This window comes from Centroberyx affinis, unplaced genomic scaffold (assembly GCF_046629955.1).
Source record: "Centroberyx affinis isolate AG114_WGS23_722 - 3 ecotype Tasmania unplaced genomic scaffold, CSIRO-AGI_Caff_v1 ptg002045l_1, whole genome shotgun sequence".
In the NCBI taxonomy this organism is placed as follows: Eukaryota; Metazoa; Chordata; class Actinopteri; order Beryciformes; family Berycidae; genus Centroberyx; species Centroberyx affinis.
Window position 1 is genome coordinate 192,066 of NW_027280380.1, and position 70,635 is coordinate 262,700.

At 40.5% G+C, this 70,635-nt stretch overlaps 5 protein-coding genes and 1 non-coding gene across 7 annotated transcripts; 3 read left to right on the top strand and 3 right to left on the bottom strand.

The window, feature by feature from the left end:
- Positions 1 to 1,434: 1,434 nt before the first annotated feature.
- Positions 1,435 to 28,552, bottom strand: b3glctb (beta 3-glucosyltransferase b). The gene is made up of 15 exons (XM_071531154.1): positions 28,432 to 28,552; positions 27,052 to 27,089; positions 26,917 to 26,956; positions 25,965 to 26,074; positions 20,822 to 20,898; positions 20,573 to 20,684; positions 20,192 to 20,328; positions 20,000 to 20,063; positions 17,970 to 18,086; positions 14,640 to 14,709; positions 12,885 to 12,998; positions 4,123 to 4,222; positions 3,339 to 3,458; positions 2,097 to 2,241; positions 1,435 to 1,569 (listed from the first exon to the last, which is right to left on the bottom strand). Exons 1-15 carry the CDS (start codon positions 28,496 to 28,498, stop codon positions 1,435 to 1,437), a joined length of 1,446 nt encoding a protein of 481 aa, XP_071387255.1. The 5' UTR covers positions 28,499 to 28,552.
- Positions 28,553 to 31,302: 2,750 nt separating this feature from the next.
- On the top strand, positions 31,303 to 33,586 carry LOC139654113 (mesenteric estrogen-dependent adipogenesis protein). The gene is made up of 5 exons (XM_071531152.1): positions 31,303 to 31,581; positions 31,698 to 31,834; positions 32,290 to 32,405; positions 33,166 to 33,336; positions 33,455 to 33,586. Exons 1-5 carry the CDS (start codon positions 31,382 to 31,384, stop codon positions 33,467 to 33,469), a joined length of 639 nt encoding a protein of 212 aa, XP_071387253.1. The 5' UTR covers positions 31,303 to 31,381; the 3' UTR covers positions 33,470 to 33,586.
- Positions 33,587 to 33,977: 391 nt separating this feature from the next.
- On the bottom strand, positions 33,978 to 36,910 carry alox5ap (arachidonate 5-lipoxygenase-activating protein). The gene is made up of 5 exons (XM_071531153.1): positions 36,716 to 36,910; positions 36,472 to 36,553; positions 34,844 to 34,914; positions 34,332 to 34,413; positions 33,978 to 34,259 (listed from the first exon to the last, which is right to left on the bottom strand). The coding sequence occupies exons 1-5, from the start codon at positions 36,780 to 36,782 to the stop codon at positions 34,097 to 34,099; spliced, it is 465 nt and encodes a 154-aa protein (XP_071387254.1). The 5' UTR covers positions 36,783 to 36,910; the 3' UTR covers positions 33,978 to 34,096.
- Positions 36,911 to 37,863: 953 nt separating this feature from the next.
- trnae-uuc (transfer RNA glutamic acid (anticodon UUC)) lies at positions 37,864 to 37,935 on the top strand. The gene has a single exon. It is a non-coding gene; the product is annotated as a tRNA-Glu (tRNA).
- Positions 37,936 to 39,719: 1,784 nt separating this feature from the next.
- On the bottom strand, positions 39,720 to 51,171 carry uspl1 (ubiquitin specific peptidase like 1). Of its 2 annotated transcripts, XM_071531156.1 has the most exons (9): positions 51,048 to 51,171; positions 50,108 to 50,264; positions 49,076 to 49,198; positions 47,948 to 48,950; positions 47,418 to 47,528; positions 45,676 to 45,805; positions 43,786 to 43,911; positions 42,291 to 42,451; positions 39,720 to 42,173 (listed from the first exon to the last, which is right to left on the bottom strand). In XM_071531156.1, the coding sequence occupies exons 2-9, from the start codon at positions 50,231 to 50,233 to the stop codon at positions 40,333 to 40,335; spliced, it is 3,621 nt and encodes a 1,206-aa protein (XP_071387257.1). In that variant the 5' UTR covers positions 50,234 to 50,264; positions 51,048 to 51,171; the 3' UTR covers positions 39,720 to 40,332. The 2 variants fall into 2 exon arrangements, with proteins under 2 accessions (XP_071387257.1, XP_071387258.1); XM_071531157.1 differs by lacking the exon at positions 50,108 to 50,264 and having other exon boundaries at positions 51,048 to 51,163.
- A 3,323-nt stretch (positions 51,172 to 54,494) lies between these two features.
- hmgb1a (high mobility group box 1a) lies at positions 54,495 to 59,066 on the top strand. Its single transcript, XM_071531158.1, has 5 exons — positions 54,495 to 54,575; positions 57,124 to 57,284; positions 57,654 to 57,799; positions 57,991 to 58,165; positions 58,380 to 59,066. The coding sequence occupies exons 2-5, from the start codon at positions 57,138 to 57,140 to the stop codon at positions 58,533 to 58,535; spliced, it is 624 nt and encodes a 207-aa protein (XP_071387259.1). The 5' UTR covers positions 54,495 to 54,575; positions 57,124 to 57,137; the 3' UTR covers positions 58,536 to 59,066.
- The last annotated feature ends 11,569 nt before the right edge of the window (positions 59,067 to 70,635 follow it).

The window sequence follows — 70,635 nt, forward strand, 5'->3', positions numbered from 1 at the left end:
AATCACTATAAGGCCTATAAGGCTTCTTACAATCTTAAATCATCAGAAGTTGCAAAAGAAACAATTTCTACAGTCCATTTTGGAGCTGTGGTGAGACTTGCAGTGCGTAGGCTGACAGGAGAGAGGGATGAAAGAAACGAGAACAGAATTGATGAAAGATAACGATAATGAGTGTGTACAGGTGTGAGGAGCCTGAGCCCCCGGAACCCAATCACAAAAACAGTCTGTCAGCGTTACAATTAATTACCACTGCTCACCCACTAACGTGGCGGTAATACATTTAAGTGCAGGATACTCTGTGTCCGTGAATGTGTGTCTGAGAGAGAGAGAGATGGAGAGAGTGTATGTGTGTGAGAGAGGAAGAGAGAAAGAGAGAGTGACTAATGATTAGAGTGTGTGCGTGTGTGTGTGTGTGTGTGTGTGTGTGTGTGTGTGTGTGTGTGTGTGTGTGTGTGTTTGAGCATCCTACTACAGCATGTGATTCTCTGCTCCCTCACATAGTCTCTTCAGTGGTCTGGAAAAAAAAAAAAAGTTTTGTTCACGGCACTGAATATGAACTCCGATGTCAAGAAAACATTCAGCCCATTTGCCAATAAATCTTTTATTTCCAAAATATAAAGACATTTTTAATTTAAAGAAATATTAAAAGAAAACATCAAGAACTCAGCAACGCACAAGCACACATACAAGACTCACACACACACACACACACACACACACACACTCACAGTGGCACATTATTTCAAATATGTTCACTGGTCAAAAATAAAATTCAACACTGAAAATTCCTCTGTCTCCATTAGTGCCACCAGCTCAGACCCATTTACACAATCACATTCCTAGTGGTAAATGGAGCATATGGAGCATTTTTTTAAAAAAGCATTAAAGAAAAATATGACTTAAAATGTATTTACCGTCACATACAAGCTACACATCAGGCATATGCAAAATCTGAAGTGAACATAGGATATAAAATAATATTACTGGGATCAAATAACAAAACAAATAACAAATACATTTTATGTTTCTGTCTGTGTTGTGCAATGCCATGAGTTGACCTGCATCTTTGATACAAGACGTCTATGTTCAAATCCCAAATAAAAAAAACTAGTACAAGATGTAATATAACAGAAGAAAGATTGATTCTTGCACCAATATCACCAAAACAAACCAATACATTCTCTGTATTTGGCAGCTGAAGTGATTGGTCGGTGCAATTCTGCACCAATACCATGTAGTAATCATTCTCACTTTTTTAATTTCATTCACTTAATTTATTACCCAAGTTACAACTAAATTAAAACAAACTTTTCTACATAAAACAAACTTCTTTGGACCATGATTTTGTTCAAATTCAGTTTTGGGGGTAAAGTCACACCTCTAACACACAAACACACATGTACGCACACATACTGTACATAACACACACCCTTCCTAGAGTTCGTCTCGTGGGTGTGTGTCCTGCAGCCAGTGTGTGTAGACGGCCACAGGATCAGTGTTCCAGTGCTTGTGGAAGGAGATGGGCTGCTGCAGCGAGAGCAGAGCCCCGGAGTAGTCAGCTGGACGGGCCTGAAACAATTATTATTATTTTTTTTTTAATTCACCACCACAGTACCACCATACCTACTTCCTAAGCCAACCCCTTCCATAACTGCTCCACAGGTGCACCACCACTGCACCAGCACCTCTGGTCACAAAATTAACAAAAAACAGTTGGTCATGCCCAAGTGCGCTAGGGGCCCTACGATTATAGAATGCATTGACATAAAAGATTGACGGTATCCAAGGGTAGACTTTCCTTTGAGGTTAGGGTTAGCGGACAGTGAATTTCCTCACAAGTACAGTATTGTGCAAAACTCTTAGGCATATGTCAAAGAAATCTATAAAATGAAGATGCTTTCAAAACTAATGAAATGAAAAGTTTCTGAATATCAAAAATTTACAATAAACAGCAGTCTACTGACACACTAATGCAGAAAGCAAATAAACATCTAAGACTTATAAGAATTTTTTATAAAACATCTAGGGTGCCTAAGACTTTTGTACAGTACTGTATATTGATACAAACGTGTGTACTTGTGTGTATTCTACTCTACCTGGTGGAACAGTGGGCTGTGTGTGATGGGGACGTCCAGCGAAGTGAGACACATGCCCAGCACCATGTCATCAGGAGCATCATCACTGTAGCAGCTACAGCCACTGGAGACTAGCCTGGACACTGCTACCCTACTGAGCACCATCCTACACACACACACACACACACACACACACACACACACACACACACACACACACAAACACACACACACAGAATTCAATGCCTTAAAAATGCAATAGATAAAGACTTTTAAACTCTTAAATGGAATAACTCCTCATGGCATAAAGTCTTTATGGATACTACTGTATGAATTTGTCTTTAGAATCAAAATTGTTAGTATTCATAGTATATCATCATATTAGTGTAAGTTAAATTAAAAGGGTCTTCACAAATAAAACCTAAATTAACAACATTATTATGTGGAACGTTATGGATCTCCCTAGTCACTGCATGACCCGTCTGCCCAAATCAGTACATTTCAGGAAATATAATTTTTACCTGCCCATACTGGTGGTTGTTCACCATAAACCGGTATCGCACAGGAAACATTTTTTTACCGCGCCGTAATGTAACGTTAACTTTAGCTACATCCTCCATTTCAGAATGAGCATTCACTAACTTTCTCTTGTCCATTTTTATTTTCAGATTCAAAAAAGGAGGAGGGATGGCCACACAACCAAATGAATTACAAATGTTTGTTGTACGCACAGCAGCAAGCAACAAACGCGTTTCAGCACTAAGCATTTCCCCTTCATCAGCGTTTCAACACTGATGACGGGGGAAACGCTGTGGGAAATGCTGATGAAGGCTTAGTGTTGAAACGTGTTCATTTTTAGCTTGCTGCGCAAAATAAACTTTTGTGATTAATTTGGTTGTGCGGACATCCCTCCCTTTTTGAATCTGTATGCACAAGAGTCTGCACCCTGAACGGGACGAGAAGAGTTTGGAGTTGAGCGAGCTATTTGTTTATTCTTCATTTTTATTTTCAACAACGTTATCCCTTTTGTTACTTCAGGTTAGCAAACGCTACTTGGATAATTGCACAGCCATGAGAATGATGTAACTCTCCTTTGCGCCCTTTGAGCTCTTGCTCCCTCTATTACGATCACGGCCTTATGGAGATCATAGATACATCGCTGCCTGTGTTGCCTCTTCATCAGTCTGTCTTGTGCCAAAACTGCACCCCTCCTCACCCACCCCATGTCACCACCACCACTTTCCCTCCATCCCACCGCCTCACCCTCCTCCTCCTGTGGTGTAGCTGTATCCGTTGTGGACCAAGCCGTAGCCGTATCTCTCCCCCAGGCTCACTGCTTCCTCGGGGTCATAACAACGCAGCAGTCTCAGCAACCTGGGCAAACTACAGACGGACAGATCAACAGACAGAGGGATAAACACACACACGCACGCACACACACACACACGCACATGAGAAATTGGCCATAGCATATGCAGTAGGAAAGACTTTCTGTGTATCATAACATATACTTTATTAACATTACTACTGTCGATAAAGTCATTACCATTTATATTATATATTTTTGTTGTTTAAGACCAAAGGCCAGTTTTGGTGAGTGAGTTTTGGTGATTAGTTATCTTAACTTTCAGGCAGACACAAAATATGATTTTATATAGATTACAGCATGTCTGCAAAGCTATCTAATGGTTTTCAAACTGTTTCCAGAACCAGGTCCTAGCTAAGTGAAAGTAATACACTATCACATAAATTCAAATTGTTTTAGGTAATTGAAACAGTTTTCAAAGTGTTTTAAACAGTGTGAGAGCTATTTACAGTCTTTTCTGTATTGTAAGGTGACACAGTCTATTTTAAATAAATCACACCAATAAAAGAGAAGCAATGTCGAAAGAATTTCCAGAATTTCCCTCTTTAGTTTGTGTGAAGCTTATCACTGCAACTTCAATCAAAAGTGGAATTTGACAATATGTTTTTGTTGCATTCAATTACTAAAATACACTAGAATTTTCCAGAGTTAGCAGAAGCTAACTCTGGCACACCCATTTACCTGATGAGTGTATCATCATCAACAATGAGCAGCCAGTCAGCCTTTGGCACAGCATCACTCAGGAACCGCCTCAAGATGGCAAGTGTCTTCCCACAATGCCCTGCAGAAGAGAAAGACAGACAAAGAAAGCTTGAAGAAGATAGAAAATGAGAATGTGTTTGTGTCAGAGAGAGGGAGATCTGTCTATCCCACAATTCTCTGCTGTGTGCCATTCTCTGATATTTCTTTCACAACACCATGCCTCAGAGTATACAACTGACAGCTAGTGGAGTGTGAGTTACAAACTTGGCATGTGGTCACGTATGGGTGAATAATGCAATATTGCCTAGGTACTCAATTCTGGTCTTCGAGTTCTGGTGTCCTGCAGGTTTTTGTTCCTCCCTGATCCCCATTTCCCCCACACCTGGTACCAGGTAGAGAAAAAAGGGCTCTTTTTCAATATGTGTTCTTGTAAGTCCTCCATGAAACATTTACATAATCTAACTTCCAAAGCACAATTCAAAAATAAAGAACACAAGGATGCAGGATGGATAAAGATCCCTGAAGTTGGCAGCTGAGGATGCATCAGATGGTGACTTGACGGATGAGAATGAATGTGAAGCCCCAAGATTCACTGTGAGAATGATGCATCACATCCGCAGCGCTGTAGTCTCCAGTACATAAACCGTGGAAACCTCTGAGAAAATGACTGTTCATCTTAACTGATTGTGTGATCACTCCAGGTGTGATTCAATAACCACCAGGGAGGAACAAAAACCTGCAGGACACTGAACCTCAAGGACAAGAATTGAGTACCTAGGCAATATTATTTTTCATTAGCTGTATCGATGTTGTTCACTCATCTCAAGCAGAAGGAAACCTTAATTTAATGGAGTCTTTCAAAAAATTTGTAGTTAGGTAAAAATTTGTAGGCCACCAATATTAAATTGTAGAGATGAAGTAGAGACAAAATAAAAACAAGAGGCACTTGAGCTGCCTCATGTCCCGCCATAATCGCCATGATATAAACATATATCAAACAAACTAATGTTGTAGAACCAATTAACTTCTCAAGAAACTGGGGAACTGGGGTATATATCTGCTCGTTCTGAAAACACTTCCACGACCAATTTAAATCACACAAAAAAGCATTCCAACAACCGCACTGAAAAAGGAAACAGGTACTTAGTATAACGCACAGGAAAAACTGCAATGGGTCAAGTCTACAAGAGCTTAGTGCCACAGGCCAGGTAGGAGCACTGAGCAGGTTTTCTGGGGCCGATTCCGATTGCCGATTTTTTTCTGATCCCACAAATGAATGTTTTTGGGTTTTTTTATTGGGCAGTTTAAACCGATCATGATATTGGGCAGTTTAAACCGATCATGATGAGCTATGTGGAATGTTTATCAGCCGATTATGATCGGTGGCTGATCGATCGGTGCACCCCTACAGTTTACACATATGCAGTTCAACAGGGAGCCCTAGAAAACACCTGGGCCAAACCACAAAACCTATTTCTAGAAACTTGCCCCCCTACTGGCAAGATAAAAAAAACACAAGACCCCATGCTAGTGATAAGCTGATGAGCTGTCATCCATAAGAAGTGTGGCAAACGTTGAATGGGAATGGAGTTGGGAGAGAATGGGCAATTTATTAAAATTTATTTTAGCACATTTACACCAGCTTTAAACCCAATTGTCTTTTCCATTGATTATGTCTTTAAAAGAAAGTGTTAAGTATAAAGTGTCCTGTAGCAAGAACTTGCCATCATGGACATACATAAACATTAATACTCTCTATTTTGAAGGCAAAAGGCAATTTTCCCCAAAGGGAAAGCAACAAGCACAGCACAGCATGGGAGCAGAAGGATTAAGACGTGGACGCACATTCTTTCAGTTTTCTCACTCTGAACATATTAAGCTCTTCGATTCTTGTTACTAGTCAAACAGAGGAAACCCTCCTGACAACTAAGCATTGGGTCACCACGAATGTTTGACGCTCAAGAACCAAGCCTGATCAAACACACGCGCGCGCACACACACACACACCTAAAACAATCCATCCTTTGATATTCATTTTCTTACTCCTTGCAAAACAAACAGAGTGTCGTGCAGAGAGGTTAGAAAAGTCCATGAGACGTCCATGTCAAGGAAAAAGGAAGAAAGGAACAGTCTCTCAACAGTCTTCAGTAAACTGCACAAAACAGGGAAGACAAGACAGACAAAAGGAACAGAACAATGGAACTGGGGTGAATGATAGAGAGGATAAGAAATTGTGATGGGGTAGATATTAATAAGAGAGGAGAAAATGAAGAAGGAGGGAGAGGGGCAGCCATTCTTTATCACAGTCTCTGTGCTATTATGGATCTGAGCATTAGGTTAATGGGGCTTCTTTGCCAAGGAGAGAGAGAGGGAAAAGAGGAAGGGGTTTGAATATAAAGCTGCAGATAAGGATTGGGAATCAGAGTAAGATGAGGAGAGCGGCACTGCACTAAAAGGAGAAAAAGGGAGCAAGTGAACAAAAGCACAGCTTGTGAAAGCGAGACAGCGGAGAGTTAAAGAGAGGCGGAAAAATACGAAAGAATGAGGAAAAAGACATGGGATAGAGGACAGGACAGACAGTGTACTTCCATCAGCCTGAGAAGAAGAGGAGAGAAGGAGATAAGAATGGACAGGGGGGAGTGATGGAGGTGTCTTTGACAGTGTAATTGTCCCCCTGTGGCATAAATGGACTTCAAAGTACACTGAGAATGAGTAACACAGACTCACACTGTGACTAGGGTTGCAAAGGGGTGGAAAATTTCCGGTAAATTTCCGGAAAGTTTCCGGTAAATTTCCATGGGAAGTTAAGCTGGGGAATTTTGGAAATATTTCAAATTGGAAACTTTCCATGGGAATTATGGGAATTTATGGGAATTTATGGGAATTAATGGGAATTATTGGGAATTAACTGGGAATTGAGGGTAATTTAATGGAAAGGTATCATATCCAAGCATAAATATTTGTTTTGTTATAAGCAGACATCCATCCAAAATAATACAATTAAAACAGATTTATTTGTAAGTAGAACTTTATCAAGTGTTAAATATTTTATTGAACAATCAATTCTTTCATTGAAGAACAAAAACATGAATGTTGAGTTGCATGTAGGGGGCGTGGTCTCAATAGCCCTGCAGTAAGCAGTGTGCTATGTGCATGTGATTGAGGAATAGCATAGATATTCAACTGTACTTGCATGATATCTGGTTGTTTTAGTTAGGATTATGCTAAAATATATTTTCCCCAACTATATTTAAGTTCCCTATTAAGAGCATACCTTCAACTTAGTAAATTCCTGGTTTATTCCCGTTTATTCCCATAAATTCCCGTTAATTCCCATGGAAAGTTTCCAACTTTGAAAATTCCCGGAATTTTGCAACCCTAACTGTGACCAATGGTATCTCAGACAAGAATATAAGAATACTGCATAGATACATTTCTTATGTTGGTAGGTGTCCTCTCCTTTAGTCCTGCCTGCAATGGCGCTGATTGGCTCGATTGTTTCTCCGAGCGAGAACAAGCCTTTGACGAGGGAAACACCAGACTCTCTGACTCGCTTGACAAAATCTGAAAATGCGATTCAGGAGTCTGGAACCAGGCTACCTCCTATCTGGAGAGCGCAGTGACTTAATCGTGACTGCCATGTTGCAGCTCCACTCCCTTGGCTTTGTCTGTCCATACATTCACTTTTCCATCCTCGGAGCACCTGTCTTCGTTTTTAATTCCACCAAATCTGGGCTGACTATAAGTTGTGTGAATACTAAAATTCATAAGTACTAAGGACTTCTTCCCTCTCTCTCTCCCTTGAACCTTGAATAGCGATATTTCCTATCAGCCAGGAAACAGATGGCTGAATTCAACTTTAACCTGGACAGCATGAGGAGCTGCCATCGGGCTTCCTATTTCTACTGCATCATCGACCAGCCCTGCTTTCAGCAGTCTGAGGCTGTGGGGCAGAGAGCAGATACTCCATGTGCTTGGCTGAGGCTCCGGTCCTGGCTCTAACACCAACAACTCAATAACTCATCGTTAGTTTTTAATTTAGAATAATCAATATCCTGTCAACTTCCCATCATTGCAGCATTATTTCACTGGGGAGAGATTGAATTGATGACCCTGATCAGTCTAGGCTTACTCAAGTGTCTGCCAGTATAAAGTTAAATGCTGACTGATGACATGACATCAAGCTATCGCTGTGTGAAGATGGGGGTGGGACTGAAAAGAGGACGGTCTAAGACTAGAGAGTGAGAGCAGAGATGGAGGCATTAAAAAATCTAAAGAGGGAAGGTTAAGGGAGGGTGTAATGAGAAATATGGTGGCTTGAGAGAAAAGAAGAGGGCCATCAAGTTAGTTAACAAGCACAGGATGACAGACCGGACAATGAAGTGCCGTATCAAGTGTAAATAATGGCCCTATGCTTTAATATTCTGCCCTTGTCCATTGATATATTGTTCAAGGGTGCACTAGCTACAGGCCAAGCAGCTCATTTTGAGGAAGGGATGCATGGAGGGACAATGTGCGCAATCAGAGGAGATCGCCTGCTCTGCTCCGAGGGCAACTGGGCTCTAATGGCTATTCTGGCTATTCAAGAAAGTGGTTACTTGTGATTTTGCTTTCTGTTTCAGTGACTTATCCCTTGGCCTGGGTGAAGCTACTTGGTGTTCAACTATTTAGAGTGAATGGGATTTCAGTGACGAAGTGCTGTAATTTACTTTTTTTTGGTGTACCAACTTTCCCTCAACCTGCCTCGTCTACTTCTGCTTGAGTTAGTGGTTTCCTACATTTCTCAGAATCACTTTCGACAACCTCCAGAGAACATGAACTTGTTGCTTTCAGTCAAAGGTAGGTGTACGGGCAGATATATATATATATATATAAAACTCACAGTCTTGTGGCTGCATTGAATTATGGTCTATTGAAGCTACTGTCGGTGGAGAAATTGATATCTCTGCCTCTTCTGAGATGGATTTCTGTATGATTGTGGGACGTCGGTGCAAAAATTGCAGGTTCCTTGCACTTTGATTCTGAGGGATTCGCACCCAGACCTGCCTTTTACGGCTGATAAGACAACTGAAAATGTTTCTGCTATCAAACCAATGCACTGGAAATGTCTCAACGTGATATCAAGTCATCTACGTTCAGCCAGGTATCAACAGGAATAAGAAAAATACACCACCAAACAACAAAATGGGCCTAAGAAAGGGAACATTTTGGACCGCTGTTAAAGCATTACCCAGGAAAAATACCACACCACCTCCTTCCTACACTAGATATTTTGATCATTCAGTAATCCATCTTATCTTAGAGTTTAAAAACCGCTCAACCTGACATTATTACGGTGAGGAAATGACTGAGAGAAGCACTACAGGAATTACACCACTGCTTGGACTCTTCTGATTGGCAGCCAGGCGCAGTAATAAAGGCCACTGCATTCTCACAAAAACAAGAATCAAATCCGAAGACAAGAAAGCCTTGTTTAGCTCTCATTCATAGTTGTGATTCTTTTCATTATGTAAACGGAGCCTTGTGCGCTTGTGTGCATTGTGGGGAACAGTGGGTGGAGTGAACTGAAAGCATTTGACAAGAGATAAATAGGATGGGACAACAAAGACAAAATAACGTAATTGCTTATTTTCGTGCGTGGCACTTGCTGTAGAAGTTTGTAGAAAAAAGTAGAAAAAAAAACCAAACACAGATCTGTAATAAATCATATTGATGAATCTACAGTACAAAACTATGTGTATAGGTGTATATTAAATTGAGAAATCGCTTTGTGTGCTTTTATCAGATCTTTAATAAATCTATCTATCTATCTATCTATCTATCTATCTATCTATCTACCTACCTATCTATCCACCTATCTATCTATCTATCGATTTATCTATCTATCTATCGCTTAACCATTTCTTACAAATAGAGATGGCAGTTGAAAGTTGGCAGTATGGTTCTTCTCTTGGGAAAGCTCCCTGCTGCAGTAATACAGCATAACAGCATAGTAATATGTAGCACATGATAAATAAGATGCAGGGATCATTGCAAATAAAATTGTATTGTCCTGTCTGAACTAGCTCATTTCACAGCATACAAGACTCCTTACCACTCCATGCATGAAATTAAGCAGTTGGGGGGCAGAGCCTTCTCCTTTAAGGCTCCCTCCCTCTGCCCCTGTCTGGAAAACAGTATTTAAGTCCAGACTCAGTACACAGCCTATGACCTACCGCAACTCTCAACTGCAGTCTGTCATTTGCTTTCTTAGATTGGGTGAAATTTTAATGATCCCCGTGGGGAAACTGGGTAATTGAGTTCTTCACCTGTGTGGACTGCCTGGTTTTACTCCGAGAGTCTCTCATATCCACTCACAGACGTGAGTGTGGGCAGACACAGACATTCACATTCACATACACACTCACACACACACACACACACGCACGCACGCACGCTCGCACACACACTCACACACACACACACACACACACAAGCTCTGGCTCTGTTTCTTAGAGTTTTCAAAGTTCTTGTTGTAGCTCTTATTCCTACCATTCTTGTTTTAGCTCTTTTTGTTTCTTACACACACACACACACACACACACACACAAGCTCTGTTTCTTAGAGTTTTTTAGGTACTTGTTTTATCTCTTTCTGTAAAGCACTTGACAGGTGACAAACCTCCTTGTTTAAGACAGGTGACAAACATGTTTGTTAAAAGCACTACAAATAAACTTGATGCGACTACTAAGATGTGCACATTTGCCTTCAGAGTTTTGATGCTACTTGATTTGATGAACTAACAACAGCTAAGATAGTTTCCCACTCTTCGACAATGTAAGATGCAGGGAAATGTACCTTTGCAGGAATACTTTGATTGTGACTTTGATTGCATCCTAAAGCTCCTAATCACTGCCAAAAGGAGGCTGGATTTAGTAATGGGTGTGTAAACTAGATGTACAGATAGAATATCACCCACTTTGGCAGGTAACCAACCATTATTTGGCAGCTCAGATTAAGACCATTATTAATATTTATCTATCCATTTTGGCATAATCTACCATGAAATACAGAGGCATTCCCCATTAAAGTTGCAGGTGCATTTTCAATCCACAAACCACTGGAGAGCGACGACAGCTTAATGCTTTGTGAGTCACACTGAAGCTCAGTTGGAGAGTTCATGGTATTTTTTTATAGAAGTGGTGTGTTATCAAAGGGCTTAGAGACCCTCTGTTGGTCTTTTGGAGATAATCTTTTTTTCTTCTTTGTCTCTTTCTTCATCTCTTTCTTCTTTGTTTCTTTTTCTGCAATTCAGATTCAAAGTGGGTTGACAAGGCTTAAGTGGATGCTATTCGCTCTCGACAAGAATCCAGCATGACTGTAAGCGCTGTGCGTCCAAACACACGTAATAGAAAATGCTGAGGGGGGAGGAAGACGGGAGAGCGCAATTAAAAATGTTGCTTTGTTGTATTCTACCTCTGTTACGCTTTGTTGTTGAAATAATGGAAGCCAGCTGGCCTTTCTAACAACAACGGTATTGTCAAAATTCTTACTTTAATGAATGGGCTACATTTATTTTGTGTCATTTTTGTCGCTATGGATTCCACAACCTGCAAAATAAATAGACAAGTTTTGGCGTCTCTTATATGGTTTGCTCTACTGCGTTACTGCAGAGTTGCTCCTGTCACTTACTTCTCACACAAATCAGCTAAATCTGCAATTGCTTTGTCACACCTTGAATTAATTCCTTTTGGCGGGGGTTGTCACAAAGCCTATCCAAGAGAACCACAGATTATCTGTGGCAGATTTCTCGATGGGAACTAACTACAAAACGTCGGTGAGGGTTCATTCATATCTGCTGAGAGGCTATTCGTGGCACAGCCGATTACATTGCTGAAAGAAGGTTTAAAATGCGGTGGGGACAGAATCTGACATTTCAAAAAGTAATGGGAATATGTCCCAAGTGTATATGACACCTATGCCTACAGATGCATCCGTAAAGGGGCTGCTACACTGGACACAATGCCTCTAGGTATTTAATGGATCATTTATTCAGTGGAGGTTATCTTGATCCCATTCTGGGGTTCATACTTTTTCATTTTCTGTTCTCAGGTAAACTTTTTAATATAGTCCAGCAAGACAAGAAAGTGGCTCTGCAGCACTTTTAAAATACTTTTAAACTAGATGGCACTCAGTAGAGCACATACCTCCATACCAACACTATCCACATGTTGGATTTTCACCCAGAGTTAATCATTTCCTCCATGCCCCATTGCATAAACGCATGTCTATTCTCAGGCATCATATGTCAGCAACTTGGCTATCACATTAATTCAAATTTTCCAATTACGATGTCTGGCAGCTCACATAAATGCAGCGGGGAGATTTGGCATTCATGACATTTTGATACTTTCTTAGTTCCAGCAACTTCCCACATCAACTTACAACAGAGGATGAGTTGGATACAACATGAACAATATACATAATTTCAATAAAAAGACTAGGTGTCCCTAGTGATGTTTGCGCCGTTCTGGCTGTGCCTCCAGGCAGGCACACTTCCAAATTTTAAATTGGCAATATGTTAAATCACAATGCAATATATGGTGATGTGCTTACAACCCAGCCCAAAAAGGTAAGTAAGCAATCTGCGAGCCTCCATCTTCCATTTGGACAATGTTCATACATGATTAGCATCTATTACTATCAAAGCACATGTTACTACTGATATAAAAATCAATAAACATTGCTGCTGATCAACTAACCTCTCTCAGTGTTGGGCACTCCCAGATGGATTGTGGGTATGGAGGTATCAGTGACATCACTGTAGTACTCCAGAAACGCAGCATCTTTCTCCCAGGTTGCCTTCACCACCGGCACTGGCAGAGAGAAATGGTGAGAAGGATAAACATATAAAGACACGGAGGGGGGAAGAAAACTGAATTTCAAATAGCATTCTTACTGAACTTCATAGCTGGAGCTCTGTAGTTCAGTTCACAGTTATTAAACCTCCTTCTGGTAGCTGTCAGACCTGATAATCACAACCGTCTCCATATCCGCCATAAACCTGTAAACTCCAAAGGATTGTATCAACAAACCGTGGAAGATGTCTAGTAGCTCTGACCGGGGGGCAGGGTGGCCTAGTAGTTACATGCTCACTCATTACAAGTCAATCTGGACAAGAATCAGCCAAATAATAACAATTTTCAAATAATGCCTAAATTTTTAACATCTAAGACCTTTAATCCCCTAAAAATGGAACCGTCTCTCCATGCATTCAGTCTCCAACAAGTACCACTAATTTATGTATTAAATTCTAAGGGGCACACTGCAGTGGCAGCTCGCCGTGTCGCTGATTCTGACGACTGATTTAACTTAGAGCAGTATTTAGCAGTAGTATATAAGTTTTTAAGGTTTAGCATCATACGCACTGCAAAGTTGTAAACAGGATCATAGAGCTCTCTTTCACCTGTGAAGCTATATAGGTGCTCTCTCTTACTTTGATGTTGTTTACTGCTAAAAAAACAAAAAAAAAATCAGTCTATAACTGCTGGCTCATTTTGACCCTGTTAAAAACAAACACAATGTTGTGGATAATTATGCAAATGGGTGCAATTTAAGCAGACAGGCTACATGAGGTGGTGAATTTTAACAGGTAGCTTTCACCTGTCTGGCTAAGTAGTGCTAAATGGCCAGCAGAGTAAATGCAAATGACTAGTTAAGGGTGGCACAGTACATTATTTTGGGGATCAAATTTAATGGAAAACCCACCTACGCACAAAGACGCACGAGTTCATGTGCACACAAATGCAGAAACACGGTAATTTCAGGATTTAACAGCTAAAAAGTTTTCCTCCTTCTGACTGTAAAGAGAAGAACTTGCAGTATTTGATGTCTTTATTTACCTTAGCCTAAAAGCTAATTAGACACAGTAAATACTGTATCAAGTGAATTAATCGCATAAAAAATGTGCTTTAAGCTGTTTCAGTCACAGCTCTATTTGCCTCTGGTAAAAGTGAAATATGTGGGTGTGTGCACCTCATTGGTAAGCCAGCCAAATGGTCAAGGACAGCAAGTGACTACTCATTGCTTGAGTAAGTGGCAGTAAAAAAAAAGCAGCAAAATATGCTTTAAGTCAATTTTTTCCAGCTATATCTGCTGTAGCTTTCATTTTCAATCAAAGCGCAGCATGAGTAATCAACAATTTACACTACATTTACTAGGATCAATTCACGGCTGTTTGCGTTGCTTTGTGCTGGTGCTTTTTGTGAATTTTTTTGCTTTTCATCTACTCACCATATGGTTCATTACATTACTCAACAGCTCAAAAATGTAAAATGTGGTATTTCACTTCACTGGGCCTTGTTAATGCACAAAATGTAAGACTTTACAAAATCGAAATCTAAAACTTTATAATGAATTAAAGTGTTTGAATAGTCGATTAACTATGTCCCTCAACACTAGCATATATAACACACACACACACACACACACACACACACACACACACGCACACACACCTCGCTGGGAGTGGAACTTTTGGCAAGTTTTCACAGCAACAAATACGTCTTCCTTGTTCACTGGATCTCCCTAAAGCAGAGAGGGAGAGAAACAACAGCCATCTGCAATCAAAAGTATAATACATATTATGCATGGTACACAATGGTACAATGACAAGTAAGCCAGCACCAATACACAGGCATATATCACACAAACACACACAGTCTGAGGCACAGCGTATATGCAATATAATGGGCTTGAAATTGAGTCAGGATGGCAAAATTAGGTACATGAGGTCCTTTCATCAAAGTAAAATCAAGTGAAACAAAATCACACAGCTGCATTACTATACTGACTATAACTTCAATTGGAGTGGCCAGACATCCCATAACTTATCATGACACTTTTGTAGGGAATTCCCATTTAAAGTGTCTTGACTTGACGTTTTTTCAACAGCCTTACTAGACTCAGGCATTTGTAGCTCTCTCTGTGCGCTCCACTTGCGGAATATACAGCAAAAACCCCTAATTTTTCTTCCACATTATTAACACTAAACTATTATCTAAAATAAGATAGGGGTCATGCCTGCTGGCTCATGTGACACGTACGATATTACCCGTCTTCTTTGAGCCAGGTGGTGTTAAAATTGCTACTCCAGCTTCAAGGCACATTTCCCTCATAACTGGGACAGAGCTGAGTGGGTCTTCGTTAGTCTCTTCAGTGGTCACCTTCTCCCTTCTTTGGTCCCTTGTTGACAAGCCACCAACACTCCTAGAGGGCTCATTGGAAGAGGCAGCATCCTGTGACTACACCCACGACCCATCACTCAAACAAGACCCGTCCGCTCGGCTCTGCCAGGTCCTCTTCAGCCAGATCCAACGAGATGCGGCTTCTGCCTGCTTGCTGACATGAGGTGACAGCTTCTTCCTTGCCTGTCCTTTGTTGCTTAGCAGCCACAGGTCTCTCCACAGTGACTGTCAAGCAAAGACTCTGCAACCAGCAAGTGACAAGCGCTCCTTTTCCTTCTCTTGGCTCTGGAGGACGAGGGCCTGGGGCCAGATGTATGGAGGTTTGCGTAGAATCCCCACTAAAATGTTAAGTACACCTGTTTCTCATGATAAATCACAGGGTAAGGAAAATGGACAAAATGTATAAAAATGCCCATAATTATCTTGTTTAGCATATAAATTGTCTCGTTCATCTTCATTTAGGCAAAATGTCAAAGAAAATGACAGAGAAAAAAACATGCAAAAACAGCACAATTTTACAAATTGCTAAATAATTAAGGAAATTCATAAATGGAAAGCACTATTATTGCTCACTGCTACAATCAACTGATGATGATGAATGAAATGAAAAAGAAGCAGTCTGGTTGTAAGAGAGAGGCCAACTGGAGCCACTGGAGGAGAAGAGGGGACCCCAGCGCTCTCTCCACCCCCCAGTGCGTCACACGCATCCTGGGACAAAAAATCAGCATGGTCTCTTAAGACACGCTGGTTCTACACTTCTCAATGTCTTCTAGTAGTAGCCTTCCAAAGTAGCCTTTGCGCATGGTTACACACGGTCAATTTATTTCTGATTGAAACACATGTAATTGATTCTGGTAGACTGTAAATAACTCTCTGTCTAAATTATTGAAAAGTTTGAGCTGACCAATAAATACATACTGAATCACACCAGCAGGAAAAAAAAATTGCTTATTCAACTTGGGACAGGACAGACCAGCTGAACGTTAATGTCACTATAAACTTGGACATAATTGGACTATTATACTGGGACAAAGAACAGTAATACGCAGCAAAAACACATCACATTTTTAATGCTTTTCTGCATAATTTTCCCTCGCCATTCCGTGTCGCCAAGTCATAAAATCAGCCCATTCTCCCTTCAAATCTGCATACGCCTACTGCAGAGTATGCAGTGAGGTATGCGCTCTCTCACGTCTCTCACAAAAGCAGACTTTTTATGCGTACACGCCTTTCATACATCTGGCCCCTGGTATTTCTTGAGCAAACGTTCCTGTACCTCCTCTATGCTCCCAGAGCAATGTCAGTGGAATGAAGATCACACGCTAAGACAATGTCTAGTCTGAGGTTTGTGCCGGCTACCGGTGGGCTGCATCCTGATGTTCTGCTTGCCTCTCCCAGGATCCCTTTGCTCATCACCTTTGCCACACTCCCTCCTGAACTACGGAATTGGAGGCAGATAAAGTGAATGTTAAATGGACAAAGCAGGGACCTTGGCATGAGTTGTTTTGTTTTCCTACTTGCTTCCACTCCCAGCTGACACTGTATTCAGTCATGTCACCATTTGAATTTTCCATGCCTTTGAGCAGTTTGGCACGAAGAGACTATGTGCTGGCTTTGCAAGCCCCGCGCATGTGGAGGTTTAATAGTGTGGGCAGAACATCATATACTGAGCAAAACAGAGACTTGATCCACTTCCCTTCCATATTCCAAATGTCTTGACAGGCCTCATCGTGTCCATTTGCTATACTTTTTCATGGCTGTGGTTTTCACAAGCTGGCTTTCTTCTTCAGCATTTATAAGTAGCTCAATTTGCACCGTGGCACACTGCTCTTTTGTATCTGCTTTGTTCCAACTCAACCTGCCTTAACTGAACAATGCATGATGTCCAAATGTTGCAATGACTCCTCCTCCTCCCTCAGCGCTGTGTTGGCTACTTGGGTTCAATTCTGCCTTGAGACTCAGTCTGCCCTCTCATCCTTGCACAAAGTCACGGCTTGGCAGGTTGATTTGTATTCCTCTACAGCAGATGTTAATGGCAGCTGCAACTTGCTCAATGTATTCACTGCTTGACTCCCCACCAAGTCCCAGTGATCTCAAATAAGTGTGATGAGTGCTGGGGATGTAAGATGAAATACAGGAATTGGGCTTGATTATGTGATTGAAGTTTTGATAATCATCTATTCCATCGCCTTCAGCTTCCTAATTTTTTCTTCATCTTTCTCAAATGTCAGAAACAAAGGTAAACTATCAGTCAAAACCTAATCATGCCTGTTTTTGTAAAAGGAGATGTGTGTATTAATTCCAAATCAATAATTGCTTTTACCAACAAAATACTTCATGTTCCTGTTGGCTGTCAAGTTTTATATTCTGTCTGTAGATGTTACTAAAATTGAATATTCAACTGCTGTTTACAAGTACTGGCAGGTGCTGTTGATACCACATACAGGTATTGCAGGTGTTGATGGATAATAGCCGTAAAACAAACACACACACACACACACACACACACACACACACACACACTTTAAACTTTAGTCGTTTACATGTAATTTTCCCACAAGTGTAGCCATGTAAAAGTAAATAAATGAAAGCTGTACATACACAGTTGGGCAGGTAAGTTGTAAATGTGGTAGCACAGTCGTCTCTCTGCTGTGTACAAAACTCTGGAACTGCTGTCAGCTTTGGACCATTTCCTTCCTCCCAAATATATAAAGCAATCTGAAAGAGGGAGACAGACAGATATAAGTATAGTATAAGACAAATGTAGGCCTAATGGGTGGTAGTCAGATTCAGGGATTTGGAATATCTTCTCTTACTCCCACAATATATGGGGGTTAAGATGTTAGCATGTTAAGACGCTATAACATTTTTAATTATAACGTGCATCACAAATTATCCCCTGTGTACTACTGCTGACCCCAAACTGCCAAATATCAGTCAGTCAACATCTAAATATAAATATCCAAATATAAATATCAAAATAACTGCCATGTTTGAACCACAGCAGGTACTACAAGTCATTTTGGTTATAGGTTAGGTTTGGAGATGGATCCAAAGTCCCCTTGCTACAAACAATTCTAAGGGGGAAAAAAAGACTTTTCAACAAAAAATGTACTGTCCCACAGCACAAAATGACAATATATATTCAGGGGTTTGATAGGACTGTTGACTCCACAATTACTCTTGCAGGTGCAGAGAGAGAAAGCACATGGACAAAAACTGAATCATTTTTGGAGAAGCGGACATTTTGGCAGATGTAGACAAACAAGAAATATACATGAAAGAGTGGAGTTCTCTTTAAAAACACAAAAACGTAGGTATTGAAGAAAGGGTCACAAACTTATTTCAGAATCTAGCAAAAGAAAAAGAGAAGAGAGAGAAAGTATGTAAGGAAATGTAAGGAAAATAATACTACAAGAACTAAGTCAAACCCTCGCTTCTCTCTCTCCTCTCTCTCTCTCTCACACACACACACAGACACGCGCGCGCGCACACACACACACAGACTATGGTGACTTAGTGAGCAAAGGGATTATTCTGTATAACCCTTAAGTCAGTTGAGGATTTCAAGAGGTTCACTGCTTTTCAATTATATCAGTCACATGCATTTTAATGAGTGACATTAATGACTGAGCTGAGTTTGGAAACTTTAAAACTTTGACCATACACTGCCTGCTTTACTTTACTTTGCCCTTTGATCTATTTGAATCTTTTATTTTTGACTAATTTTAAAACATTACATCATGCAAATGTGGAGAGAAATTCACTTGATTCAGTAATGGTCCTTGTTGTTTCTTTGGCTCTTTGACAGATGATGGCAGGCTTCAAAAGCAAGACTGCATATAAGCAATTAAAAACATCAGATAGTCATACATCCTCATTATGTATTCCTCCAAAATGAATCATGCATTGTCATTAATAAGAATCATCATAGAGGAGAATATATTGGTTATTGCAGAGGGTTTCTTCCCAGGAATCTGTCTTTTAATTGTTTGTGTTGTTTTTTATTTTCTTTTACTTTGCTGACATCTTTTAGCCTGATATGCAGACTCAACAGCTTTGTCTACAATTGCTTTTGTAATTGAATTGAACACTGGGAGAATGAGTGAGATTAATGATTGATTAATGATGAAAGACTGCCCTAACCGAAGCAAGTGAATTGAGTAATCAGAGCAAAAATGTGGTAATTGAACACTAAAATTCTCACATTTCTAACATATCTGGCTTAGACACACACGAACACACACACACACACACACACACACAGTCATACACAGAGCTGGTGCATCAATAATTGAGCTGTCAAAACCTGCTACAGTATGTCTGGGCATAGTAAATCATAGAGCCTTTTGCCAAAAGGCCAGTCAGTCACAGGGGGAATACTGTCTGTCATCATTATGTCACTCCACATTTCAGCTCAGCAGGCAAGATGACTCCAATGATACTTTTCAGCACAGTTGTTTGGAGGTACAAGGCAGATTTGGAACACAAAGCTGGCGGTAGAGCAGAAAATAGCTTTTACCAGGTTCAGAGTTGAATTCTAGTGATGAGTCTAATGGCTATACTTCGCTCAGGCGGGGAGGAGAGGGGTGAAAAACACACAAAAACTACTGAAAGAAGTTCCAAAGTACCTCGTGTTTCAAGTCAATAGTAAAATCTGATTTCATTGGCTCATGTTGGGTCCGCTCAGCGAGTCTGAAAGACATAAAAGAGAAAAACAGTGAGAAGAAAGAGAGAGAAGCGTGGTATTTACACATACATGCTACCACATATTGCAGATGGCCCTGTTATGCACAACACACACATGCTCACACATCACGCACCTCTGGAGCAGAGGCTTGCTGAGTGCCCAGCCTGCTGCGGGGTCGGGGTAACCAAAGGAACTGGGGTCTTCAGAGAAGGCATAATGGTGGATGATGGAGGCCTCGTCGTCATGGAGACGCCTGCCCAAAAACCATTCCTGAGAATTGGAAAGTGATGTGACTGGAAAGTTGTTATTATTTTCTTAGTGTCTCTTGTTTAATTTGTGTATCGATGTAGCAGTAAAAACAACAGGGTCGATCACAAACAGATTCAAAGAGTGCAAATGGCTCACAGAAGAATAAAGTCAGTATTGATACAGAATATACAAGATGTTTACCTGTCAAACATGTGTGTAAGTGTGTGTGTAAGTGTGTGTGTGTTTGTGTGTGTGCACGTCTCACATCTTGGGCATGGTATCTATTAAGGACCTGCAGCATAGCAGCCAGTGTGACACTAGTTTCCTCCTCCAAGAAGAAAAACCAGGATGCTGATTGGCTGAAGTAGGCGGAGAGACTGGAAAGATGACAAGAAACCTATTACTTTTATGGATAGCGATGCCAGGGACATCATTAAAGTTTCATCTAATCTGATTTAATTCATTTGTTTATCATCTGTGTGCGTGTGTGCGTGTGTGTGTGTGTGTTACTCACTAAGGAAGAGTAGGGAGGATACTCCAATCCCCTTCATACTCTGACAGTTCATGAAGAAGAAGAACAACTGGAACTCCCTAGATGAATCAAAACAGCTGAATTTTACAATATACCCTTATATTAATTTAATCAAAGCACATCCTGCATTCATAATCATATGAAAAGTACAGTGCAAAAAACAAGGTCTGCTGAAACATTTCATTTTAATAAATATAATTTATGCTGAGGACAAATGTGTGCACCTGAGGGGAGGGAGGTAAACAAAGAAAAACTAAACAGATTGAGCAGCAAGTTACTGAGCTCTAGGTTCAACAAGGCGTTTTGTGCACAAAGGAAAGCTAATGACTTGCATTACATTATATGCATTACATACTTGTTGCATAGGAAATAAACCAGGGAGGAAGGAAACAGTAAATAGAAGGTGTTTCCCCTGCTAATTTTGGCTATACTTGTTGGTACACTTGTTTATTATTTCAAATATTGCATGGTCAATGCACAGTGGTGCATGGAGTCTTTATCCAGAATTCAGCTGAGGCTTATTATTCCAAGCTTCCTGGCTTTTTAAACCTTTAATTTCAATAGTGTCACCCAAGGGAGAAGTGGGGGAGACCAGCTGAGAGCAGTGGCCAAATGAGACGACAGTGTGATGAAATTGGAAGATGAGGCTGTGTAGATGCAGCATGGCAGCTGTACTTTTGATTGATTGATTGATTGATTTGACTGATTTTATTTTATTTCCGTGTCATGCACACAAAGTGCCCAACCCTCATGGGTTTACAAGACACCAAAGTTACAGTGCAGTGGTCAGACATTTCATTACATTTCATTTCATTACAAAATTACAGATTATTATACAGCTCGGTCTTAAACAAAATATTCTGCCTTCTCTCCCAAGCTTGGCAAATAAAATCTGCTACAAAAAAGATTTCTTTCTTGAAGCACAACTCAAGTTTTTCATAATCATCCAGCCCAAAGAAATCAATATAAATAGAGGACATTTTACTAAAAAGTACATCCCTTACATCCTCGTAGACAGGAAAGCAAGAAATGAACCTCATTCTCAATTTCACCTAACTCACACAACAAACAAAGTCTGTCCTCCTCTGGAGTGGCATTAAACCTGCCGGTCTCTAGGGCTAATGGTAATGTTCCTGAACGTAACTGTGCGCATAGGGATCTTTGTCTTTTGTTTAAATTATACTTCACATAAGGTTCTACACTGTAGCTACTCTTTATGAGACAATAAGTTCGTAATTTTTGTTTATACCATATATCAACAGACCATTTTTCTTTATACATGAGAAACATTTTACTCCTAATCTCCTGAATATCACAAAGTAACCTGTTCTGGAAAATGAATGACAAATCGTTCAAATAAAATAAGGATTTCAACTCATTGACCCAGGGATGATCATGCGAAATGTCCCAAATAAATATCTTTTTATCAGACATCTTCACAAGTCTATTCCAAAGCCGAAGCATTTGACCTATATGCCTGATGTTTGGAGATTCCCATCCCATATCTCCACTAATGGCCAAAAATGAAGTCAATTTATGGACTCCCAAAAAAGATCGAATAGCTCTGTGATGCACAGTGTTGCAACTTGTATGTTCACGGAAACCCCAAACACCAGAAGCATAGTCAGACACAGGACACACACATGAATTATAGAGTTGTGTATAAGTATGGAATCCCAGATTACCACATTGTTTAACTTTGTTCAGATCCCAGTGCTCTACCCGCTGACTGAGCTAGAACACTGACAGCTTCTTTAAATGTCATGTGCTCGTCCAGCGTCAAGCCAAGATATTTATACTGATCAGTATATGACAGCACTATTGAACCAAAATTAAAAACAACTGAACTTCTCTCCCTTGATTTTTGTCTAAAATGTACTATTTGTGTTTTGTCTTGATTTACCACTAGTCTCCATTTCCAGCACCATTCCGCAACAATGTTCAGCATAATCTGCAGATCTTTTTCATGTTCAGCAAGTAAGACTATGATTGACTATGACTATGACTATGACGTACTTCTTGATTCTTCATTTTATGTTTGATTAAAAGCCTGCACTTTCCTAACAGCCAACAGCAGATTAAGGTGTGTGTATGGTTGTAAGAAAATGGCTATCAGCTTTAAGAAGCTTTCCCAGTAAAGGTGGATGATAGATGGATAGATGTTGATATGACGGCCTGCACCGACATTGAAAACCCTTGTAAATACAGCGCCAACATGAAAGTCGAGGCAACGTCTCTAGTCGTCCATAGCTACTACTGTGGAAGAGCAAAATTTACCTTTCACCTTTAGAATCATAATCATGTCTGAAATCTTTTAAGACACAATCACGTATCCTTGACTCTTCTGTTCACTCATCAGAAGTTGTACCTCACAGTCTCTCTTTGTTCCAGCTTGGACCATTTTACTGCTACAAGTTATCTCTGCTTCAAGGCCAGGTAGCTTGGCCCTTGTGTCAGCGTATAAATCCAGCTGCACCTCTCCATAAGGGTCTGTGCAGCCTACTTTGTCACACAAGCTCTGACTCTGTACTGCTGACTGCTTCTTTAATGCGCTCATATGCAGTAAAGAAGTTAAACACTCCGAACCCAAGCTGAGTCCTCTGTTCCTCAACACTACCTGCATTGTTTTGTGAGATCCGGACCTAAATATATTTATTTTAGCAGTTCAAAACAGTTTCCAAAGCTGTCTGAATATGAATCCTTACCGTGCCATAATATCATTGTGAAATTTTTACGCTCATTCAGGTTGCTTCTCCTGCATGTCGTTGTCCGTCAAATGCTAAATTCAATTATGAAAACCCATTTCAATCTGTCAGTAAACCTGTTATGTCAAAATCCCAAAGTATCACCAAATGTACCTCATGAGAAAACAGGCAGATGACAGGCAGTCATATAACAGGCTGCCAGAACGACACTGCGTATGAACCTTTCCCACCTTTAACGTGCGCCTTCAGCACACAAACACCTGAATGCACGTCAGTCCAAAAACTCATGACGCACAACCTGCCCTCATCCACAAAAGCACTCCACAATCGAGGTCTATCTAGCTGTGATAAACAACATATTGTATCTAGAGTAAGCTTTTACTTGCTGTATTCGTCTATCTTGCGCACGTAACACACAAGCACAAAACAGCTTGTCAACACACACACACACACACACACATGCAGAGACCCACAGCCACACAACCAAATGGGCTAATTATGACACTCACTGTATTCTCATCAGTATTGTCATAAGATGCAGCAGGTATATTCATAGTATATACATCAGTTTTCATTGTATATGGGCTTTATCATATTTAACACAACTTCTCATCTGTTAACAGTAGTGTTGTTCCATGTGGTGAATTGATGGGCAGCTCTGTCTTTGTGCGAGTGCGTCTTATAAAAGAATGCTATTGTAGAAACATTATTGCTTATTTTTTGTTTTTTTTTGTTTTCTCAAGATCCTCAAAGATTTTTTTTGAAAGTAGAGACAAAGAACAACCAAATGACAAAATGTATGCGACCGGTGACATCCATCACATTTCTCTCCTCCACTGTGAATGGCTCTTTTCAATTCATTCTACAAATTGCCAGCCACCTTTTCATGCTTGTCATTTTCTTCTATTCTGTTATTCAGTTAAATTCAATTACCTTTATTTACCCGCCAGGAGCTAGAGCGGGGATATACTAGTGTGTAGCCACCTCCATTCGGACATGCCCACAAAACACAACTTCAAAAAAAGTAATCATAGATGTGGCAATTACAACCACAGCCCCAACCTTGTTGTCGGCAAATCATTCATACGAGATAAATACTTTTAGCAGCTGCAACACCACCTTTGTGTTATACAGACTGCAATGTGAAAGCAGCTTAAATCCTTGGTTATTGAGGCTGTCATATCAGAGGGGGTCACAGATTGCAGCAGCTTCTCCAAAGGGAAACATATTGGATTGTCACCCTCACATCCAGGACTTAATGAAAAGTGATTATTCCATATTTTTATGAGCTCAACTGATTGACTGGTGGGCCTACAAAGCATATGGTCCTGACTAATGTTAGATGCACATTGCTCAGACATTATTATTGCTTTTCCTGTACATATTCTTTCTATGCACACACCTTGTCAATGCATATAATGGCTTCTATTAGTGGAATGATGTTTCACATATTCTGTGGGTTATGTTTGAAGATTATATTCTTACAGGACTGAGTCTGCTCAAATCGCTGTGGGTATAAAAATGGTAATTTCCCGCCTTGATCACAGTCTGATGAAGACTGAAACATGCCGGTTTTTAACTATTCAATTGCCATTGTGAAATTAAGGCTTTGAAGTGCCTTGGACCCTCTTTGATGTTTAATCCATTCTTGTAGCGCTGATTCCAAAGAGCACCTGTTGATCGGCTTCTACCATGAGCATTTCTATTAGCGCTCCTAATGTTTGTTTCCTGTCAAGGATAATTTCTCAACTGAAAATGAAGGTTGAAGGACGGATCAGTAACTAGTGCATGACAATGACAATTAACCATCTATCTTCCAATCTTCCCTCTCTTCAGAAATCTCTTCACTTCACTCTACCCATTCCCATCAAAGCAACATCAACAATTCTACATCTCTTTGTCTTTACTATTGTTAGGTCAGTATGTCTATTGCTCTGTTATTCTCACCTCATTTCACTGAGGTCCATAACGAATTACTTTTCACAGCCAAATGAACATGCACCCTGCTGGGGCATGGTCATTATGAAATGTGTGTGTGAGGACGGAGAGTTTGCTTCTCCTCAGCACAGACAGGTGAGGTCTATGGTGAGGAGGACCTCTATTGGTAACACTGCTGTACCACAGCAATAGATGACTTACCACGTAAATATGCCAAACAAAACAAAGGCTATTTTCTTTAACTCATAGAAAAACATCTGGCCCCCCTACATTTTAAATCCAACCCCAAGACCAATTTCTTCCCTCCATCTGCAGAAAAAGAAATAGAATGAAATGAACAATAAAAGAGAAAATCAAATGAAACATCAAAATGAAAGTAAACTTTAGTCTTGGTTCAGATCATGTGGGTTTGGTTTTCCCGGACCCTTCATAGCAACTACAGATTTTTTTTTTTTACTAATGACTAATGTTACTAATGTTACCTGTCCCAGTTGGACGGCCTGCTGCAGAATCTCCACCTTCCTCTGTCCACCTCGCCGGGCGTGGAAGGAGTTCCTCTGACTCTGGATCACCAACACCACCTGCTCCAAGCCTGAGAGTAATAAGATGTGATGTGAAGGGAGGGGGGGTATGGGGAGGAGAGGTAAAGACATATAGAGAAAGCTAAAAAAGAAGGATTTGTTGCAATCAAAATGAAATACCACAAGTTTTCTAAATTTCCCTACATGTCAACAGATAGCCAGAACAATCACACAATCAAATTTCCTTAACCCCTTGCACCCTTAAGTAGCTTCAAAGTAAAAAAAACAAAACAAATTCCATACTGTACGACAATGTCAATGTCTGCTCGTTCCAATGCTTCATTGAAGCTATAGCACACTTATACTGAGTAAAATATCCAAACCCAAGGCTGCACCATTACATCAAATTGAAAGAATCTAGATGTTTGTGCACCATTTTATACACATGTCCCTGTAATTCAGCATGACATATTTGGTCTCCTTGGGATCTTGACTAGAATTTAAAATAAAGTTCTGAGGGCTTGAACAAAACTTGGCTGCGAAACATGTGTTTGTAATGATGGTCCTGCAGGCAGTACCAGCAGGGTAGAAGTTTAACAGGCCATACTAAGAGTTGGATAATCCAACTTTATTTCAAGATCATTTGGTTGGCTTCCAATCTTCCTACTCCCTTTTTTTTTTAAAAATGTTAGTGTCCAATTGACCTTGTTATCCACACTCTCTACAACTGTGCGCTACTTTTATTTCTGGCTGCAACCTCTGAGTAAAAAGGGTTGGCAAGGAAATACAAACCTCAATCAAATACACTGTTAAAGTGATTTACTGGCCTTGATTATACCGACTTTTCAATTATAGTACAGCACAACAATTTGGACAAAATGTCAAACCATGTGCAGTGTAATCCGAGACTTACCAACAGGGCTGTGTGTAGTGCGCTGGTGCTGCTCCGCTGCCTGCAGGGAGACAGGGGGAGTCTGGTTAACTCAGACACACTGCTGAGCCTCATGATGCAGAATAATCACCACAAGAATCTGGGGGCAGCACTTACATGAGAGTGACCAGTGTTGTTGTCTCCACCATGAAAGCCTGAAGAAGGCATGAAAGAGATAACAATATTATAATAAAATAAAAGGTAAGTCGTTGGTGTGGAGGATTCCTGTCCTAGTCTCTTTAATCAATAAAACAGGTGTAAAGTATGGTTGCACTATAGTAGTGGTGCCTGGGGAAGGATCTGAAATATTTGGCATTGTCTTGCAAAAACAAAACTTTTTGTTTTGTGTTTGTCTCCCATAAGACTTAAGAAATGCAAAGTCATAGGCAGTCCTCAGGTTTATGCCAGCTGCAAGCTACTGAGCCAACCTGTGTCTGGCAGCACAAATCTGGCAGTGAAATGAGGCAAAATTCAATTTCACTATTGCTTCACTAAACTAAACTGCTGTCCTGCATGGATCATAAATGTTGATGCTTGATGGAATTGACTCTGATAATCGGTGCTGGTGACTCAAAAGATTGAGGGCAGGACTCTTCAAAATGCTGGACAAGTTTTGGTAAATTGCAGGGTGAATGGGTACTGCCCCCAAAGATATTTGGACATTAAGTCTACTGCCCCCAAGACTGAAACCCCTAGTTTTTAAAGTAGGGTTCAAAAGGATCATTCTCCCTATCCTCTATGGTAACTGTTCCTTGAGGGGATTCCAGAGGGTCCCAAGCAAAATGAGGAATAGCCTACATTTAATTCCACTATATTTCACTATAAATTAGCCATATTAGAGACTTACAAGAATGACTGATAGGTTTCACTTTCACCATTATAATCTGTGGATAGGTATTCAATACACATCTTCTCATCCTTTCCCTGGGATTTAACCTGTGCGCACTTTCGTCCAAGACGCGCAACTCATTCCACAGATCCTTAACCGGATCATTTATTTGCTTTGTAAAGATTATTGTAAGCTATACGGAAAGTAACGTTAGGTAGACTAAACTCAAACTACTCAAAATGCATCGTTGAACTTTAAACTGAGCCTCTTGTTTACAAAACCCACGGGCCACCTGTCCTGCATCCGCGCTGGGCATATTTCAAGCCAGCCAGAGTAAAAAAAAATGCAACTTCCGGTCTTTGTTTACAAAATAAAACTGAACATACACGATTTCGCAACGCTTTTGAATAAAACATAGCACCAAAGCGAAAGCTAAGAATACAATTAGTGAAAATACAATTGAGTTTCCTCCCCAAAAAAAATATTTACAACGCAATACATTCTTTTTTAAAGTGAAAATATTTACGCTTTTATTTTGAAGGCCAACTCGTCTAATTTCCCGGTCTTGTCTCTGTCTTGCCTGACGCCGTTTGTTTGCTCTACTAAGCTAGCTGGTTAGCTACAGTAGCCGCCTTGCTTTGGTGCCTTAGTAGGGAATTCACCCTTACCCAGCCAAAGGAGGAACACAGCGACCAGTTTGCATCCGTTAACCACATTATAAAGCGACATGGACATGGCTCCCTCATGTGCTGGTTTTCCAGTGTAGATACTAGAGATTACATGGTGACATCGGTTACATCCCTGCTAGCAGAGCGCAGATGTGCTCGCCTCTCGTGCGTAATGCTGTAGCGACCTCTAGTGGCCACCACGTGATATAATCAAGTAGGTAGAGTGGGTATGTCGTGTGTGTGTGTGTGTGTGTGTGTGTCTGTCTGTGTGTGTCTGTCTGTGTGTGTGTGTGTGTGTCTCTGTCTCTGTCTGTCTGTCTTTCTGTCTGTGTGTGTGTCCAATGTAATAACCAATTTATAGTTTTTATCATCATGAATATCTGGACAGTATTTGATGGTTTGCCATCAAATACTGTCCAGATATTCATGATGCCAAATGTTTTCCAGGAATATCCATTTTGTTCCCCAGTAGGCTAAGTCAATAGTAATTTTACTTTTACTTAAGTAGCCTACATTTTTACTGAAGTATGGTACTTCACTCCATTTTAAATCACATCCATTACAGAGTACGTTACAAATGTTGTGGCTCTCCATAAACAAAAAAAACTGAACCATCATAAATTGTCAGTCAGCAAAGAAGAGAAGAGTAATGTAGCTTTACTTTATTTTTGCACTTTATTTTGCAATTTCCAATTTTTCCAATTAAAGAATTGTGTTTTTAGAATTGCGTGGGAAAGATCACAATGTTCTCTTTAAAAAGTAACTTAGTAAATTACTCTGACTTCATTTTAAATCAGCTACTTTTTAAATTTTACTTAATTAATTACTTTTACTTAAACTTAAGTAAAATATCGGCAAAGTAACAATACTGTACTCTTTCCACTACTGGTCCCATGTTCAAAGTCTTCTGTCAGAAGGCTAAAATGCAGAATAGGATAGGTAAGCAGTCTCATATGAGGAAGAAAATAAAAAAGAAAGAAAGTGAAGCATATTTTCTGCTTTGTGCAGGGACTGGAGTATGTGGAGACATACAGAAAAAATGAGTCAACAGTCTCCTGACCACAGAGGCTAAAGATGAACTTGTTGGCCGCCAAAGGTAAACAGGCGGGTTGGAATGTGGACCCACATCTGTGAGTGTTGACATTCTTGTGTGGATAAAGTGAATTGTAAGAAACCCAAATAAAAAATAGGGACTTATAGGTGTGTGGTTAGTAGTGATTTTATAGCCTTATCGTATGTAATGCTATTTTTATCATATACAATATTCCTAGAGTTACCTTTAGTTTTGCTGTGATATTTGGATTCTTCTAAAAAATGTATTATAGGGTTAATACTTATTTTTCATCAGTTCTCTTGGAAACTCCTGTCCCATTGGAAAGTGTAATGTGCAGAGGGATACTGTGATTCAGTCTCATGAATGAAGCATCGGTTTCTCTTGTGCTTTGTTTTGCTTCCTTGTGTTTTATTTTGTTGCATGCGGTGTTACATTATTCTGTGATTGATTGATTGTATAGGCTTGTTCTCTTTAAAGTCATTTGAGATATGCTTGTGATGAAAGGCTATATAAATAAATGAACTTTCTTTCTTTCTTTCCTCTGATATGAACTTTGGCCCAACATTTGAAGCAAATGATCTGCATGGATCCAGTTGGCAGTATGCCAACTAGTTTGCTGATACGAAACACAAATACACATTATATTAATGCCAGGATTGCACCACAGGGTGCTCAGGTGAGTCACATGTCTGAAATTGGGTGTTGTTGTATTTTTCCTTTTGAGTCCAAGGTTCTGCCTGCTTCAATAAAGTATAGACCTACTGCAGTTTCCAAAGAGTAAGCCAACTGCTGCATTCAAATGCTCCTCATAAGATCCTACATTCTGGCTTCAGAAATATGATTTGCCATGCTTTCAAGGGCTTTTAACCAATAACTAATAGGGAAATGGGTCCAGTAGCAAGAAATTATTATATTTTAGAAATCAAACAGCACAGAGTTACTTTGTGCTGCAGTGGCAGAATGAGGAAGATAAAATATGTAATGTAGCCTAATTGATTTTTTTTAAAACAAATATTTAGGCAATAAAAGTTCAGCAGATAGTGAAGGCAAACACGCAACAGTAGGCTACTAATTATTTACAAAGAGCCATATAACAACATAATTAAATACATCATATTTACTATCAATTGTTGACATGACCCCCTACAACTTTTTTTTCTTGTCATTTGTTTTTATTCATGGGACAGTTTACAGTAGAGCGAGACAGTAAACATGGGAGAGAAGGGGGTGACATGTAACAAAGGTCCCAGGCAACAAAGGTTCAAAGCCAGGACATTGTGGATAGACAAGGAATCCACCTCAGCCAACTGAGCCTCCAGGATGCCCCACAGTTCAGCAGTTCGGGTGTCATAGAAATATTCCACTTTTCCAGTCGTACCACTTTGTTGGGTCGTTCACGTTTACTGATGTCGTAATTAATCTTTCTGACAGTACTGGAAGGCAGCATACTTTTTTTTTGTCACGTGAGAATTCAACAAATGGAAGAGCTGTGTGTTCATGGAAGTGTGTCATTCTAGCCAGGCTCTGAGACGCCTAGAATTAGACTGGATATAAGTAGTTTTGCCTTCAAAATAAAAGCACAATATTTGTCACTTTTGGGGGGAAATAATTGCGTATTGAGGCGTCCAGGACATCTGTTTCAAATGTATATTTTATTTTAATTTGTCACAGATTTCCTTAAATATAGTCTTTAGTTTCACGTTGGTACAGTACTCCAGGAAAGGTACATTCCTTTTAAAAAAGGCTTTTAGTTTGAAAAACATTGACCGGACGTTGTACATTCTAAATCTGTTTAGCTTGACACTGTTGGGAAGTTAGGAAAAACTGAGCTGCAGAGCCGGGAGTGAGACACACAACAACAACAGCTGCAGCAGCGGCGGAGGAAAGCGTGAAACCATGACGATAAACAAAGTGTCCGACAGTAAGATGAGCGTGACGGAGGTCGAGCAGTTCTTGAGGAACCCGCCGGCCGGTTTCTCGGTGGAGACTCTCGGCTCGGGCTGCCGAGTCCAGAGCGACCCGGAGGAGAGCCTGGTGCTCATCGATGACTTCCACTCCTGCAGGGGGAAAGTGGCTTTCCACAACTCGCTGGGACGGTAAGGAAAGGACTGCATGGGATGGGACATGTTTACACACACTCTATATTTGTATACCCAGTTTTATTGAGCTGTCTGACTTACTTGGAATTACTTTTTTTTTTTTTTCAAAACAGAAACGTTAAAATGAGTAATTTATGGGAGTATACACGCGTCAGAAAGAGTCTGCTGTCCAAGAGGATTTATCTGCTGATGTCTGCCTGCGAAGAAAACTCTTCACTGACCAGCAAAAAGGCAGCAAAAGAGCCGAAAGGTAACTTTTCCTCTGTATCCACACTGTAGGCTAATAAAAACACATCAACAGAATACATTTAGAGATATATTTCAAAATATACCATGAAGAAATTGCAAACATATTTGTGCATGAAGGTGAAATTTATTGTAAGCACTGTATAATTTGGATACACTGGATAACACGTGTTGTTCCATACTAGCAGCCTACACAAACGTTTTTTTCCTGAAATGATGTGTGGTTATTTGTGTATTTAAGTAGGTCACAGGCTGTTGGTGGCAGCAGACTGGTATGGGTGACTCATGTTGGTTTCCAGTGTAGGGATTTTTGCACTGGGTGGAGTAGAGGAGTAACAAACGAACCACAGTGCTTAAACCACCTGACAACATCTCACATCATCACTCTCTCTCTCTCTCTCTCTCTCTCTCTCTCCCTCTCTCATTTTTGTCCCCTCATTATCCTCATTTCTCCATCAGTGTTGAAGCAGTATGTGGTGTCCATCGAGGGGAGCGACCCCCTCGTCAGGTGGGAGATGGAGAGAGGGCTGGACTGGACCATCTCCTCGGTCGCTGGGGAAAGCTACAGAGTGGATGTAAGGATTCAGCTGTGTCCAGTTTGTTTTGTTTGTTAAGCGCTTTAAAGGAAAAATCCACCCTCGGATACTCTAATGCTGCTATTTGTCATCCGTATGTGTTGTTCAATGCATTCCTGGAGTTATTTTTGTGATGAAGCTCATTGTTTGTGTTTAAGAAGATCACCCCAAAAGAATAGTCCAAGGCACACTAAGGTTTGCTAAGGTTAAAAAGCCCTTAATATGGGCTACACGTACTTGTTTAATCAGGGCATAATATATACTACCAGTCAAAAGTCACATTTTAGAATAATAGTAAAGACATCAAAACTATGAAATAACACAAATGCAATTATGCAGTGACCCAAAACTGTCTTATATTTTAGATTCTTTAAAGTAGCCGCCCTTTGCCTTGATGGAAAGGCAAAGGCTTTGGAAAGAAATTCATATACAGGCACCAACTTCATGATTTATATTTGTCTAAGAAACAAATTTCAAGCATTTAAGCATAAACCTTTAGATCAAAATGGCTTTAAAATAATGAAAACCATACTTTTGACTGGTAGTGTATGGGCTTACAACAAAGAAGCGTGCCTTGGACTATTCTTTTGCGGAGATTATGCTTCTTAAACACAAACAATGAGCTTCATTCCATCTTTTGCCTTTTTTCTTTGACACCTGGTAAGCAAAGCCTCATTTTATTTTGTGATGAGTTGTTGTAATATGACTCATGGTAATCTATCCAGATAGTCGTGCTGAACGTGACTTTTCCTTGTGCCAGATTGACTTGACCGAGGCATTGCAGACCTGGGCCGGAACAAACTTCCATATACAAACAGACAGAGGGAGCGTCAAACCTGTATGGAGAGACGCCTCCTTTACCCTGAAGTACTATTCTGATGCCCTCTTTGACTTCCCACACTGGTTTGGCTTCAGCAAACGGAAATTTAAGGTAAATATCTCTAGATGATGATGCTTACTATTGTTGTTATTCACATTTTGCTGTGTGTGTCTGTGTGCGTGGCTACTTCTAACTCATCTTCTCTTTTTGCATCTCTTAACCATGAAAGCTGAGGCTGACATGAGCCATCAGTGGATGTGGAGCGAGGCAAAAGAGTGTAGCTGCTGTGTTTCTGGTGAATCCATGTCTGCTTCCACAAGAAAACTTGAAGAGGAGCTTCTTGATCAATACACTAACGGTCCTTCATGATAACCATCAACCTGCCAGCAGTGGAAGGACCCATGTGTCAGATCAACCCACCTTATAAGGACTGCAGGAACCACCATATAGTTGCTTTGGGTTCCAGGTATTTCTTCTGTTTCAGTGGATGGAAACCCCAAGCATTGACCAAGATATTACATTTCTCATAATAAGAATGATGCCTATATTGAAGTATATTTAGGCAAGTTATGTGTTATGTGTCTAAAAAGGGTTAGGGGTATTTAAGATGGAATGGAAATAAATGTACATTTACTTGATTTATTGTTGTATGGGGGGTTAAGGGTGACAAATCTGACCTATTGTAGAATCAAATGCTTGCAGACAATCAATGAATCAATGTGTGCTTATCAGTAATTTTATTTTTTACCCAACTCAAATAAATGCTCTTTTACAAAAAAAAAAATGAAAACCAATTGTGAACTCAACAATTTTCATCAAGTAAAAGAAAAATGTGGGGAAATGCAGCGGCTGCCATTCGACACACTCAGGTCTAAGGGATGAGGAGAAGAGCGGATGCGGCGTTGGTGATGGTTTCAACGTATTCTTTATAGTCGCTGCCAAAGTAGCGCGTCAGCAGGTAGTTGAAGATACCCACAATGCACATCAGGAGCAGGAAGAACAGGACGCGCTTCCCAAACAGGAAGCCTGGAGTGCTGCACGGAAACAAACACAAGTAAGACCTTGATAGTGTCTGAATACACACAGAACTTAGGCCTTAAATTTACCTTTGAGAGGTTTGTCCCATGTAGCCAACAAAGTACTTCTGCCTGACCACAAGGTAGACGATCCCAGCGAAGGCAGCAGGAGCTGCAAACATGACGGAGACAAGCATCACCCTATGAAACCTATATATAACCTCAATATCAATCAATCAATCTATCAGACTTATTTGTATAGCACATTTCATGCAAGCAAATGCAGCTCAAAGTGCTTCACAGATAAAAACACAATGGAATAAAACAACCAGAAAAGAGAGGTCATAAAAATAAATATAGACAATGTATATAAGAGTAGAACAATATACAGTATGTGGCCAGTTCCTTACTTAAGTGTTACTTATTTGACTTGGTGCAGTTCTTAATTGCTCTTTCTCAAACAAATGTAAAGGAATCATTTCTGCCCAAAAAAGGAGATCTAGAGAAAAATGCTCTTTTCACCGTGTCTATTGGTATTGTGTGGGTGGGTGCTATTTACAGCACCAAAGTATGACTCTATCAGTTGCCTGATTAATGATTACCTTGCCTGAGGCACAGACCAGCACACCACATCACTGCCAGGAAGGTGGGATAGGCGTCCATGCAGTTACGACTGGGAGAAGCGCAAACAAGAACCACGATTACTTCATCTCAAGGAAGTTATGTGCAACGAGAAGCAGCCATGAAGCAATCCCAGATCTCTTTCAGACTGACATGATTGATGCCGAGCCCTTGCTCCGTGTCTATTAGGTCATGTTTTGAAACTAGTGCAGAAGTAGCCATTAAGATAAAGACCATCATTACAATAAAACAATGCATGAGCTACAAAGTGCAGTGTTACTTCTGAGCACTGGAGGAGTAAGTTAATGTTGAAATGGGAAGCCAGGAAAATCTGAGCCGGCTCTCGTCAGCACTAGCCGGCTGTTGCACTAATCGGTACAGTATGTTGCACAGAGCCGCGTCCCTCAAACCACTTCTCATGTGACACATCTCAGGAGAGAGTCATTCAGGAACTGTCCCCGCCACACTTTTTAGGAGGACTGCTAGTACTTGTCTCTGTCCAAAACTGCCCAAAACCGCCCAAAACCACATATCAGTCCCTAAACTCACCACACTTTTTTTATTTTGAGAGCATGAGTGTGAGTAAAATGAACAAGAGGGATATAATGTCACAGACACCTACAGGCATTTCTTCAAATTCCACCAAATGTTTGCATCATGTTTCTGAGGCTATAAGTTGGCATGTCTTTGAAACCCTGATATTACCTACAAGACCGGATGTGGCTCAATTATTTTGTCTTAAAAACAGGAAGAACGTTGGTGTCGTGTTCATGGACAAAGAGATGAAGCCTCTCAAGGCCCCACATACACTAAACTGTGGTTTGTCTGTATAATGGGGGCTTAATAGCAAGCTCAAAGATACACTATTTAATACATGTATCGTATATTAGTGTATTACATAGTGAATTACACTAATATACTGTACATGTAATACATATAGTATGTTGTATGTAGGTGTCTACATATCAACTGAAATATAGTATAAATAATTTTATATTTACATTTCTAGCTTTAGCTCATTAGTCAAAGCACACTTAATCGAAGCAATACTGCATGATGGATTTACATTTTATATGGTGAACATTTATACACCAAGTGTTTGTGTATTGACCAGAGAAGTCAAAGCTTTGACACTTAATTTATGCAAACAGTTGGCGTGTATGCTACAAGTGACACAGAAGCACTTGTGACCTCTGGATTGGCTGATAGATTGCCAAATTTGTCAGCCATTTTCACTGTTTTACCAGCCAGATTGCTTTTTTTTTTGGCTGGTAGAATAAATTCAACACCACTTTGCTGGTGGCTGGTGTCACTTTGTACTGTAGCATAACTTTCTACCTGGCTGGGAGTGTTCAGGCAACTGAACATTGCCTCTAGATGGAACTGATACTGGGGAGGCATGCAAAGCCAAGTAGAAAGTTTGCATGTGTCGTATGCAAATATAAGACTAATCAACAAAAATGACACACAGCATCCATTGTTTTAGTGGTGCAGATGTTTCAGTTGGCAGGTCACTGAGAAACATAACACACTTGAGAATGGGAATAAACAAAGGTATTAAGCTGTTAGCTGTGTATGAGTGAGCAACAAGTGGAGAATTCACACTTACTTGGCACAAGACACTCGTTCAAAAGCAGACGCATGGGTGTTATGGGCCTTGCCTTCCTTCTCTACCTTCTGGGCAAAGAATGCTTTAAACCCAGAAACAATTAAAAAAACAGTGAAATCATCAGTAATGCCGTCAGAATTGTACAGAATTTCTTAGAGCTTTCTTAGAGATTCAAAGCAACAAAAACATATGATTGACTGACAAATATTCTTAGTAACAGATATTGTTTCTTGCTTTTTCTCACCATTCTGAAGGACACTGATGAGGGTGACGATGACTAGCAGGTAAATGTTTTCCACCACATAGTCCATGATTTCTCTGTAGTTCAAGGAGGAGAATGAGGAGGATGGGCTTCTCTGTCAGGTCCAAAACAGTGGATATATGTTTCTTGGAGAGGAGAAAGTTGGTCTGTCCCTCTCTGGCACTATACACTCCTCATTACCTCTCACTCCCACATACACACTCCTTTGTGGTTTCCTCTTTATGTAAATTGTGTTGTGGCTTAATAAAAAATACAGAGGTGGGGGTGTGTGAGCTGTCCATCACTTCCTCAATGTGTGTGTGTGTGTGTGTCTGTGTGAGATTGCACTTGTCAGATGGTACAAACATGCACACACACACACATACAGAGTTTCATGCTTGGCCGACATAGGTTAATTTACATTACAAAGTATTAGTTAAAGGTGCTCTTCATTCTCAGCTGGAGGTTGTGTGGGTTCCCTGCAAAACAAGGAATAGTTTAGTCCGAAGAGGTCAATGCATGGCATGGGAAGTCTTTGTAGATATACATTAAGATCAAGTCAAAACCAGTAGATCCCTGTAAAAAAAATGTTCAAAGCAAGGCCAGGGATCTAGTGGTTTTGCCTGGATCTTTACAGTTCCCAAGCATTGATATATTCTGACTCTGACTATTCAGTTATACCTACATCCAAAAATCACCTGTCCTACTAAGGAATAATTTAATTTCACTATAATTTGATTCACCAGAATTATTAGACAGCACTGAATGTACAAAATACTCTTTTCATGACTGATGAGGTGATTTCAGGTAAAAGCCTTTATCCCTTATTGATTTCCCTTATTAAATCTATACCAATCACAAACGAGGAGATGGAGATAAAGAGAGGCAGACGAGTTAGAGAAGGATTTTCAAGCTTTTGGCGCTGAAGCTCACTAACAGGAATGTGTCCCTATGTTGTACATTCAGTATATAAGACAGTGAGCTGATTGTCTTTCCATATTATGGGGGTCTTTGGGGACAAAATCTATTTTGTCTATTTGTGAAGACGTGGGAGATCCCCTGTTTTCAGGCAAATATACGAGTATTTCACGTAGTTTTACTTCCATGGAGCTTCTTTTTCAAAAATGGTGATCACGGGAGTCGACGCCAAGTCCCATATGGTCTAGCGGTTAGGATTCCTGGTTTTCACCCAGGCGGCCCGGGTTCGACTCCCGGTATGGGAACTTGTGTTTTGTTCTTTTTCGGGTTAATTAATGATGCACTAAACTGTCTGTGCCTCGCCCTAGGCGACGTTATAAAGGCAAAACAGCAATAACCGTAACCGTATCTGCACGAGAGTGAAATGGTGCGCACTGTCAGGAAATGGCCGCTAGGTGTCGCGTCAACACCTCTACACAGGGTTTATAGGCTGCATCATGATGATGATGATGCCCAACTGCTTGTCATGCCAAGGGCCACTGATGAGCCCCCCCCCCCATATTTGAAAATCATTTTGTTGTTGGGTTTAATACAGTTTTGCATTTTTTCTACCCCCAAGATTAGGAGATAACAGTGATAATAATAATAATAATAACAGTAAACTGTCATTCTTATTCTCTCATTGTCCTCACTGCTGTTGAGTGAAATAATGAACTATTCCTCCTTTTCCTGTGGACTCCCCAAAAACATCAAGGACCCCACTTTGGGAACCAGTGCACAACCAATGATTACATGGTGAATATATTACAGTTTTCTATTTGAGAAACAAGAGAAAATGAGAGAGAATTAAGAGAAATCACGCATAGGCCTATATGAATTTCCCCCTGATTAAGAAAGGCTACAATTCCTGTCTTTTTCTTGCCTGGTTCAAGTCTTTCACCTGCCTGTGAAAAACAAATAGCACCTTGCAGCTCCATAGCAACACTGTAGATGTGCAGATTATTCTGGAAATGATTCTAGTTAGGCTTCATTTTGTGCTGGCTAAACCATGAGAGAGGGAAGTGAAAGGGAATTTTCAACATTTTTTTTCTTTTATTCATTTATTCTCCCCCAATTTCACAAGATTTCCTGTTGGGTTACAAAGCTGTTATTAACTGTCAAGGACGAGGGAAATTCAAGCCTCTGTTCATCATATTGCGCTATCTGAGATGGTTCATAGAATCAGTGTGAATTTGAACTCTATCCATTCTAACCATGCACACTTTAAGAACTGCAGGTATTGAATAAAGCTACATGAAAAATGTCACCGGTTTCTTTTAACCATCTGAGAGATCAAAACTCATTAAGCAGGAAAAAAAGACCTCTTCATTTGATTTTAATTAAATTGTGTTAAGGTCAGTGCAGCTAAAGCAGGTGAATGCAAGCCTGATTCATCTTACCTTTCACTCATCTTCTAAGCCATCTCAAGAGGTGTTTTACGGTTTCCCAACATGCCTACCAGTGCTGCAGATGATGAAATCAAGTGTTTTAAGCTATCATCTATGACAAGCATTTTCAGAATATGAACACCTGGAAAATTAACATCAATAATTCAATTTGTATTCTGAAGTGTAACTGTAATCTTGCCAAAACCAACTACTCAGATTACATTTTTGAAAAGCATTACCATCTTGCATTTACAATGCTACAAATATTCTTGGCTTTAACTGCCATAACTGACGCTATGTCTTTGTTGATATAAGCTAAAAGAAGGACCACCCACAAACCTTGGGCTAATCAATACATTAACTTTTGGTGGGAAGACTTTGGAACATGCACAAAATCTTAATGATCGTCACTCAAAAATATCTAGGTACTGGAGTAATTTTCTAGACAAGTATTTTGTCTTAGTAAAATATATCTAAAAAGATGTATGAATAAAATATCTTGATTCCATCCCCATGCCTGCTGAATACTCCAGTGTCAGGAAGCTGATGATAAGTGAACATATGTTTGTAAAAGAAACTAGATACGTATTCACATAAGTTGTGCTTTATAACAATGACATAATCATTCTCACATTTTGTACAAAACAAACAAAATATATATACACAATCAAATTATTTATTTAATGACAAAAAAAAAACCTATATTTTTTTTATAGAAAATCATTCAGAGAATTCAAGTAATTTCTAAAAACAAAGAAAACTCAAAGCAAACTGTTATCACCTTAAACATGATGGGCTCACACAACCCATTAATGACATACAAAAGTGCCAAACTAGCCCATTACATAAATAGTTAACTTAAAGATGCAGTTCACAAGTTTCTAGCTAAGTGCCAACTCCAGTAGACTAGTCTTTCTTTAGACATGCCGTCTCCAACATTATTGCTAGCTACCAACTGATTGTCTTCTGGCTCAGCTAACTAGCGTCACACAAACTGCACGACCAAATCCACCACGTCTCTCAGAACAAGACATTTACGAGTTGGATCCCTCCAAGTTAATGGTAACATGAATACATAGAGATATTTCACTACTTTAAACTTTCAAACTGCATCTTTAAGAGGAGCTGTGCCACTTAGGCCTGACATATCTGACTGAAAGATGAAGTGTAGCCTTTTTGTTATAAACTATGGTAAATTTTGCATAATTCCCTCATAGCAGCAAGGTTAATATGTCATCTGTGCTTGCAGCCTGCAGACAACACCCACCCCACAGGCTAAAAGAAATAGTCGAGTGCACTTAGTGCTTCTGTCTCCATCTCAGTCTGTTGCTGAGTGGCAGCGCCAGAGAGAAACTCCTCCAGGAAGTTGTCACTGTTGGTCGTGAAGGACCGCCCGTCCGCAACAATGTTCACCTGTGACACCCCACCAATAGCACTCCCCCCATAGTCCAAGGGGTTACCTCCATCTTGTCCAGTGGTAAGCATCTCTAGGAGGCCAGTGCTGTCTGGTGATAGGTTGCTGGCTGTTGTTGCTGGTGAAATCAAGTCAGCGAAGAACTCGTCACAAGTGGAGCCGTCATAGGTACTGGAGGTAACGGTGTGGGGGGAGCTCAGGTCAGTGCTGTCCGGTCTGAGGCTGGCCTTCCCTCCAGCTCCCCCCTGGCCACCCAACCGTTGGTTTAGCTCCTCAAGCTTCCTCTTCTTTGCCTTCAGTTTCTTGAGGAGCTTGTACCTGAGGGCGTCAGTCTCGTTGAGACTAGGAGGAACCTTCATTAACTGGCTGCCACGTTTCTTGGGATTGGAGGATATTTTAGGGAGCCCCATCGCTCCACGAGGAGGAATTGCTGTGTCATAGGAGGCCATAGGAGTTGTTTTTTGAAAGGGCAACGGGGATGGAACAGGGGTTTGAGGAGGAGTTGAGGTGTTTGAGGTCTTTGCACTGAATGCATCATACATTTCTGCAGCTTTCAGCGGCAGGGCCTCACTGTCCTCTCTCCTGAGCTGTGGTTTGGGGAAGTATCCCACAGGGGTCTGCTGTCTTCTCACTGGGTTGGGCGTAGAGTGACTAGGGATAGTGGGCTTTACTTGTGTGATTGAGGTGGGTGTACGGGTGGGAGGGAGTTTAGCAATGGACGAGTGAGCTTTGCTTAGGGGGTGTCTGCTGAGCAGGTAAGACCAGCGGGCGTTCTGGTCCAGTGATGGCGGCAGCTCGGGACTCCTCTGAGAGATCGGTGGCGGTGAGGTTTCGGTAGACGACTCAGGAGAGGCTTGTTGTGTAGTTTCAACAGGTGGTGCGTCATCATCCTGAGCAGTGGAAGCCACCTGTGTGGGAAGGATTATTTCCGAGTGCTCCGATGATGCACTCTGTGAAGTAGCTGGGGCCGCTTTTGCCAACACAGCCTTTTTCCCTTTTTGTCTGCTTTGGTTTTTGCCTTTGGCTTTGCCTCGACCTCTTCCTCTCCTGGAATGAGGCACAAATGTAGGATCGCTGGATGAGTCATCTACAGTTTCAGGGTTGGATGAGTTGGGGGTCGAGAGGAGCTGCACGGCAGGGCCATGAGGCATTTCGCTGGATATTACAGCGGAGGAGCTATCTGGAGTAGGGGAAGAGTCTACAATTTCATTTCTGCTGGAAAGACTGGTATCAGGAGTTTGGTCATTGTAATTCAAAGGCCTCACTTCTGAGTCTTTGACCTCCACCAGCGTGAGTGTAACAATGTCATTGTGGGTAAGGCCCTCAAAGGTGTCAAGCATCGTGGTAGAGCCTATGGATGTATCCACACCTGCCGTTACTGTTGTGTCCATGATGTTGCTGCTGTCGCCAGATACTGTGAGAGCACAGACAATGTCAGTGTCATTTTGTGAGATGAGAAGGGACTGGTCTGGAGACTGAGCCAGCAGTTCATCTGCCATAAAGTCTTTGTCTGAAAGACTGTGGTTCATCTCATTTTTGGATGGGGGAGATTCAGTAACCGTGGTGGAGGGAGAACAAGCACTTGGCTCCTTGTCGTTTTCCATCTCCCAGAAGACGATGTGGATGTCCTGAGCAGGAACCGGCAGCTTTGCATGGGTGGCACAGTGTGGATGTTTCAAGTCGTCAAATTCCAGCCATAATCCTGTAAGGAATAGGAGTGCATCAACTGTTACATAAATTACACATACAAAAACGCTAATAACACGCAACATATGAAAAACATATCTTGAAAAAAAAGAGATCTCTTTTATATACCAACCATCAGGTTTATGAATCCAGGTGACAAAGTGCTTGAGATGTTGATCGTACTGGATGACCGTGGAAACCGAGTAGTGTTTCCCCTGGAAGTTGAAGGAGTAGATCCTGACATCACTGTCAGGAAGCCCCTCAACAAAGTGCAGTGCAAACACAGGAGGCACTCTAAAGACACACAGCAAGTTTTGGTTAAGTTGATGGTAAAGTGTAGGACTATCTCTAAATAATGTGAATAGTTCATTTCCAAAATGCTATGTACCCATTTTGCAAAACAATCATTAACTTAGGTTCATTATCCATAATCTCTAAAATACAGGATCCAGTCTGCAAAAGGGGCAGTTTGTCAAACAAGGAATGAAGTTACCTCCTATCCTTTAACAACTATAATTAAGTTTTAATTTTGTGACCTAAATTGGTTTCTAAGAGTAAAATGGATCAAATAAATGGGCTAATGTGACAGCACAAGTTACATTTTCTCTATTTTGCGCATGTTTTGTTCTCTATTTTGCACAGCACACAGCTTAAATAGGTGTAACCATGTTTGTTCAGCACCACCCAGGCCAGGACTCAATCTCACAACCTCTGCTGCCAGTGGCAAGTCATGAACTTGCCATCTGACTAGTTACTTAACAAGCGGCTGTTTCACAGTAAGACTAAAGCAAACACCAGGGCGAGCCATCCCCTAAAAGGCAGAATTCAAATTAGTTTAAAAAATGTTCAAGATAAGACAACATAGAAATATCTGTCTTTTTTTTTTTTACTAAGACTGAATGCTCCATAAGCAAAAAACTTTCAATTGACTATAATTGTTTACACGAGGGCAGAATTCACAGTGGTTGTTTACAGTACCATTTATTGTGAAACATTTTCATGCAGTAGGCTCGTTTGATATTTTTATCCCTGTGGACCATTTACTGGGGACAGTCTGAAGATGCTGTGTAGCATGTTTGGTGTCATTTGCATGTAAAATGGAGGAGGAGTTAAGTTTAATTAGTTTTACAGTCTTTGATAAAAACAGAGTGGACTGACTCGAAATTGACTACAGGTGGCAGTGAAGCAAAGTTTCTTCACATATTGACAGAGTCACTGTGAAAACTAGAGGTCTGTAGGATGCATCACTGATCTATTGCAGGTTTTATTGATTGCTGTAGTGCCATGGGACTGGACCTGTGTGCAAAATTTGGTGCATTTTCATGCTTGGGAAGGCAGTTTTGGTAAGAGGAAGAAGATAAATAGGTAGAAATACAAGAAAGACCGGCAGCAGAGTGGTCCGGCCCCTAAAAAACTGCCATTTATACCAGAATCCAGTGGAGTTAGAGCTTTGTATATAAGAGGTAAAAACAATATATATGTTCCATCATGAACTGAAGTGACTGAATCTAAATATTCAAATCATGAATCCCTAAAGAGGGTAGTCAATCGAAATCCTCTGTCAATAAGTTAAGGTGGAGACTTGCATGCACTCAATACAATAAGCACATAAACAGTTTCATCCTCACCTCTCCAGCACCATAGTCCGTGTCTGATTCTTCTTACAGCACAGATTGCAGGGGGCGAGGTGAGCTGCGTGAAGTGGGTGCCAATCAGGCACAATATTTGTGAAAGTGGGAAGAGGTTTCATAACCCTGAAAGGAAAGCGTGAAATATATTTAGGATTCATATAGCCTTTCAAAAGTTAATCATTTTCAAATGAGGGGAGGAGAAAGAAAGTTAAGGTAATAATTATATTTCCCCCAGCAATATGGTGTTAATATGTTAAACCCAAATAATACTATGCGCATTTAGGGATTGTTTCTCTATACATATTGCCCAATAGAAGTAAAAAAAAGTAGAGAAACAACCGTAGAAGTTACTAATGTTTGTCTTTAAGCTCTGTAGCAGGAACATGTTGATTCAAGGCAGGTTTGATAACTTTTGTTTACTTATACTCATTTAGCCAACAGTGTACTTGATGTAAAACACAGAGTGAAATCCTCTTAGAGATACACTGAAAAGTCTGGAAAGAAAACTCAACAATAAGAAAGATTTTAGGAAAGTTAAGGGGTTGCAGACTGCTAGAAGTCGGTGCCATCAAAAGGTATTTGATTATAGGTCACAGATGGTTGATCTGTCCAAATATTTTCATTATTTTTTATCAAAGAGCTGTAGAACTTTATCTGTTCATCTGATACGGCTCAATGACAGCAGTTAAAGCTCAAAGACATCATGTCATTTCACATACAGAATGGCACAAGTTTTAAGTGACATAATGTCTTGTTGTCTAAATAGAAATTGCGTTCACTGTACAGATACACACAGGAGCAAACAAAAAGCAGAAGCAGGGGCAACGGAGAGCGAACTGAGTGGTGGAGAGGGACAGAAACACCTGAGCTGATATCATAAACTAGGCTAATTGCTTTTGCTGGTGCAGTAGTGATCAAATTTCCGATTTCTGATTAAGCCATTAACACTGTTCACAAAAGTACTTTCAAGTGCTTAATTTATTATTCAAGTACTTTCCCATTCTGGTAAATAACTAATCAAAAACTAAAGCTATGTAGAATTTCAAGCACCTGTACACTCCATGTAGGAAAAGTTATTAACAGTTAGTAGTATACCTCAACAGTTTCAACAAATGCACAGAGTGAAATAGTGAGCTGTCTGATCAAAAATTTGTGATCTGCTTGTCTACTCTGCAAACATTGAAAATCTATATCAGAAACATCTATCTGAGCCAGCTGCCAGGTTCTCCCAAAAATGTGTATGTTTGCACCATTAGGCCTACATGAAATTTGTAGACTTGCTCAGCCATTAAGTATGTGAAATTTCACAAATTATCATTTTTGTAGTTATGTGTGATATTACAGTGCCAAAGTGCCACCATGTCACATTATCCTGGGGAGAATTCTTCTATTAGTCGGACATAAGGCAGCAGCAAAGCATTCCTGAGTAGTTCTATATGTTCCAATTTGCTTTATTGGTCACATTTGTTGACCAAAACCCTACGAACCCTATGTTTGAAGACATGACAGAAGATGAATCAACAATTCCCTGTTCGCGGTCACTTTTGGAGAAATGTTTCGAGCCAATGTACTTAGAGAAGAAGGAAAGGACCATTGATTATAAGGAAATTACGCAAACTTTTCTTTGACGGTTCATTGCTTTAAATACGTTTTTTCTCTCTTAAAAATTATCTCTGAGGCAGAGAGTGCCCTCGTCCAATTGCCATAGGGTGATATAGTATTTGTTCCCGACATGATTCGTCTTGAGCTTTTAATCTCATATAACTGTCAAGGTTCTTGTTAACTAAGGCAAATCACACAGGCAGTTTTCCAAAAAGGCTCAAGACAAAATGTTTTAGTTTATAAAGTAAAATGTGTATAATGTTGATGCTATATTTCGTTACTTGCCTGAGGTTAGTGGCAGTTTTGCAGTCACTGCACTGAAACTCCCAATGGAAGGTCAGCTGGAAGAGAGGCGCCACCCAAGAGTCCATCATGAACAAGATGGGCATGGCGAACACAGGAGTCTCCCTCTGACCTGAGAAACACAACCGAGCAGTGGTTAGAGCATCGTCACAGCTACAGATACACACATAACCATTTCAAGGTGATTTCTCACATCTGATTCTAAGGATTGGATTTGAAGAGATCGCATCCGTATCCACACTTGACCTGAAAATGGCTATTATGTGACTCCTGTGGCTGTATTTATTTACATCTGTGTCTGCATTACCTTTCCCCGCTCTCCCATCTCCATCTCATGTATGTGCATTGTGGCTGTATTGCAATCATCACAATGTGAGCAAAATACGATTTGTGCGTGTCCACACCTGTCACTTAATGCTTCCTGGTGTTGCCAGATGATAAAAAGTCTCTTCGAAATGACGAATGCAACCGTTGCCTTAGATAGTCATCAATTAAGACTCATCACTCAGTAGGACTTCATGATTTGCAAATGAGATGACAATGAATGTCAAAATAAACCGTGATTGCTTCTGCTCGTGTTGTGACTCGGTTGCTGGAAACCTCATTCACGTCTGATGAACATTCAATTTGTGCATCTCTGCTAGAGCTGCACACTACGGCTGTAACTGTTATCATGATGTTTTTACAAGACTTTATGAAGCCCTCAACTTTGTGTATAAGACTACAGTTAGCAGAGTTAACTTATCAAAACAAGAAATGGAGACTCCTTTAAATTACTCAATTTTTATCACTGTAATCTGCTTGGCAAATAAGTAGCATTAGGCTATATGAAATCTAATACTCATGCACAGATGGCTTGAGGGGCTCAGGGTGCATTGTGTTGTTGTGTTTGAAAAGCATTAGTTCAGACATCTCTGCCTTGCTCACAGTAGCTGGGCACAATTTGCATATGGTTTCAGAGCCAACATTGGTATTCTATCAGTGCTGTTGGTTTGAAAAATATAGTGCAAAGAAATGTATTATGACAGCTGTGTAGGAGACCGTCTGTGTTGCGTTTCGTCTGTCTCCTCCTCACCTTACTTCTTTCCCTCTCACCTGAAAGGAAAGAACGCATTCTTCCAATTCTATATTCAAGCTGTAGTCTCAAAAAAAAATCATTGCAGTAAGCCCTTAACTCCTTCTACTGTTAACCTTAAACCTTGTTTGTTGTTAAATCGATGCACGGTGCTGTTCTGAGAACTGGCAAATGAAAAGTCTGAGCTGTCTCTGCTTTTCTGTGAAATTGTGGGCCTGCTACTTGCCACACTCTACATAAACAGGTTCAGAGAAAGAGGAGGAAAACGAATAAAGTGCTGCTCAACAACTGCATCTAATGCTTTCTCTCGTGTCTCTTCTGTCACATTCAATCAAATGAATTTTAAAACAGAAGAACCGCATTCTGTGGATCAACTTCAGGTAGAACATGCATCCGTTTAGAATGCATTACCTGTTCATTTCCTGATACAATACTCAGATTTGGTTACACCCCATTTAGGCTGCTGCTGTTTTGAGTGGGTGTGAAAGTCGACCAAGAGGCAAGGTCATTTCAGTTGGATGAGAGGCTGACCAATGTGCAAAACAGACACTAACCCAGAGCATCCAAGATCATTTTTTAATTTGCCTAAACTGAAATCACATCAACTGGGTTCATTCGTGGTATGTTGTACTTCAGTTATTGATCTTACCCAGTTTGCAGTGTAGCTTGGGCTGCAGCAGTTTGAAGATAGACATCCTGAGACTCTGCAGGTCTGAGTTAGCCTTTTGCAGCACATGACTTGGCACCCTGACAACCCCATCTAGACAGAGAGAAATGAGTTCAAATGAGGAACACACATCACTTCACATGAAAGTGAATTCTAAACAAATATGCAGGAATTATGTTCCATTATCATAACACAAAATAATTTAATTAATGTAAATAGTGGAATTGTGGAGATTGTGGAATCTAAAAATGTCCACTAACAATGATGTAAGTACTTCATTTAGAGCCAACACATTTAGTGCCAAGATAAAATCTGAGTCATCTGGCTGAAAAAGACATGAAACTTGGTGATGTTTAAGTTTAGCTTATTTGCACAGTGATAAAACACAGAGGCAAAGAGATTTCAAAAAGCATGGAAAAAAGAGATTCAAAATGACTAACACTGAAAACACCACAGACACTTCACAAAATCTGTTGAAATTATACTGACAGGTTAGATTATCTGTTACTCACCTGTGCCAGTCTGCTGGTGGGCGTGTACAGCAGCGCAGGCCTCATCGTATTCTGTGATCAGCTGCCAGACAGATGACTGCTGAGGCTCATCTTTAGGTTTGGACTTCCTCAGGCTCTCACAGTTCACCAAAGCAACAAGCAGCGCATCCAGCCAACACAGGTTGTCCTTATTCCTCCAGAACAGCCCAGGTGGGACAGATACAAGCTCATCTGGCTCCTCTGACATTATTATCGTGGTTGGGGACAAATCTTCAGGTTCTGACTTTATTCCTACTTTGTCCTTACATGTGGAGATCGTGTTGCTGTCCGCAGCTTTTTGTTCCATCTTCGTTGGTTGCTTGCTGTGCTGAGGTGACAAAGTATTGATTTCGGTTGGATCAACCTCCCCGATTGTAAAACCAGACTGGCTGGAGTCCAGATTGCAGGGTCCGCACGGCGCCTCAGGTGAGTCAATCAGTTCTTCATCCTCCACCTCTGAGGTACCAATGGCATTCTGATGAGGAGAGAGCACTGGCACGCCCCCATCGGTGGTCAACAAGCCCTCTGGTGAGCAATGTGGATCTAGCTGTCTAGCTGAGGCGAAGCACATAGGAGAGGACAGACCATCTGTACAAGCAGCATTCTCTGGTTCGTTGTCCAAAACAGCAGCCGCCTTCTCAGTGTTATCTTGCAGCGATTCCTGTGCTGTTGTCTCTGTAACTGGACAATCAGACTCCTTATGGTGCCCGTTTAGCTTGTCTACCTCTGTCTTGGGTGCTGAGTGTTGGCCATTGCTGATAGCTTTTATGTCGGCAGGCTCCGCTTGGCTGTTCAGTGTGTCAGTGACACTTTGTAGCATAGGACTATCATCTCCATTTGATCGCAAACGTTTGGGTGAGGGTGCAATCAGGTCTTCATTTTCGAGTGCAAGGGGGTTTTTTCTTTTGCCCCCAGTGTTGGGCTCCACAGGAACAAGGTTGGCCAAGACATCCTCCAAAGGCCGGCTGACCAGGGGGAAGAGGCACTGTGTGGAAACAGAAGGGAGAGTAAATATGGACGTTACAGAGTGAAGTTAGCATAAAATTATATGAAACTGGCAAGTAAGGTGTGTGTCTGTGTGTGTGTGTGGTGGCAGCGACTGGGACTGACCTCTGGGTTTGTGCAGAGGATGATGGACTCCTGGAAGTTGATGCGGTAGGAGCGCAAAGCATAGGTCAAGCCCTTGGAAGCACACCAGGGACAATATTCCAATGAAGCAGCTCTTTCCTGAACCTTTGGAAAACATGAAAACAAACATGGTGTTAATAATTAATTAATAGACCACTTAGAGAAGTGACTGGGTAGTAGCCCGCTCAGCATACCTCTACAAAAAGAAGATTGGATTTTTCACTAATTTCACATTTAAACCAAAGATATGAACTGTTTGAATAAATATGCCAAAACAGAAAAAATGTGTTGTTTTTCAGGTATTTCTGCAGATCCAGTTGTAGTCTGCCCACTTTTCCATCATGTATTGAAGAAAATTATTTGTTTTCAACTTCAATGTCACATTTTAGCATCAGTTTCACAGTTTCCCCACTGTCGATAGCTTTTATGATTACATTTTTCCATCACACATTTAAATACTATTGTGCACGTGCATTACAATAACAAGAGGACAGAGGGGAATTGGAATGATTTGATTAACCTTGCACAAGAGCGGACAGGTGAAAAAGATCATTAAAAAAAGAACTGCTGAATATTGTGTTGATTAACTTTGTTTCAATGATTACCATTTTTTTTTTTATTGTTGACCAGCAGATCTCCCCATATCATGTCAGTGAGTGGGAGTTTGAGACAGAGTGGCACATGTGCCATGGAGTTTCAGAGTATCAGGGAGTGTCAGAACATATAAAACCAGTAATAGTACACCATGCTCATTTTACCAGTAAGTTTCAACACATTTTGCAGTAGTACACAGAGTTTCGGTTATGTATCAGCATTTTGACAAGCCTCAAGATCCACAGCACAACAGGCTTTAAGCCAACAACAAAACCTTTCGCCTTTTGATACCAAAGATTTCCGTTTTTGTTTTTTTGATGTCCAATTCGGACCGATACTGCTCAGTGACAGTATTGTTTCAAACATAAAGCAGCTTTGCACAAGTGACAACAGTGAGAGGAAAACATGAGCTCAACTGACTTTTCCCAAATACCCCGCCAGTGGTGGGGCCACAGCCCCCAAACCAGTGTCTTCACCAGTCATTGGCAAACCACTGATGCTCTTCTGGTCCAAAGCTGTCCGGTGCCATTCAATAAACATTACCATGTCACTGCAACCTGGCTCACCTCTGTAGGAGCTGAGGAGAAAATAACACCGTAGTGCAGGTTACTCAGTGTCTCCATATTTACAAGCTATGGTGGTACAACAGCAAGCCCACATGTAAGTGCTCCATAGCTGTCAAAATAGATTTTCTGCATAAACTAATCCTACGGAAGCCCAATGAGAATATTTATACACTTCATTTATGCCGTTTTCCCGTGATAATGAGTTACTTTTCTTTGTTTTCTCGAGATACTTTTCACATTATCTACTAATAATGAAAGTGACACAGGTGGGACTGCTAGTCAGCAAACTTAACTGAAGCATCAGGTCATTCATCCATTAGAAATGCACAATTTGTAAAGTTCGTGATAAACGAGGAAACATTTGGCCTAAATTGACAGGATTACACAATTAACCATGAGACAAGAGCAAGTGAAAGGCAAATAATCTAATCTGGGGAACAACCTGGGTGTTGAGACATCTCCTTTGGCCATGCTCCCTTTTAGTGTTGCCCATAATACAACTACACCCATAGACCCACATACTGAATTATGCAAGATGGCGTATCAGTAAGATAACGCTAATTTGTGACTGGCCCATGCATTCATTACACTAATGACTAACCTCTAAAGCTAGCATGCTAACTTTAACGAGGTTTACAAGCCTACAGACACTAGCAAAACTACTGGTTTGTGATCCTAGTGGCTAGCATGCTACTGAGATTAGCTGAGATTGAGAGAGCCACATGACAAAGACGGGCACAGGATTTCAGGCGCGGGCTCATCTCTCCGTCTTACTATATGAAAGTGATACATACCGAAATTAAGTTCATATTGTGTCTCCCTTTATGAGTTCGATCGGCGAAATGCATCCAAATACAGCTCTATTTATGAATTTCCACTCGCGGCTTATTTCCATGTGCATCCCTCTTCTAGTTCGTGTCACAAACGTTCTTTTTCCGCTCGCCGGCGGTTGTGCAGCAGCCTTTTTCTTCCCCCTTTGTCGGAAAACATGTGTTCCGCAGTCTACTGCCTCCACTTGGTAACTCAAGTAAACTGCAGCAGCATTTCAACAACTTATTGTTCACGTTAGTAGGCTATGGTATTGCCCTGGAAGCCAGAGGTAATACATTATGAACGTGGCCGGTATTATGGGGAAAAGTCGCATTTAATCAGATCAAAACACTTGGGCCTTTAATAAGGCCCAATGTTAAAAATAAAAATGAAGCATAAACATGGCGTGTCATTATTTAGAACGGGAAATCATCTTAAAATATATTAAAACAAAGTTCAAAATGTTCTTACCGTTGCGACAGTAAGCAAAAAGAAACACAGCTAGACTTTTTAGACATTAAATGCAAGCCTCTCCTTCCAGTCTCTGCTCATAGTTCGTGCATTGTAAATGAAGCCTGACTGACTATTATTATTATTTTTGCCTTTGAAAGAAGTAAAAAGGGTGGAGTAGTTTGGTGGTGGTGATTGGGGGGGGGTTGAAGAACGCCCACACATGTCCCCCTCTCTATAATACAGCCCGGCTCTCCCTCCTCCTGCTTGCCTCTCCTGCTATTGTACCCACACACACACACACACACACACACACACACTTCTTCCTATGTCTGCCTTTTACACCACCCAAGCCCTCCTCCTGCATGCGCCCTCCTCCCTTAAGCCCCTCCTGTATCTGCTGCTCTCCTGTCCTCTATTTTCCTCTTGATGACAAAATGAATTTGCATATTTTTCCCAGGGAGCGCTCATTAGAATGCATAAACTGGTCGCCTTCTAGCCTCATGTGCAGGATAGCTTTCTGCCATTGCATCTCCTGATGCAAAATGAGACAGAGACAGCATCACAGGCAGACATGTGGCTTGAGTCTGGGTTGTGATTGGCATTTGGAATCAGTTTAGCCTTCCCAGTCTTAATTCAGGGATAGGGATAAACTCTGTGTCAGCCATTTTTCTTTGTTTCTATATTAGCTGCAACACAGGAGCACACATATTACCTATTCCTTCAGGAAATATAGAAATTATTATGCATGTCTCGGGCACGTAATTGAAACTACAACAATTTCCAATATATGCATTTTAATACCTGCATTAGAAAACCTTGAAATTAGACTTTTCTTAATTTCACCATGATGACATGTTCATTACCCCCCCCCCCCCCCCAACCCCACCCCGACACACACGCACGCGCGCACTCACACACACACACGCACGCACGCACGCACGCACACACACTCACCTTTTGAAAAAAATAAAATAAATAAGCAAGTCATTTTTGTGTGGGCCATCATTATTGCCTTAATTTCTATATAATTCTATAAAATTAAGCGATATCATTCAGTCATGATATAAGTAAGTATGATTGTCAAACTTCATTCAGTTATCCGGCCATGGATGTAGAGCATGGTGGGCCTACATGCACCTGCCTCTATAATTACTGGATGTTGAACATATAGCAGTTCACTCTTATGGTCACTGGGGCTCATTTATAGAACACACAAGTAGGCTGCTGTACCCGTGGAGCTGCTCTTGAGTAGAAGACCCGAAAATTGGAGTAGGCTTTAGTAGGCTGCGTATGGGCTACCATTCACTGCAAGTTTGTGTTTCGACAACTTAACACTGTGAAATGAGTTGTACTGGAATGCAATAAATTGTACTGGAATGCAATATTTTTGACAAAAACATCAAAAGGTGAGTTTATTGAGTGTTGCATCTGTGTCAATCAGGAGGGGAAAATATTAAGTAAAAGTCTTTATGTGCTATGTTTGCTATTCTGTATGACAATCAGTGTAAAATAATCTAGATTCAACGCAATTAGAGAGGATAAAAGGCAACAACTGATTAAACTAGACCTTAAATACAACTTGCAACATCCCAAAAAAAATCCATAGCCTATTCATGAACATCCCCACGGGTCTCCCTTATCTGTTTATATAAAGGCTACTGACAATGGGTTGTACAGATTCGTATAGATTCCCCATTATGGTCCGTTTTTCTGTCTTTTTTCAAAATGTAGCCCCCTTGCCTTTTAATTGCACATGATAATGTGTCTAACTACAGAGCGAAAAGCTTCTGGTGTAAGTCGATCATATACGGTTTCTTTTGCATAAGGTCCCTCCAATTGGCCAATTAGGGAATTAGCCTGATGGAAAGCATTAGCGCTGCAACACGCAGCTATACAGATTGTACCGTGCTACTGTGCCTTAATCCTTCTCTTACGTTATTGTCAAATTCTTCACATCTAATTGAAGGTTGCTTTATCCATTGAATTGTCAACAGTAGCCTATGGATCTCTGTCAGCCTGTGCGTTTTAACTGGGGATGAGCGCTCCATCACCATCATTATCATCTCTCTAATGACCGCCATAATCACAGCAGCCTACACTAAATGAGAAAAAAACTGTTGCTGTGTTGATAAAAATAATTATGATCGCTATTGAGGCATAAGTCTAGTTTATAAAATGCATTTAGCAAGATCTGAAGCTGGGTCTGCAGTATTTGTCTGGATAGGCTGAGACAAGACAAGCATAAAGCCCACAGAGCCACAGTGCTGAAGGAGTGCATGCTACAACTTATTAAGGTCTACTTGTAGGAAAAATCACAGTTGGCTAGTCAATGTAATGTGTTTTTCTTATTACTCGGCTACGAAATGGAAAAACAAGGCATACGCTGATAAAAAAGAAAAAGAAAAACACACACCCTTTACTAATATAGGCTACTAATATGTTTTGGATCTAACTGATTGCCAAATCCTTTAAAATGTCATATCCACCCTAAATGGGACTCAGCAACCACTGCTTATGTTTTTACATTTGAAAACGCGACGTTGTCATCATGTATTTTCAAATGCATAATTTGCAAATAAAGTTAACGTCGATTGGGGCGAATGGACAATAGTGCTGATTGGTGAAGTGCTGAATCGCCTACCAATACAATAGCGTCACATTTTACAACTGTCTTGTTCACTGACTACACGCGCTCCGCGATGTCTCATTCATTTAACTTGCCTACTGTACACTGTGCTCAACATAGTGAATTCAATACTATGGCAAACACACTACACTACTACTAGCTCCAGCGTGCTCGGACAGAAATATTTTTGTATCCACGCGCCTCCTAAAAGTTCGGTGACGTTTCACAAAAGACAGCCAATGGGACTTCGTCTTATATTAGGACAATGAAAAGCCGCTGTCCAATCAGAGGGGCGTTAGACGGGGCGCCAGCCAATAGCGTGCGAGCCCCGCCGAGAGTAATGTTAGACAGTCGAGGACTGAAGACACTGCGTATCGCTAGTGTTCCCTCATACAGCCATTGCAGAGCATTGAGATCCAGCGATAGACCCTAGGTAAGTATCACACACATGAAAATTTTAAGTGTCGGTAAGGATGAAAATGACGATAACATTCATAAATATCTTGGCTACATGTCGGCTATGGTCGAATGCGAAACCCTTTTCAGTTTCCAAAAAATTCATCGTGTAAAAACGTCAAAAAAACAACAAAAAAAATAGCTAACGCTAACCAGGTAACGTTACATTACTCTGCCTGGGAGTGTGGACCAGACGCTTTGTAAAAAGAAGAAAAAATATTAACTCCGACTAAACTCGACGAAAACCATTGAATTCGTTAAATATGAATAATTTTGTATATTACAACCATGTCATTTTTACAAAATTACGACGAATCACACGGTAGAAATCGTGTAAAAATTAAGGAATGTCTAGCGGACAACTGGGTACAGCGCTCAACACGGTTAGCGACAATGGTAGAAGACTGTTAGCTAGCCATTGGCATTGCAGTGCATTGCGAGGCTGAATGCCTGTCATGTGAAGGCTGGGAAGCATGGGAATTTGGATACAAATATAAAATTTATAGAAAACCACAGAAAAAGAAACACCGTCTCAAAATACGTACAGGCATGTATTTATTTCTCACAAACCGCCTCATAAAATGGTGAAAAAATTACCTCAGGATCTGCGCTTTACTGTAATGGCTGACTGTATTCGCATAGGAAACAAGGCAGCGAGGCAAATAGGGGAGCCAGTCATAGAGGCGCAGTTCAGTTCAACTTTTTCTAACCATGTTTTCTTGAGAAACAAACGCGCAACTATAAAATGTAATGACGGCGAAAGAAAATTCAATCTTTCGTTATTCCAGCGACACCTTCGTGGGATTTTTCCGATGATTTTAAAGTGTTTAAATCGCGGTTTGAAATGAGGCGGTCGCCGCGGTCGCTCTGCCCTCTATTGCATGCAGTGCAATGGCTGTGCGTTGACACAAAGAGAAGGAGCCATATTCTCCATGTTAGTGGATGAAGACAAGCGGCCATTAGGAGCTCATAGGAACCAAGGCAGTAGTACACCCCGCTCATAGACACAGTACAGACCCAATGTATTACTATACAAGGCGGCTAGTGCAATAGGAATCAATCGGGGGGAATATTTTGTCAAGATCGCCGGCTTTCTAGATATATTTGTTGTGTTACAAAGCGAACTGGGGGGCGGGAGGAGACATTTGAGGGGGACTTTCTTTCATGAAGAAGGCTTTCTCACAAAATGGAAGAAGAAATATTGCCGTCGTTGTTGACCTCCTTTTCCTCAACGAGAGCCTATGCGCCATTACTACTACTTCGGTCGACAGACTACTTGGAGTTACAGTAGCATTTAACGTTAATAGGAAAATGTATAGAACATTTTCGCAATTTTGATGATTTTTGCAAATCATGTAGAATTGTTTCTGAAATGAAAGAAAAGAAAGTAATGATGATATATGAAGGTTTGATTACACCAAATGGCAGTTTTAAGTGTTTTTTCCCAAATAAACACATTATGACTGATTTGTGTCTTTTTTTTTGTGTGTGTAATCTAGTCGTTTACGAAAACATGAACAGTAATGGGGAATTCGTGATAGGCCTGTTATTTGTTGTTGCAGTTCAGATTTCGGGGGATTTTTGCAAAGACAAGTCATTTTTTTTTTATAAAGTCCGCCGTTGTAGTCCCACAGAGGGCTAAGGTTTATGCTCTGCACTTGAACTTTGGAAACTTTCACAGTTTCTTTTGAAAGCGATGCGGACCGGGTCGTGTGGCTATAAAGAAAATAGATTACAGATGTCATTATGACTTCCTTATTAAATCCGTAGCGACGGTTTTAGCCTATTTAAACCGTTATAATAGGGATTGGCGACTGACTTCTGCGTTTTATGTAAAGGCCACAAGACGCATTGTGTTGATGAGTATAAATTAATAGTCATTTTCATCGTATCATTCCCTACCAGAATCGGGCGTGTTTATTCTAGTGGGTTGCATTTACAGATCCTGACTTAGTGTAGTTTGACAGCAGGGAGGGCGGATCACAGAAGTAGTGCTATAGTCCATTGGTAGTCAATAGAGAGAAATACATGACGTGCTCACTATAGAATAATAAGGGCATGTTACATGGGCAGAGATGTAGTTAAAGTAAACTCACCTAAACTCAAGCTGCCCACCCTTTTAGCCTGACATAAATAGAAATAACATTAACTTAAATTTGTAGTATACATAATGGTAAGTATTAAAATTATTTCAGATATACAGGGATATGGTCTTTTAAGGAAATAATTTATAAAAAATACAGTTTACCCACCTTTTTTATTTTATTTACTGTACTAGTTTGACAAATTTTTTTTTTCATAATTTTTTTTTTTGAATGGATTTCTTTATGTATTTCATTTAGCCTAAGTGTACATTAGCCCCCCTCCACACACACACACACACACACACACACACACACACAGCCTGTTATCCACCTACTCTCCAGTCCCTAAGAAGACCTAACAGTAAAGTAATTATGATAATGTAGAATGCTAATGTAATTAATCAACTAACCCTTAATTGAAATAACGATGTTTGTTTTTAGATACTGCCATCAAGATGGGGAAAGATCCAACCAAGCCGAGGGGGAAGATGTCCTCTTATGCCTATTTTGTGCAGACCTGTCGGGAGGAGCACAAGAAGAAACACCCTGATGCTTCGGTTAACTTTGCAGAGTTTTCCAAGAAGTGCTCCGAGCGGTGGAAGGTAGGAAAAAAAGGATCGACACGGAGATCCTGTTAACTTTTAGTTTCTCTCTTACATTCAGAATAATTATTTTGTTTCTCAAGACTTTGAATTGGATAATGTCATTGTGTAACATTAGTGTTACTTACCACTAGTTGGTGTAAATCAAGATGACTCAGATACATGGTATTAATCAAGTTTATCTGTATAGCCCAGTTACAGTCTCAAACTCCCATATTATGAAATGCATAAATGAAAACCAAACCCCCCAACCACAGACCTTCAATGAGAATAAGGAAAAACTCAAAACAAACGCCTCCATCAGGAAGAAACAAACAGTGTTGCCACCAAATGTACAAATTGCCAGTTTGTTCCTCTGTCTGTTTTCAGACTATGTCTGGCAAAGAGAAGGGCAAGTTTGAGGACCTGGCCAAGCAGGACAAGGCTCGCTATGAGAGGGAGATGAAGAACTATATTCCACCCAAGGGAGACAAAAAGAAGAGGTTCAAGGACCCCAATGCCCCCAAGAGACCTCCGTGAGTACTGCCTGTCAACACTCAACATTTGATAGAGTCCTGTCTCTAATGCAAGAGGCTGTCTACAGGACAAAATACATCTGAATCATAAGCAGCTGAGTCATGTCGCGAAGACACAAAATGAAACATGTCACGTTGCATAAATGACAAGCTCATTCTTTTTTTCCCCACCCTCTTACTTTTTTCCCCAGATCTGCCTTCTTCATATTCTGCGCAGAGTTCCGCCCCAAGGTCAAAGGTGAGAGCCCTGGCTTGTCCATCGGAGATGTTGCCAAGAAGCTGGGCGAGATGTGGAACAGCACCGCGGCAGAGGACAAGCAGCCCTTTGAGAAGAAGGCCGCTAAACTGAAAGAGAAATATGAGAAGGTAAAGAAACTTTGACCTGTTCTTTTACCTTGAAGACGCTCAACTGGTACTTGTTGTATTGACGCAACTCTAAGAATGCTGCAAGGGAATGTAGAATAGTTCAAGTTGTGTTGCTTTCTGTTGTTTAGATAGCCTTGTTATTGGAAATGTTACCGTGGACAGTGTTTTCTAATGATCTAATTTCTACTTAATTTCTTTCATTCCTTCATCACAGGACATCGCAGCATATCGCGCTAAGGGCAAGGTGGGTGCTGGAGCACCTGCAAAAGCCCCGCCCAAGGTGGTGGAGAAGAAGGACGACGATGATGACGACGACGACGATGAAGATGATGACGAGGAGGATGACGACGATGATGATGATGACGAGTAGATGGCGAGTGACATACAGTGCTCATTTTCTTGTTTATAAAGCATTTAACCCCCCTGTACACACTTCACTTACTGAAAGAAAATAAGTTAGTATCCGGGAAAAAAAAAGTAAAAAAAAAAATTAAGGCTGTGTATATCAGTTGTTTTTATGCTGTACAGTTTTTTTTTCTCCTTTTTGTATAGTTAACACTACAAAAGTATCGTGTCTGTATCTTTCTGCCAGTCTTATTTTTCCAGTGGTAGATCCTAGACCACTATCCCGCCTGGTACAGTGTAAAGGGGTGGGCTTACAGTATTTACCCTAGCTAGAGGTGCACAGCACATAAAACCTTCCTGAGTTGGATCTGAGTGTTTTTTTTCTTTTTCCTTTACTGTGTGTTTTTATTTTAAATGACATGTTATCAAAATTGACGTATCACAGTTGTTTTACTGTTCTTTGAGTACCACTGTAATTGCAAAAATAAGAAAAATTGCCTTGTTTATTGTTGAAATTTAAATTGCTTCTGATGTCAATAAACATTTTTTTAATATATCTGTTTTGTATTGTGTGTAAGGAAAAATGGATGGATCAAATGGATTGTTGAAGATGAAATGGGTCCCAAGTTTTTTTGTTCGATCAGATTAATTTGTTCACAGTGAACATTAATAAGAACAAGATTCTTCTGAATTGAGACCAAAAGCATGTTGTGTTCGGAGGCAGGCCAAGTTCTCACTAATGCAATTGGGAAGTGATGTACACACTAATACACATTTATTCCATTTGTGGCTTTTGTTTTGAGACCACTGCAGACTAGTAAGAACAGAGGAACAAAAGTCTGTTCTCTGCCCTGGGATCTCGTGCTCAGTAAAGTCGTCAGCATTAATGTTGCCACCGTACAGTTAAAATCAATGTGACTGACAGGAGAGGAAACCCAATTAAAATAGATTGTACTGTATCGTGCAGAGTGTGCTATTGGCTTGGAAATGAACCGAGATGTGACTCAGACAAACCCTGCTCAATAATTGTGAAACACCTAAGACAGTTGAGGCATCCATTTTTATATTTCTGTCCTGTGCATCTAGTCGCATTGCTGTCTACTCGTTAAACTGCAATTGACTTGGCGTTTATTGTGTTGAGAAAAATTAAAATAGACTAGGAAAACATCTAATGGCCGAGCCTTGATGAGCTGTCCTTATGAGGTGAATTATGACTCATCATCACAACTATCCCTGTATGTAGCCTGTGTGTGTTATTTTCTGCGGTGGTATGCAAACAAGATGTGTGTTGAAGCTTCTTGCCCGGCTGGCGGAGGTAGTCTAAGTTGTAACATCATTGTCTGCTCCGCGCGCCAACATGCATCACTGACTCTTCTTCCTGTTTTATTTAGATACAGCTGCTTCATCTCTCGCTTACACACACACACACACACACACTCACTCTCTCTCTCACTCACTCTCTCTCTCTCTCTCTCTCTCTCTCTATGTCCCATCCAGGATGAAAAAAAGAGACCATTTATATAAGAAGGATTATGTGCTTTGAAAAACCCAGTGACATAAGAATATGGCGTACGACTGCTGTATACACACACAGTGCTACAAATCACCGCAGCTAAAAGATACACACACACACACCGTGCTCTTAACACACAACACAGTCTTTCCCATGGGACAGAGCTTATTCAGAGGGGGGTTACCACCTCTTAGTTTGAACGTACACATGACTGCACTTGAAGATACTATATTATACATAGCATTGAGATGCGTTGAGTAGCATGGGCATGGCTGTGATCTGTGGTGTAAAGTGTGTGAACTGTGTCTGCTTCTGTGCTGCACGTCTCTGCTTGCTGTGTAGCTGTTACACTTCTGCCTGCTTAGCCTTGGACTACTACTGAGTAAGCCTTGATATCAAGTAGGCCAGAGGATAGGCAACAGCTGACCTCTGCACTGCTATGATAAAAAAAAACCCAGCCGGGCCGCTGAAGGTGTCACAGCACCCTGCTATTCCTGATAATAATTTCCTTACACTCCAGATGATCCCGGTTATTTTGCTCACTAAATTTGAATGGAGTGGGTAAATGTTATCTCCCGATTCAAATGATTCCTTTCCCCAAACCCCTGACCTTGGGATTTCCTATCATGGTTGTGTGTAGTCTACTTCTGCAGTTGGGCCACTGCTGTCATTGTTTATGAAAAACATTAGGCTACATATTGAAAGTCATTCTGGGTTTAAGGCAGGCAGACATACCGCTGTCTGGGTGAATATGTTACACTCAGTGATTAGCATTCACAACTGTTCTGTGTACAAAAATACTGTGCTGCTATGGTCTGATTGCAGCAAACGGTGGATTGAATGAAACTGTTAAAATGGAGAATGTTTATATTTAGGTTTAGGTTTCTGATTTGGCCAGCAGAGATTCCTCTCTCACATTGCAGGGGATCATGGTGGTGGTGGTGGCAGGGAAGGGAAACAATCCTGAAACAGTTGTACTGCATAGTGGCTGCCCCTGAACCCTCAGCTGTTGATCAGTGACTGTATGGGCCTGTATAGGACAGGAGCGCGCACATACAGCAGCAGGCTTAGCTAGGACTCAAAAGCCTGTTAATCCCAGCCACCTGGTGTCCACTGTACACACTGCACGCCATCGCTGGTCTCGGGGCGACATCTAGTGGTCACGTGGCTGCAACTGCATTAGTATGGATGACAAAAAGCATTTCCAATATATGGAATATTTGAAATGCACATTTAACTGCTATTTTGTGATTCTTTTGTAACACAAAAACTCTCAAAGATAAGGAATTTTATAAAAAACATTTGGTACTTGCATAGCCCAAATCAGTGATAGTAGGTGGGTGAGATAAAACAAATAAATAAAAAACAGGAAGGAAATATAAGATATAGAACCAGTGGGCTGCATCATAAGCAGGGATGGAGTGGATTTACCTAGTTTTTTATTTGTCAGATAGAGTCTACCCACCTGTTGTGGGTAATATAAATCTTTATGAGATTAAAATCATATTGTCAAAAGTGTAAAAAAGCAAAAATGTATGCATTTCTTAAATCTGATTGATTTTTCTTTACATTGGTGGTACATTGATAACTGGAGTTTACCCACCTTTTTATCATTACATCACTGATCATAAGGCCTGAGATGAGATAAGGGTGCTCAGGTCTGCAACCATTAAATCCTTTGGATAATAAAAAAAAGTGAGGACATCTCACCTTTCCCCCCCACTAAGTTTACCACTAAAAACCATTGTCCATAAAATGTTGACCCTGTCATTGGACAATGGCTTAAGGCTTTGCTGGTTCATGGTCATCATGGATGCTTATAAATCACTTGTGTTTAATATTTTGAAAATACAAAATGTATTACATTGAAATACATCTCTATATGCCAGCATTTTGTTGTTTATTTTGACAAATTTGTGGAAGACTATTTGTGCTTTGTAACAAGATATATTTTGATGTATTTTTGCCCGCATTCATCGGTCACGAATCCTTAGATGTCCCACCGGTGTTTTTATCACCACCTAGAGGAAAATGTGAACCTTAAAAATTCATGCAAAACACTACTATAATCTTTTCTTTTTACATATGTCTCCTGAATAATTTAATGTTGTGACTTTTTTATTGCATTTGTGCTTCAAAAGAGGCATTTTATTCTGCTTTATTCTGCACAAAGATTGTACAGTCTTTGAATCCTCAGTCTCCCATCCCCATGTAAAATCCACCGTGCCTGCAACTTTACTACTTAAACCTCTTCAGAAGCCAGGAAAAACCCAGGAATGAATGACAAAAGTTTAATCTCTTTGCTTACTATAGTTTCTTTGACAAAAAGTCAATTTGGCATCTACAGTATATTGTGTAACAGTTTTACAGTTCATATTGAAATAGCTGGATCAAGAGATCTATGAATTATTTGGTTCAAGGAAAGGAAAATGGCAAATTATTCTTGTTCAGTCTGTGGCCATTGTAATTGCATTTATTTACATATTTGTGTGTGTGTGTGTGTGTGTGTGTGTGAGAGAGAGAGAGAGAGAGAGAGAGAGAGAGAGAGGCTTTGTGTTCATGAAATTCAGATAGACTGGCTTCCACTTTCTCTTTATTGGCCTCGTCTCATATAGCTGTGTTTAAAAGGTTAAACACACTTCTGCTACTCATTATTTTTTAATCCAAGCTGAAACTGGGTCTTGAACCTATAGTCATCAAGTGTCTGTGCACTTTAGCTTTGTTAAGTAGTAGTGCACTCTATATATTTTGATTCCTATGTTCTATATCAAGACTGAATCCATAATTTTGTAACACAACTACTGTCTTCATGTCTGTATATCATGCAGGGAACCCACTGCCCTTCACAAACAGGAAAAACTGTTGAAATGAAGACATTATCATCTTGATGGTATTGTTTGGTGTTTATGGTGCAAGACTTCCTCCCCTTCTTCACCTTTGGTTTCTTCCCTTTAACCACTTCTCCTCCCCAATTAATGACAAAATAACATAATTGAAAGGTCTCAGTGAGATCTTTTCAGTGCCAAAAGAACACAACTGAAATCATGACCCATAAGTTTTAATTAAACAAAAACTGAAAGCCGTAACAGTAAAAGTAGGGTTTTTGTTTGCTGCCAAAAGGGCGTAACTGCACTTACGCCCCTTTGACACCAAGCAAAACCCCTTTTGACACTGAACAAGCATTGTGGGTAGAGGATTCTAACAGCACTTAGGTCAGCTCAAAATACATGCTGACGTAAGTAATGCTAGCATGGCAGCATGATCACATCATTTTTAGTATCCTATTCATATCCTAATTAATATTCTAGGTCAATATTAGATTAATGTAAATATGTTATTATTCCCATGAAATACTTAGGCCTATAGATTCAAAATGTTATTTTATAATGTTAGGAGTGTGAACTGGTCAAGATGAGCGCTGATAGAAAGACTGCTGGTAGCTGAAGTTCTCCCTCAGTGTTATGAGGAGTTTTACAGGTCTTTGAATGTGTCCCAGGACACATCAGTCGGTAAGTGATGCAAAGATGTATTATACTAAAAAAAGTAGTAGTTTAGAATCAAAAGTAGTTTCTTATGGCTATAGAGGTTTATTAAAAAGGTTTATTAAAAGTTTTTAACAGAAAAAATGTATCAATCAATTTGATATGTTCCATGTAGCCTACAATTTTAAAGGCCTTGGTGAAAGTTGCTGAGCCTTACTTCAAGATAAAGATATTCATTCTGATCTTGTTTTATATTTCAGTGTTGATTGAAGTGTAATTGCTAGATTTGTATTAAAATGAATGTGTTTTACAATTGTTTACTTACATACGCCCATATTCTGCATGGCTGTACTGGGACAATGTTTATGCCAAAAAGGCGTATTTCACTCTTTTGCCATTTTTAAAAAAGTTAACAAATATAATTCAACTTAAACTGTAGCAGTATTGTTTTTATAGTGCTCAATCTGATAAGACAAAAAGTTAAAATATTGTGCTTAGTATGTGGTAACGGCCGCTGATCCAAGTTTGATCAAAACTTGTTTTGGCTCTCCGGTAAAATCTACTATAACGCACTTACGCCCCTTTGGCTCCAAGCCCTCAATTTACTAACAATCTTACTGTACATCCAGGTGCCTGGTGTCCTGCTGGCATGATGGGCACAGCACATACATTACCTGTCACAACTCCAGTTCCATCCACCAGAGGGCGCCAAACTGGACTTCCAACTACCAGATCTCCACCTGCACACCTGATTCCATTCTTCTCATCAGTCTACACACCTGATCCTCTACATATACAGTCTATACCTGTCACCCCAGTTACTCAGTGCTTGCAATTCAAGTCTGTCTCGTGTACTTATCTGTTATCTGTTGTTGCCAGTATAGTAAGTTTATCTGCCTCTCTGTATCCTGTACCTGTCCACCTGCCTGCTTGCTGGAATAAATCAGCATTGTTCACTCCTACTACCTGTCTCCGCTTCTGCTCTTGGGTCCTGGTTGCTTGCCTGACAGTACGATGTGCTAGGGGCCTCATCGATTCAAAACCAACCTCTGTTATATATCATCTTCATTTTCTCTCCAAACCATTATCTCTGTTTTTCTTCACTGTATTCCATCAAATAAAGCCGATTTTTTTTTTTTTGCCTTTATTGGACAGGTCACAGTAGAGAGAGACAGGAAAGATTGAGAGAGAGGGAGGGGGTGACATGCGACAAAGGTCCTTGTCCTAATTCAAACCCAGGGAAATATATACGTATATTGGCATTTCAGGTGTCAGTCCCCCAGAAGATCCCAGCCATGGTTTAGATGCCAGTTCTGTTTACAGGGTGACATGTTATCAATCAGTCCTTCTTCTCTGGACCCTGGCGGTTCTCCCTGCAAAGAACTCTGGTTCAGCATGGAAAGATGTAGATTTTACAGGTATGTTCTGACCAGCAGCTTTCATTGCAATGACAACAATATTAAAGCCATGTCTAACACGTCATCCTCTCCACCTGCCCAGCACTTTTTGTCGACACCATCATTTAGGCCAGTGTTTTCTCATTCAGCAGGCCATTAGTAAATTAAACCTGAGCAAGATTATAATTCTATTTGAAAATCATTAGTTGAGCTACAATTAGCATCAAAGGCTGATGTTGATCTCTGCATCCCCTATTACTGCCATCTGTACATTGTCACAAATGTGTAGGTTCTACATTATGAGTAAAGGAACCTGGATCAATGACAAATAATTATTTGATACTCACATGCTGATGAACTTAACTGAAGATATTAACCTTGGGGCGCAACTGCGCTAAATCCAGGAGGGAGAAGGACTGTCTCATGCCAAAACCAGAAACTATAGGACCTTCCCTGCAGCCATTTTTGTCTTGCAATACAGAATTTCAGCGTCTGTAAGTTTGCAGACTTAACCAAAGAAATGGTCCACAATTCAAAACACAAGTGATGTATACAAATGGAAAATAAATGAAGGGCATTAATAAGATATCGAAAAAAACACCTTACTTTGATCATTTAAATATTATTCACAAAGCAATATGATTGCACATGTATTAAGTGCGTAAGCCTGTCTACTGTAGGTGCTAATTATATTCATTACTTTTATACATTTTTTATCCACATTTCTATGCTTTGAAATTGTATTTCTATTACTTTTTTTTTTTTCATTGTAACATATCCCATATCTAAGGTTGCTGACACTGCACTTGAGCAGCTGTTATTAAATTTCTCAGCTTAGTACAGTATGGCTCTCCCAAATTTTTCTCCTAATTCAGCTAAATCTTGACCCCTGTTGGGTTCCCAAACCTGAGAGCCTGGAAATTTGTCTATGGATCTTATGGTAGTTCCAGCCCTGGTTATAGTCCCCGATACTCAACGGCAAATCTGTGGAACAAAAGTAGCTTACTCTTCAGGAAAGGCATAGCAAGAAGCCTTGGGTTGCATCTGGTGTACGGCCTGAAAACGGCATTGTAAGCCTGTTCACTTTGGGTTTGTGTTCACTGAAGTGAGCATATCAAGGCTCTGCAGAAGACTGGCAGAATGGTTCGATTAATTGCATTTTTCTACAGCAGAGACATGCTGTATTGTGATTCAATAAGCTGTTTTCCTTGGCAAATTTGCTGGTTAGTGCCTGTCTGTAGGCGCGTCCTCATGATATCAATGTGTGTCGTTTTACTTTGTGTGTATGTGTGTGTCTGTGTATAGGAGCCCTGTTTCTGTTTAGTGTCCCAACAGTAATAGGAAAGCACTGGATGGCTGTTAACATGAAACCTGTCCACGTTCGCTACGAGTATGCGCTCAAGTCAAAGCCATTCAAATGTTTGTTTTTGTAATTGCTTGCTTGTTTGTTTGCTTGTGCCTTTCCCGAGGAAAGAAAGGGGCTGAAGAGGGAGAAGGAGACAGAGAGCTGAAGAAGTTATACAGCTTAGGATGTGACAGTGAAGTACAACACAATCACAACACAAGTGTACGCTGGTATGGTAGCAAAACACACACACTCACACACACACACACACACACACACACACACGTACACAGACACAGGCATTCTTAGAAACATGTTTATGTTTGATACTCAGGCTATACTTCCTAGCATAGCTTCTATGTCTGTGTGTGTGTGTGTGTGTGTGTGTGTGTGTGTGTGTGTGTGTGAGTGTATGAGTGTGTGTGTGTGAGAGTAAGGGATGCGAGGGATGTGATTGTTTCTCTAGAGGATGCTAAGGGGTGTTTGATGTTGTCCCTGTGTAAATACCTGATTTCCTCAAGGCATCTGTTGCCTCTGGTGGTTACGATCTTATCACTCTTGCATACACAAACAAAACACAGAATCAAACACTGAAAAATAAAGGGAGAAAGAATAGTATGTGTCTGTGTCAGGGGATTGCATGTGTGTGTGTGTTTGTGTGTGTGTGTTTACGTCATCAGTATCTATAATTAAAGAGCCTTTTCAGTCATGCTGCTGTCTGCCTCCGAATGTCAGCATGATTCAAACTCAATGACCAATCAGGTGCGTTCTCTCAGTACCAGCCCGCCTCTTAACGAATCATGTGAGGACCGATTCCCTCCGGCCCAGAGCGTGAGTGTCAACACTTACACTGGGTCTTCACAGGCACAATGGCTTTCGTTTGTGAGAGGCATGTATGAGTAAATTATTTCACAAGGACTGCATGCCAAACTGTTCTGATAGCAGCAGTCATTTAAGGACGCGTCTCCTCTGATCTCCCTGATGTTTCCTGTTATGAACCTCTTCCTCCAGTGGGTGATGCTGTTGTCAAGGAGACGCCTACCTTAGGTTTATGTGCTGCTGACTAACAGTCACAGGCTTTCTGTGATTTTCTAGAAGAACAAACTAACAGTTTATGTCCAGTCGTGCATTTGTGTGTCTTTTAAGAGTGCTTTTCCAAAATGTTATACAGTAAAATAAAGATACAGTTAGGGTAAAAACCATAACTGGACTTTCATTGTAGTATATCTCTAAAATTCTGAGCATCCAGTCTGTAAAAATGTCATCATTGCCATCATGTCAACCAAATTGTTCTTTACAGAGTCCCAGAATCTGTTCAGGTTTGTGTATCAATCATTTTCACTCTTTTCAAATGGTGATAATTCATTTTAGAACCAAACTCTTAATTTCTACCGCTGTGATGAGTCTTTATAACTGTCTGTTACATTGTTGTTGCCTCTGTCTCTATCCCACTGATGTATTGATGGTTGAACCTCCAGGGACAGGAAAGTTAAACAGGAAAAAAGTCTGTTTGAGGAGGTGGAGGTGCCTGTTGATATCGACCTGGCCCTCATCAGTGTGAAGATCGACAATCAGTGTATGGGTGTGTGTGTGTGCGCACATGCCTGCTTGCGTATTCTTGTTTTTTTAAGTGAGCAAAGTGTGCATAGTTTGAGTAGGCGGCTACACAAACGTTGAGTTCTTGCAAAATTAAGTTTGTCATCATGTACCCATGACTGTATCTCATGAGTCATCTTGTTTTTGTTGTGTGTGTGTGTGTGTGTGTGTGTGTGCATGTGTGTGTGTGCATGTGTGTGAGTGGGTTACTTTCTGTAGGAGAAAATATGTGTGTTTGGCACTAACTATCTTGTCTTGTGGCCAAATGCATCCCTTGCCTATGCACAACACATAATCTACGGAGAGTGAACAGTGTAATGGAGAGATGGGGAGACAGAAAGACAGGCGCTGGCAGACTTCATGTTCAGCAACACTGACCATGTAATGTCTTCTGTTGTGGGATGCGCTGTTTAATGTAAAGTCAAATAAAGAGAGACAAGTTTAAGGGAAATACACCCAAATACAGAATAGACATATTGTTCCTATAATCTTGAACAGTTCAGTCTAGATTAGTGAGCATGAACAAGTCTCTGCCATCAGCCAAAACAGGAGAACAAAGACACAAATCCTGGACTGGCTCTATTACTGTAACAGTGACTGGAAGACTAACTAATAAAGTGAGCAGAACTAGGGTGATTTTACTGAGATATGGGCATGTTTTATTGAAACTTTTAGCGCTATATTAAATAAAACCCTTTCAGGTGTATGAGCTCATTCTTTACCAGTAAACAACAGATCTTGTTGTCAGTCCAGCAGCTCCAAGTTTTGCGTTGGTTACTTGGCTCGTGTTGGGAGCAAGATGTTTATGTTTTTGACCAATCTGTTGTGTGAAGTAACACATGGGCGGATTATTACTACATTTTCTTGCCAACAGTTTCTTGCACTATGCCCCTACTAACTCTTTGTTTTGCATGCATGACGGCTATGCATTAAATCCAGGGCCTGAGCCCCCAGAAATCTTTGGTCTGACTAAAGTTGTAGCTACCGCAGATATCAGTAATGATGGAGAATCTCACCCTTATCCTCATGAAGCTCTGAGTCTAACTGTGCTGCAGACCTGGATAAATACGAGGCCTGGATGGCTGAGTTTGGATCTGTACAGAGATAGATACAGAGAAAACTAGAGAGTAATTACCTTTTATAAATTTTTCTACATTTCTTTTGAAGTTGAGATCAAGGTTTTGACGTCAGCAGACACGCATTAAACCTTTGATGAATACATCTGTTCAGTCAAATGTTGATAGACACGTCAAATGAAAAACAAGCATTGCAAAGTGTTTCCTAGGTACCATGCTGTCAGGATCAGATGGGCACGGTACAGCCTCTTGCCCCATATCTGTCGACAAAGGAGTTTACAGATGTGAATATGCACTGATGGAATACTATTTGTATAGTTTTTCAGTTAATGGCATAAACATTTTGAGTAGAGTGGAGGTGCTGTGATTAGCATTGACAAATTGGAGGACAGACTGGGAGCAAATGAGAGAGGGAAAGAGAAAAAGAGGAAATGTGACATTAACAGCAGTGTTAAACATCCGTGAATTGATTTGTGATCAATATCTTTGTCAGTTACACTCTCCACTGAGCCCTTCCGGCAGTTTCTGCTGGATAAGTGAGTGTATGTGTGTGTGTGTGTGTGTGTATGAGTGTGTATGTGTGTTGCAGAGAAACAAATCAAGGCTGACATTGAAACATTGAAATTTAAATGTCAAAGGTGTTGCTGAGTATTGTCTAAATTAAGTTAATAGTGAGAAACTCACCACAGGAGATTGCAAAAAGAGAGAGAAACTACTACACACATCCTTCCGGCCTTTTCTATCCTTTTTACACATGCATACTCAGAATATGGGGTACAGGGAAATGTTGTGGAGATGGAGAGAGATGAAACCAGGGAAAGAGATGGGCAAGAGGGAGGGAAAACAGGACGTGAATATAAAGAGAAATAGAGATCTGTGGGCATTTTAAGTTGCTATTTATAAAGTAAAAAGCACAAGATTGCAAGTGAAATTAGTAGCTTTAATTTGCTGCCGTCTCCATCTCTCACCTCTGTACATCAAAACCAGCTTTTGACATGTTGAGACTGGAAAGACTGAATGAGGTAATCAATCAGGTTGAACAGTCCATCATGGGAACCAAAGACCAATAATTTCATCTGCAGATACATTTGTCACGGCTCTGTATAATTAGCTCTGAGACAGTGGGTTAGTCTGTAAGATGAGATGAGATGAAATAAAATTGGATGAGATGAAGTGATGTGAAATGAGATACAGTAAGATGAGATGAGATGAGATGAAGTAAAATTAAATGAGATGAAATGAAGTAAAATGAGATTAGATGAGATGAAGTACGATAAAATGAGATGAAGCAAAATGAAATGAGATGAGATGAAGTACAATGAGATGAAGTGATATGAGATGAAGTAAAATGAGATGAGAGATGAGAGCAAGATGTGAGTCAAAGGGTGTGTGTATCTGATCTGATTTACTGCCGATTGATTGGACGGCCCATTTCCTGCACTTTCTGCTTCATCATGAGGAAGTGATCATTTCATTTCAGATCTATTTCACTAGGAGTAATTTCATTAGGTCAACTTAAAAATCTAGTTTCTTTGGTTAAGCTCTAAATAAATCCTCATAATTTTAGGTCGTTGGTGCCTAATCTACTTTGTGTGTGTGTGTGTGTGTGTGTGTGTGCGTGCTTGCACACACTATCCGCCCCTGGCTTCACGCCAATGAATTTCAGCTGATGGAAACCAAAGCAGGAAGTGAGGCGCCGACAGAGGGAACACACAC

What these genes read in the sequence shown, in the direction of transcription:
- b3glctb (XM_071531154.1), bottom strand. Translation starts at nt 28,498, where the DNA reads ATGTCCATGTCGCTTTATAATGTGGTTAACGGATGCAAACTGGTCGCT. An exon ending in TGTGTTCCTCCTTTGGCTGG is followed by an intron (nt 27,090 to 28,431) that starts GTAAGGGTGAAT and finishes TGCCTTCTTCAG; the next exon opens with GCTTTCATGGTGGAGACAAC. An exon ending in ACAGCCCACTGTTCCACCAG is followed by an intron (nt 1,570 to 2,096) that starts GTAGAGTAGAAT and finishes TAATTGTTTCAG; the next exon opens with GCCCGTCCAGCTGACTACTC.
- LOC139654113 (XM_071531152.1), top strand. Translation starts at nt 31,382, where the DNA reads ATGACGATAAACAAAGTGTCCGACAGTAAGATGAGCGTGACGGAGGTC. An exon ending in TTCCACAACTCGCTGGGACG is followed by an intron (nt 31,582 to 31,697) that starts GTAAGGAAAGGA and finishes TTTTCAAAACAG; the next exon opens with AAACGTTAAAATGAGTAATT. An exon ending in GGCAGCAAAAGAGCCGAAAG is followed by an intron (nt 31,835 to 32,289) that starts GTAACTTTTCCT and finishes TTTCTCCATCAG; the next exon opens with TGTTGAAGCAGTATGTGGTG.
- alox5ap (XM_071531153.1), bottom strand. Translation starts at nt 36,782, where the DNA reads ATGGACTATGTGGTGGAAAACATTTACCTGCTAGTCATCGTCACCCTC. An exon ending in GAACGAGTGTCTTGTGCCAA is followed by an intron (nt 34,915 to 36,471) that starts GTAAGTGTGAAT and finishes CGCTTCTCCCAG; the next exon opens with TCGTAACTGCATGGACGCCT. An exon ending in ATGGGACAAACCTCTCAAAG is followed by an intron (nt 34,260 to 34,331) that starts GTAAATTTAAGG and finishes GTTTCCGTGCAG; the next exon opens with CACTCCAGGCTTCCTGTTTG.
- uspl1 (XM_071531156.1), bottom strand. Translation starts at nt 50,233, where the DNA reads ATGGTAATGTTTATTGAATGGCACCGGACAGCTTTGGACCAGAAGAGC. An exon ending in AAAACTGCCACTAACCTCAG is followed by an intron (nt 43,912 to 45,675) that starts GCAAGTAACGAA and finishes CTTTCCTTTCAG; the next exon opens with GGTTATGAAACCTCTTCCCA. An exon ending in CGGACTATGGTGCTGGAGAG is followed by an intron (nt 42,452 to 43,785) that starts GTGAGGATGAAA and finishes GTGTGTCTTTAG; the next exon opens with AGTGCCTCCTGTGTTTGCAC.
- hmgb1a (XM_071531158.1), top strand. Translation starts at nt 57,138, where the DNA reads ATGGGGAAAGATCCAACCAAGCCGAGGGGGAAGATGTCCTCTTATGCC. An exon ending in AGTGCTCCGAGCGGTGGAAG is followed by an intron (nt 57,285 to 57,653) that starts GTAGGAAAAAAA and finishes GTCTGTTTTCAG; the next exon opens with ACTATGTCTGGCAAAGAGAA. An exon ending in AATGCCCCCAAGAGACCTCC is followed by an intron (nt 57,800 to 57,990) that starts GTGAGTACTGCC and finishes TTTTTTCCCCAG; the next exon opens with ATCTGCCTTCTTCATATTCT.